Source organism: Phragmites australis, chromosome 22 (genome assembly GCF_958298935.1).
Source record: "Phragmites australis chromosome 22, lpPhrAust1.1, whole genome shotgun sequence".
Classification (NCBI taxonomy): Eukaryota; Viridiplantae; Streptophyta; class Magnoliopsida; order Poales; family Poaceae; genus Phragmites; species Phragmites australis.
Window position 1 is genome coordinate 10,179,909 of NC_084942.1, and position 66,980 is coordinate 10,246,888.

Genomic DNA, 66,980 nt, shown 5'->3' on the forward strand with positions numbered 1-66,980 from the left:
TTACACTTGTATTTTGGATATTAATTTTGGACTCATGCTTGACTTGCCTTCATTTGAATTTGTTTCAATTGGCATCTCTTTCATTTGGCATGCCTTGCATTTTCAATTGGCATCTCTTTCATTTGGTATGCCTTTGATTTTCAATTGATATCTCTTGTAGGTATCTAATTGAAATCTTTTGGAATTTTACTTAGTATCTCTTGCAAAACCATTTGATATTTTTTTGTATCTTTTGAAATCTCATTCGTCATCTCTTTAAACCCTTTTGATCCATTGTATAGCATGATCTCCTCACATAGTTCATAATTGGATAAGTGCATTTGGTTTCACTCAAATTATGTGAAATACACGTATCATGGGGAGCTCATACTATATATAGTCATCCATTAGCTTTCAATGATTCCTTTTGTGGGATATGACTAATGTGCTTCGGGGAGAATTTCTTTTTTACAAATCCTCTCTATTTGGCAAGTCCTCTAAAATTCTTCTATTTTGGCATTGATGCCAATTGAGGGAGAATTTGTATTTAGATGTTATATTTTAAGAGGGCTTTGCTTGGGGAGTTTTAAAGGCTATGCCTTTGATAAATGAGGTGAAGGTTTTGCATGCATAAGTTGCATGGTTTTGTTTTGCATTGCATATTCATTTTGACATATGCATTGTCATGCTTACTTCATATGTATAAAGGAAACTCCATCTAAAATTTGAGATAAAGAATATATGCAATGATATTCAAAATCCATTCACATATGTATAGATTGTGGGGAGGCTATGTACATATGTTTAGTTCTACTAACATCAAAACCTTAGTGGTGTTTGATACTAGTAAAGCTAGTTTTGGTGACCTCAAATGTTTTTGTGATGTTTGATGTTTTCAAAACTTGTTCTTAATATACATTTAATTTTCGGATTAGATGTATAGTGAGAACTTAAAATTTTCAAATCTAGCCATCTAGTGAGATTGTTATCAATTAGCAAAATGGGGAGATTGAAGGTTTATCTAGCCTCTAAGTGTGGTTTTGGTAATTAATACCAATACCTATGGACTAACAATTATGTTGAGAATTGTTAATAGGTTGTTCCATAGGTGATGTATGGAGGATTGAGCATGGATCCATTGAGGAATGCCATGTGACCAAGATAGATGCATCAAGATGAATAAGTGATGCTCATGAGATGAAGGAGAAGATCAAGAAGATCGACGATAAGCGTGAAGGCTAAATCACTTGTGGAGATTAAGTGACTAAAGGTATGAGATTATCAATTGAGTTTTATGGACTAACCCATGTGCTATGTGCTTAAGAGTGAGTGGGGTTAGGTTCCATATGAAGATTGACAATAAAGAATGAAGGCCAAGTCACTTGTGCATATTAAGTGACTTAAGGAATAAAGTTGTCAATTTGGTTTTATGGGCAAACCCATATGATTTGTGTTTAAGAGTGAGTTGGGATTAGGTTCCATAAGAAGGCATGAGTTGACTTGAGATATTCAATATGGAAAGTTGGAAGAGCAAAATCAAGACAAGCTTGGTGCATAACTTTTGGCTAGCTTTGTGGTGCTGAGAAATGGTGTTAGAACTTGGTATTCCACCTTTGAGAGCTCACCTCCCCTCTCTATCAAGATTTTGTGAGAATCAAGTCTTTGTGGCTTAGTGAGGATAGAGTAAAGTGTGTAAGGTGTGTAGAGCTTGGGTTGCTCGCACGTGTCGCATTAGTTGCATGTGTTTGAGCACTTGGCGTTGATTGTGCGCAAATTCGGGAGTTTGTTACTCTTGGAGACCACCGTCTCCTAGACGGCTCGGTGGTGGATTGCTGGTGATCTCCTCAAGTGAAGATTGTGAGAAGGTCCGGAAGTGGTTGCGGAACTCACCATCTCCAGAGTGGAGGAAGAGTTGACCATAGTGGAGGTGAGAAGTGCATGTATGCAACCTTATGAGGAAAAGGGTTAAAAAAGACCTGGCTCAAGTGTGACCGAGCTTACTCAACAGAGACGTAGGATATCGTTGGATATCCGAACTTCGGTAAAAAATCATTTGTCTCAATATTTCCTTACTCTTGTGCATTATCTTGATATCCATACTTGTATGTTTATTTGTATGTACATTGAGTTAATTTTTTGATATTCAAATCTACTATTTTGCACTGATCAGAAGTTCTGATGAATAGTATTGGAACATCCGATAAACAATACAACCAGAACATCCAATGAACAGTGTTGGAACATCCGATGAACAGTAATTTCCGAATTTCCAATTAGAGTTTTGTTGCATATCTTGCTAGATTTGAATAATCTTTGTCACACCCTAGGATTGTAACATTCACATTTGTTTAGGATGGTTGTGTACTAGTTAAGCCTATCATATTTAGGATTTTCACTTGTGAAAAATCTGTTAGTTTATTTTCGCTACAAGTTTAGGACAAATTTTAAAAGGGGACGAACTTTTGCAAAATGCCTATTCACCCTCCTATATGCAACATCACTGTCCTTTCAAATTGCAATGATAAGTAAATATGTGTCATAATCTTATAGAAGCAATATTTCCTTGGATTGTGGATTGTGGCACAATCTGGTCCCAGATTGTGGATTCTGGTATGTAGAATTGCCCAATATTATTTTAGATTATGATTTTAGAAGCTAGAATGTACAATCAGAATAAAAAACAAACAGACCCTAACCTAAGAGATATATAGTTGAGGCGTGGGATGGTAAAATTTAGCACTTTATGTTTGGATGCTCCAAACCACACTAGAATCCCAATCCACAACGGTGTAAGGGTCTATTTGTTTTAGCTGGAGATTGTGAAAAATATTTTGTAGATTATGGATCGTAAAAAGCTATATTATAAGAACCTGTATTGTAAGGGCTTGTTTGTTTGAGCTTCTGCTTCTGGCTTTTCTGCTGTCAGAAGTTAGAAACCCAAACAAACGGGATTACTGAAAAGTGGTTTCTGGAAAAGCCAAAAGCCTGCTTTTAAGGAAATAAACTAGAAGCTAAGAAGCTATCTGAGAGTAGCTTATCTGAGAAGTGCTGTGCTGAGAAGTTAAAATTTATTATTGTAAAAGCCAACAGCTAAAATCTAAAAGCAACTTTTCAGAAAAGCCAAAAGCAGAAGCCCAAACAAACAGACTCTAAAAACTGGATTGTACAATCTGCAAAAGCTGGTGGAACCCAAATTGTTGGATTGTTACAATCTAGAGGCTGTATTGTTACAAGCTAGATTGTGATGAGATCCACAACCTACAAACTGAAACAAATATAGCCTAACTCTAGACAATTTTTTTATAACAAGCTACTCCCTTTGGTCATAAATATATATCATTTTGAAAAAAGTTCGGTCAAACTTTTAAAACTTTAATTAATAATAGCTTTCAAAATATTTAGTTTGGAAGCCTTAAATCATATGTGTACATTTGTCTTGAAAACTATTTTCATAATATCACAAATTCAAAGAATTTTATAAATATATTATAATATAAAATAGCAGTCAAAACTATATATTGAAGATCATGTCTTATTCAAAACGACATGTATTTATGATCTGAGTACTATTTTACCAATTATATACAACATTTCACCGTCACCATTTAACGGACAAATCAACCATCTTTGTAATACCAGAACATGAAATTTTGAACACAAGGACTTCAATCACCTGAAATTTCAAAAACCGGCAATAAAGTAAAATAAAATCACCGCATACATCGTGTCACACCCAATTTTAACGGACAAGTTTAACACACATAAGGACATCATAGGTGAAGTAACAAAAGTAATACTTTAACTTACAACCATTTACTTCTTACAATAAAAACTTCACATAAACAACTTTAATAACTAAACGACATCATCTAGGTTCCAAAGGATGATAAGGGAAAATCTAGGAAAAATCCTAACATAGGTGACTACCCATCATATTGACAGACACTCAATGATATTTTTTAAAACAAAACATTTTAAATCATAGGTTCAAGATGATCAAGGACACTTACCTTCTCCTTGTTGCTGCTCAGTGTACTCTTGCTCCTGGTCTTGACGTTCCTCAAATTGATCCAGGACGTTGTCGACTAATCGCACAATTATCGGCAAAGCACAAAAATAAAATATTACTAAGAATAGAGTACAAAACAACAAGACAAAACCTATCTAAAAAGATCTAGCTCAGAGAAATGAATCTAACGGTGCAAGACTCGCTTAAAACGGAGCTACGATGAAAAAGATACACTAAAAACAAGATTATGATTTATTTTATAAAAGAAAATTAATAATTTGTTATTAACAGAAAGTTTTAGGGACCTTTTTGTAAAAATAGAGGGACCTAAGTGTAAAAAGATAGGGCTCTTTTTGTAATTACAGAAAAGTTCAATGGCTAAACTGCAAAATTACCTATTCCCAGGAATATTTGGAATTATTTTTTTATTGAAAAACACTATTTATTGCATGGCTGCTTACCGGGTACGACTAGGCTGACACATCAGTGAGATCTGCTGGGGTGGCGCACACGTGGCGATGACATGGCTAGCTGACAGGGCATGGAGGCTGACTGGGATTAAAAGTGTACACGTGGTGCTCTGGTTGGCTGCCAAACTGGTACATTTTAGATTTAATTTGGAACACTCAACATAGATCATATGACTGGGCTAAAGGGGATGGCCGGAGGGAACGAACACAGCGGAGCCGAGGGGAAACGTGGTGGCGCACTCGCTGGAGAACACGCCTGATGGCACTCCACTGCCAGCGGCGACGGTGAGCGGCGGAACAGAAGTAGGAGGGCACGGGGAGTCCGTTTTGGGGCTTACCGAGGGCAGTGAAGCACTGGAAGAAGGTCGGCGACGATTGGGGCGGTGGTGAAGCTCGATGGGAGGATGGTTCCGGTGGCCAGGAAGCCAAATTGACGGATGCAGGAAAGGTTGGTGGATCGGTTGGGTGGCTCAGACAGCACAAAACGGCACTAGGGCAGCTTCGCTGCGAGATCCTCCAAGGCGGCTGCTATGGCGACAGCGGCCTCGAGATCTCGACGGATTGGGCTTGGGATTCGGCGGGTTTGGCTTGGGAAAAACTAAGGGGATGGTGGTGATTTATATAGGTGGGCGGAGAAGCTCTCGGGGAGGGTCTGGACTCCATACGGTGGCAGACTCCTCCTCGGATACGGCGGTGTGGCTCGAGTTCGATTCGGAGGCAGAGACGACGACAAAGGCGGATACCGGAGGCTGGCCGGGAGAGAGAAGGAAGCCCAGAAGGTTTTATGCTTTTCTTTTTTTTCTATTTGATTTCAATTCTAGAAGCTTTTGAATTTAAACTAAGCACTCAAATTCAAACCCAAAGCCACCAAATAAAAACCAATAAAACAGAGGAGAATCTGTATGCCTAAAAACAGCATGAATGCAAAATATACAATATTTCCTATGTCAAATTAGATCCCTTTTTATAAAATAGCATTTAACATTTTGAAATTATTCAAGCTCAAAATAAATTCTAGCAAATTTTATAAATTTGCAAAAAATGAAAATTAGGGTGTTACAAACCTACCCCTTGGAATGGGGAAATTTGAGATTTTGCCACTCTCATCGTTGGTGCTCGCTAAAATGCCACCGGTGAACATGACTTTGTTAAAATGCCATTCTCGTTGAGGATCACCTCACTATAATGCCACTATCTCTTTCCTCCCTCAATTTCTTTTCTTTTTCAGCTAAAATTAGATCTGGATTGACGAATTTGCCCCTGGCCGAACAGGCCCTTTTATGTGGATCAGCTTGAGATCGTTCTTTTTTAGCTAAATCACATCTTTTTAATCTAAATCTCGTGCCCAGCTCAAGATTGATTTGCTCTTGTCTACTGTAGCCTCTTATGCTTGAGTTCTTTTAATTCCTAAATGGTTGTTGGGAGCATACAGGAACACAAAAACATAGTGACTGAAACAAGGTGACTATGTATTTCAGCCAGGGCAAATTCGTCAATCCAGGTTTGATTTCAGCCGGAAAAGAAAAGAAATTGAGGGAAAAAAATGGATAGTGGCATTATAAAGAGGTGGGCATCGGCGAGAATGGCATTTTAACAAAGTCATGTTCACCAGTGTCATTTTAGCGAGCGCCAACGATGAGAGTGGCAAAATCCCAAATTTCCCCCTTGGAATGAATCTCTCCCTCGAGATTCAGATAGATCGTAGAAAAGATGAGGAAACTCTGTTTTCAGGTCTTCTTCTCTTTCCCAAGTTGCTTCATCTTCTGAGTGGTGACTCCATTGCACTTTGCACATTGGTATTACTTTTTTTTCTGGTCACTCTTTCTAATCTCTCAAGAATCTAGACGGGATATTCTGTATAGAAGAGATCTTCCTGAACATCTACTTCTTCCATTGGCAACTTTTCTTCGGGCACTTGAAGACACTTCTTCAACTAAGACACATGAAAGACATCATGCACATCTACCATCTGAGGCAGTGACTCCAACTGATAAGCAACTTCTCCTCTTTTATCTAGTATTTTGAAAGGTCCAATGAATCTTGGTGATAACTTCCCTTTGACCTTAAATCTACGAAGATCTCTTATGGGCGAAACCTTGAGATAGACAAAATCTCAAATTTCAAACTTTATGTAGTCTTAACCGGAATGAAGTGAGCAACTTTAGTTAGGCGATCAACTATAACCCATATTGAATCATATCCTCCTTGCGTACGGGGTAAACCGATAATGAAACCCGTGCCAATTTCCTCCCATTTCCATTCAGGTACCTTCAAGGGTTGTAGTAATCCTACTGGTCTCTGATGTTCTACTTTGACCTTCTGGCAAGTATCACACATGGCTACGTATTCTACAACATCTCTTTTCATTTCATACCACTAGTAGCAATCCTTGACATCTTGATACATCTTTGTACTTCTGGGGTAAATAGAATATGCCGAATCATGAGCTTCTCTCAGAATTAACCCTTTAATATCCTTCTGGTTAGGCACACAAATTCTCTTTTTGAACTACATAGTACCTTGACTATCCTCTATAAAGTCTGGAGCTTTATCATCCTTGATAAGCTGCCTAATTTCCTTGAGCTTCTCGTCCTCCAGTTGACCCTTACGAATATCTTGTTCAAGAGTGCAATCTACTTCCATGGTGGTTGTTTCCATATCCGCCACAAATCCAAGGTTGAGCTTCTCAAACTCTTTCCATAACCCAGATTGACAATCTTAAACCATCACCGAGTTACAGTAACTCTTCCGGCTCAAAGCATTGGCTACTACATTAGCCCTTCCTGGATGGTAGTGAATTCCCACATTGTAGTCCTTGATTAACTCTAGCCATCTGCACTGACAAAGGTTTAAATCTAGTTGGGTGAAGATATATTTTTAACTCTTGTGATCCGTATATATCTCACACCATTTTCCAATGAGATAGTGTCTTCAAATCTTCAATGCATGAACCACAACTGCTAACTCCAGGTCATGCGTAGGATAGTGGTCCTCATGCTTCCTTAACTGCCTTGACGCATAGGCTACGACTTGACAAGCTGGGCTCCACTTAAAAACCACGTTTTTCTGAAGCAAAGAGGTAAGAGGCTGAGCTATCTTAGAGAACCCTTCTATAAAGCAGTGATAATATTCTGCTAATCCAAGGAAACTCCTGATCTCTGACACATTGGTAGGTGGTAACCAATTCAACACATCTTTCACTTTACTTGAATTTACTGCTACACCTCCAGCTGTTATGATATGCCCGAGGAAAGCAACTTGATCTAACCAAAAAATCACATTTGCTAAGCTTGGCATACAACTGATGCTCTCAGAGTGTCTATAACACTATTCTCAAATGCTCTTCATGTTCTTCCTCACTCTTAGAGAAAATCAGAATGTCATCAATGAATACTACCACAAATTTATTCAAGTAGTCCATAAATTGTTCATAAGGTTCATGAAATAGGCTGTTGCATTGGTCATGACGGTATACTCATATAATCCATATTGAGTACTAAAGGCAGTCTTGGGCACATCTGACGATCGAATCTTTAATTGATAGTATCCAGACCTTAGATCAATCTTGGAGAATACTCGGGCTCCTCTCATCTGATCAAACAAATCCTCAATCTGGGGTAATGGATACTTTTCTTAATGGTCACATCATTGAGTGCTCTGTAATCTACACACATTCATAGGGTACCATCTTTCTTATCTACGAAAAGAACTGGGGCTCCCCAAGGTGACGCACCTGGTCTGGTAAAACCTTTATCTAACTGCTCCTGAATTTGTTTCTTTAACTCAGCTAGGTCATTAGCGGGCATTCCATATGGCTTTTTGGCTATGGGGGTCGTACCAGGTACCAATTCAATAACAAACTCAATATCTCGATCTGGTGGCATACTTGGAAATTCATCAGGGAAGATATTGGGAAACTCGCAAACCACTCTGGTCTAATCAATGGGTGAATCTTCCAGTAGGTTGAGAGAACAATTCTCTTCTGCTGGTATGGTAGCTACGAACTCGACTTTGGTTCCATCTCCATTTGTTAGGTGAATTGCCCTTCTGGCACACTCTATTACTCCATCATACTTGGCTAACCAATCAATTCTAAGAATAACATCTATGCCTTTAGATTCCAAGACTATAAGATTTGCTGGAAAGTCTACCCCCCTTATTTTAAGTTTCATCCTAGGACGCATATACTTTGCCCTCAGTCCTCCTCCAAGAGAGCTAATAAGCATACTACTCTTCATCATAACCATAGGCAAACTATGCTTTGCAACATACTGAGTAGTTATGAAACAATGCGAAGCTCCAGAATCAAACAAAACAGATGCAGGTCAAGAATTGACGAGGAACATATCGTACACCAAATACTGAGCATCACGACCTACTTTTGTTGTGACATAGTTGACCTTACCATGAACGTAATTATGTTGTCCATGATTGTTCTAACCAGGGTTCTGACTTCCACTATATGGCTGAGTTGGGGCTGGTGTTGACCTTGGTGTGTTACTGGTTTGACCTGATCCTACATCTTCTTAAGGAATTTACTCACATAGTGCCCTTCCTCTCCATAATAGAAGCATCCTTTGTTTGGGCCAGGAGTAGCTGGGCTATTCTTGACTTGAGGAGTAGTTGATGGAGTTGAACGGGGTGTCTGATAGTTGGAGCGCAAAACAAGAACTTGTGACTGAGTCTTGTACTGATTGTTGGAACGGAACATAGGGCCTTGCGGAGATGTTTGAGTTGCCACACGGGAATGTGTGTTGTTTCCTTGTCCTTGGAAAGACATCTTCCTTTCTTCTCATCTAGTTGACGGCGCTTGTGTTCAACCACTAAAGTTTTGTTCACCATTGCTTGGAAATTGGGGAACTTTTGAGGAAGTAGGGCATACTCTATGACATCATTCAGACCTTCCAAAAAAGCATTCCTACTTATTCTCATCTGTATCCGCTTCATTTAGAACATACCCTAGACAACTGAGTAAACTTGGTCATATACTCCCTTACAGTCATTGGTCCTTGCTTCAGGCTCATGAATTCCTTCTTTATCAGACGGACATCTCCTGATGACATATGATGAGGCGGAAATTGGATTTGAACTCCATCCAAGTAATAGCTATTGAATTCTGATGTGCGGTGCAATATGCTTCCCACCAGTCCAAGGCTTGACTGGTGAGTTGGTGCGAAGCATAGAGAACCATCTCTCTGTCATTGCACTGTGCAACTTGTAGTTTCCTCTCTATGTCCTTCAACCAATCATATGCATCCATAGGTTCTTTTGCATGACTGAAGACTGGGGGTTGAGTTCTCTTGAATTCTCCAAGTCTTGATGGTTGATGTGGTTGAGGACCATGATTTGGTTGTTGCTGCTGCATCTGCACCATGGTTTGGGCTAAAGTTTGCAAGATCTGAGTCTGCATAACCATCTGTTGTTCCAGGATCATTGGAGGGGGCGAGGGTGGATTCTGGTTGCTGCTGTCCTCCTTGTGGGTATTGGTGCTCCTCCTTGTGTTAACCATCTGATTAGGGTTGGAAAGAGGGACAGGAGTAGATAAGCCAGACTGGAAAGGATTTAACTAAAGAAACCCGACTATATTATATATATAGATATTAAAAATGCGTCTATGGATAAGGTGCCAAAGCATTCCACAGCTCACATCGACACTCAAACAAAAGATCCAAATCACACACTTAACACCATAACAATTCTCATACTAGCATTATTATCCTTAACGATTACATCGACACTCGACTCTAACGATGCTAAGACGATCCACTAAAAGACTATACTATTGTGACTCCTCTCTAGTGCGGGATCCTGAGGGGGAGGAATTGACTGATCCATCTTCATCTATGGCAAAGGCGTTGTGACAGATCCTCTTGCACGAGGGTGAGTGGATAGACATGTTTTCTTCTTCATCTTCAGATTCTTTTTGGTTGGCATCATGTTCATCCTCGAGAAGTGTAGTGACGAAAGCAAGGCATTGGCGAACATCTCCTAACTCTCAGAAGGCGCAGTCCAGTTCATCTTCCAAGGCCATAATGAGTGCATCTTATTCATATAGCTTGGGGCTTTCTCCAAAGGGACGCTTCACGAACAGTTCATCACTTCCACGAGTTCTCCGGGGACAATATGCATAAGGTTGCTCTTAGGGCCATTACTGAGTGAATGCCCACAACTCGACGAGCATCCAGACCTTCATCTTGCTTCTCTCGTAGTCATAGATAGTGACTTCGACCTTCCATTCTACATATCCAGAGTGTTGCTTCTTAACTCCCCTATAGACTGGCTTCTGTGTATGTCCAAGTCCAGAAATTATTCCCCATAGTAAGAGAGGAAGGTGTCCAGCGTAAAGACTATCACTCTCACAAACATCGGGAATGGGGTCCATATTACAGAAAGTGGGATCATCAATCTCCTCTTTAGTTGGAACACGTTGAAGAATGGGTGGACGTCCTCCGGTTGACTTGAGAGCGGTGAGCAGCTAGCGAACCATCTATAAAGGAGGAGATGGGATATAAGAACTAACCTTATAGATATCAAGAGACAAGTATAAGAACTAAGAAAAAGCTACAATGGATTTAGACGAATTAGGAAAAACCTTAGAACGACCATTCTAACTAGGCTTGCGGTCCTACAGTCAGTATAGCTCTGATACCACTTCTGTCACCCCCAGTTTTAACGGACAAAACAGAATACGGCTTATGTGTGCCCAGGAAGTTTAACATATATAAAGACATCATAGGTGAAGTAACAAAAGCAATACTTTAACTTACAATAATTTACTTCTTACAATAAAGACTTCACCTAAACAACTTTAATAACTAAACGACATCATCTAAGCAGTGGAACGGAAGCATCGGCGACCAAACACTTCACATGCACCGACCGGAAGACACGCTCCTAGAACACTAGGTCGTCATCTTGGAAATCTTTAGTCTTCCACTGAGAAGCATAGGTATTGTGAAAGATACCAACGGTGAGCACATGAAGTACTCAGCAAGTGTGGGAAAGTAATGACATGTAGGCCTTCAACAAAAATAGGCTAGCACATGGTATACTTGCGTAAATGCGAGTAATGAAAAGATATTTAGACTAAAAAAGCATTAAACAATTATTAAGTGAATGTAACCCATATAGTTTAACACTCAGCATACAAGGCTACCCACCTTGCATATCATAAGCTTCTAGTACTCCCTGTACTATAACTAAAACCACAACCAAACCCATGACTACAATCCACTAATCAAGTGAGGATCCAAGTCTCTCATGATCATGAGCACGACTGTTATAACAGTTTTTACACTCTACAGAGTTTATCCAGCTTTCCCCACGAGTCAATGAATTCCATGTTGTCGTGTTTCCAAGACACTTAACACACACCAGTGATGTGCCGCCAAGAAATCTCTAAATCCAGTATGAATTTGCACACTAAGTTTCATCGCCAGGGTTTACATGAGTCTAACTCATACCAGAAGCCCTCTTTTGTGCTGGCACAACACACACTGGATAGACTCTAACTAGTATGTCATGCCCTACCCATATCATCCTCGTGATTGGTACATTACTTCTTAGGTTGTCACTCCATGAACCGGTCTTTACTTAGGTTACTTGAGCAACTACTAAACCAACAACATAACCATGACAACCACCAAAACCACTTTGCTCAAGGTCTAAGGTTCCATGCTGCTAGACCATTAACATATTAACGATCATTGTTGCATAAGTTCATTAATCAAGTATATGACACTTCCCAACATCTCGAAAGCATGGCTAAACACTCTACCCATAAAAGACACCTAACCATAACCCACCTAGGTTCCAAAGGGTGATAAGGGAAAATCTAGGAAAAACCCTAACATAGGTGACTACCTATCATATTGATAGACACTGCATGCAAGTTTGTAAAATAAAATAGTTTAAATCATAGGTTCAAGATGATCAAGGACACTTACCTTCTCCTTACTGCTCATTGTACTCTTACTCCTGGTCTTGACGTTTCTCAAATTAATCCAAGATGTTGTCGACTAATCACACAATTACCGCCAAAGCGCACAAACAAAATATACTAAGAACAGAGTATAAAACAAAAGAACAATAAGACAAAGTCTATCTAAAAGGATAGAGCTCAGAGAAATAAATCTAATGGTGAAAGAATCGCTTAAAACGGAGCTACGACGAAAAAGATACACTAAAAACAAGATTAGGGTTTATTTTATAAAAGAAAAGGACTAATTTGTTATTAATAGAAAGTTTAGGGACCTTTTTGTAAAAATAGAGGGATCTATATGTAATTTTGGATAAGTTTAGGGACCTAAGTGTAAAAAGATACGGCTCTTTTTGTAATTACAGAAAAGTTCAGTGGCTAAACTGCAAAATTACCAATTCCTAGGGATATTTGGAATTATTATTTATTGAAAAACCCTATTTATTGCGTGGCTGCTGACTGGGTACGACTGGGCTGACACATCAGCGAGATTTGCTGTGGTGGCGCACACGTGGCGATGACATGGCTAGCTGACAGGGCATGGAGGCTGACTGAGATTAAAGTGGACACATGGCATCCTCTGGTTGGCTACTGAACTGATACGTTTTAAATCTAATCTGGAACGCTCAACACAGATCATACAGTTGGGCTAAAGGGGACGGCCAGAGGGAACAAACATGGTGGAGCCGAGGGGAAACGCGGTGGCGCACTCACCGAAGAACACATTGGACGGCACTCTGACTTCCAGCGGCGGAATAGAAGCATGAGGGCACGGGGAGTCCGTTTTGGGGCTTACCGAGGGCAATGAAGCACTGGAAGGTGGTCTACGACGATTGGGGTGGCGGTGAAGCTCGAGAGCTAAATGGAGGATGGTTCCGGTGGGCAAGAAGCCAAATTGATGGCGCCAGAAGCTTTGGGGAAGGTTGGCAGATCGATTGGGTGGCTCAGACGACGCGAAACGGAACTAGGGCAGCTTGGCTGCGAGATCCTCCGAGGCGGCTGCTATGGCAACGACGGGCTCGAGATCTTGATGGATTGGGCTGGGGATTCGACGGATTTGGCTTCAAAAAAACTGAGGGGACGACAGTGATTTATATAGGTGGGCAGAGAAGCTCTCGGGGAGGGTCTAGACTCTAGGCGGTGGCAAACTCCTCCTCGAATACAGCGGCGTGGCTCGAGTTCGATTCGGAGGCAGAGACGACGGCAAAGGAGGATCGGTGCAGGGTGTCTCCAGCGCGGGCTGGCGGAAGACGAGAGCGACACGTCTGCTGCGCGGGCTGGCTAGCAAGCGCGGCGCGCTGGCTGCTTGCTGGGCCTAGTCCGCGGGTTGTGGCCCAGGCAGGAGGCGGGAGTGGGGCTACATGCTGGCACAGGATGGGCCAGAGGCAGGCCGAGAGAGAGAAGGAAGCCCACAAGGTTTTAAGCTTTTCTTTTTTTCTATTTGATTTCAATTCCAAAAACATTTGAATTTAATCTAAGCACTCAAATTCAAACCCAGAGCCACCAAATAAAAACCAATAAAAGAGAGGAGAACCTATATTCTAAAAACAGCATGAATGCAAAATATACCAATATTTCCTATGTCAAATTAGATTCTTTTTAGAAAATAGCATTTAACCTTTTGAAATTGTTTAAGCTCAAAATAAATTCCAGCAAATTTTATAAATATTCAAAAATTGAAAATTATGCTGTGACACATCGCTTCATTCTGGATCTAAATCCTCTGACTTCATATAGGTAAAATCAGAGGGAAGCACTGTTCAGTAAAGAGATGAAAAATGAATAATGTAGTAACATAGATGTAGTAATCTTATTGTTTATAAAGTTACCGTAGCATCTAATCCGTTACATTATCGAATACAATGACTCATGGTGAAGTTACCATAACTTCACTCCATGGGGAAGGTCAGGCGATCCCAGTGGGTCCATTGCCCGTTCCCAATGCACGACCAGAGGCATGAGTCCACAGCCCACCCAACCAACCAATACGAGGAGGGGGAGAAGACGAAACCGAGAAAAGTTTTCACGCACGCCGCGCCTCGCCGCTTCAAAATCCCGCCCTGACGGCTCCCCTCCCTTTCCCCTCGGAGAGAGATCTGCCCACTGCTCCGCCACCTCCTCTCCTGCCCCCTCCGCGTCTCGCACGATGGCGAGGAGACGGCGCCGGGGCTCGCGTGGCCGCGCTCCCCTGGAGCTCCGCATGGCCTACGGCCCCCGCGCGCGCCCGCTCGGCCGCACCGTCCTCTCGTTCCTCCCGCCGCCGGGCACGCCCTGCCCCGCCTGCCGCGGCGGCGCGGGGTGCCTCGCGTGTTGCCGCTGGGCGCACCTCCTCCGTGACGACGACCCGGCCGCGTACCGCAGCCTCATCACCCGCGCCGTCTGCGCCGTCGCGCCCGCCTGTGCCGCGCCCCCGCCGCCGCAGTACACGCCGGGGAGCGCCGGGCACTCGCAGGCCAAGGTTCTGTCCGACTGCTCTCCTCGTCGTCGCGTCTTTCTCTTGCTTTGTGCTTGAGGTACGTAGATTTCTCGTTTTTCGTTGTTTATCTGATTGCCGTTTGTCTGCCTGCACGTTGCTCGGCGCTCAGCTCGTTCGGGAGACGATCAAGTTGATCATGGTGGATCGTTCGTGCACAACCAAGAACGTTATCTGCAGCGGTTACCGTGAGGTACAGCGGTGAATAACTTCTAAATGTACAGAAGGAATATTGCAGTTCGATTAAATTTTATGGCATTTCGTCTTCCATCCCTTTCTCCATATGTTTTATGCATACAGTCCTATTTGAGTAGCACTAATACGTAACTGTTCCTTTTTATTTTGTGATTTTCCTAGAAATAAATGTGAGCTGTACAACAAAACCTCTCACATTGAACAATCTTAACTAGTGATACCTCATGTTTATCTCGGCATCACGCAGGTGCTTGGCCTACTGCATTAACAAGGCCTGACAAAAATATGAGATGCACTGCGGAATCCAGTTGAGAATTTTTACCAACATAGTAAAACCATTATAGTTATGTCTCTAAAAAAGAGGTTATCTATTAGTTAATATATCCATCTATAGCAAAATAAAACAGCATCTAGGAGCCACCATAATACCAAATGTGGCCCAAGTCATGAAAAGAGCATGCTACAGACAGCCTTTAAATTCTGACAAACCACTAAATCACATAAGCCACTCACTGTTTGTAGCTTTGCAGTAGATTTGGAACTCAATATTTTTAGATCAGAACAAGATTCAAGTTGGTTACCAGGCCTTTATTTAAGCTTGTCCAAATGGGTCGTGAAAATATGAGGCAGGGCATGATTTAGCTATCTTTCGTTAGGCCTGGCTGTGTGCATCCCATGATCAGAGGCCAGGACATTCTTTTGTGTGCTCGTGGTAATGTTTCAGACAAACATAAATCTTTTTTCCTACTTCAAGTGACTATTATCTCTTGACCTATTCTGATTTGTTGAATGCCATGTTTGATACCTTGATATGCCTATTTTTTTCTCCTTCCATTTACAATTTGAAATCCTTATTCGTGTCAGGGTGGCCAGACTAGATGCATCAGTGAGCTTATTTCTTCTTCATCTTGGGATATTCTCTTACATAGGGTAAGTCTAAAGGACGTTCTTTCTGATAAATAATTTTTGTAATGTTCTTTGCTTGACGATAGTTGTTGTTTTCAGATTGGGGATCTACTCATGTGCTATATTCTGAGGTATTCGTCAATATTTTTGCCTGTTAAGAAGAATGATTTTTTTCAAGTCACTGGACCCCCACTCAATGTGGTTCTGCAAAAGCCTATATTTTCGAGTACCATGGCAAAAAGTCAACAACCCCAATCCACGAAAGAAAAATGCCTCACGGTAAGGTATTATGCCAATATATTATACCTTGATGATCGTTCAATTCATAGCTGTGCCATCTGGAGCCCATTTAAATCTTTGGTTCTGAAAGCTCTTAAGGTGGAAATTACTTTCATTTGGCTACCAAGCACACAAATCTTGAAATTCAGTTTTCAGCATGTACGGCTGAAAAGGATCTCAAATACAGAAGGTGAATTGTTTATAACCAATGTTCATTTAAACGCTAGACGTAGACAGACGGTCACCTCGTGACTAGCGTCTAGGCATTGTCTAGACGTGTTTAGACTGGACGCCATGCCCTAGACCAAATTGGACGCCATGACCTAGACTAAACTGGAAGTCAAGCTCTCGAATAGCGTCTAGTCTTCGTCTCGACGACTGTATGCCAATGCCAATGTTGCATGATTTTAATCCTGAGCAATTAGTATTCTTTTAGTTTCTGTTTGCATGCAAATTAGTGGTCATGCATTTCAGTTTTTCAGTTTCTATGCAGTTAGTATTTCCATTATTGCATGTAGGTCTTTACTTAGCAGTTTCTGCATGTAGGTCTTTAGTGCTCAGACATATGCTAAAGAGCTGGTTGTGAGACTTTGTTTGGCTTATAAATAAAGAAGAAAACAGAAGCTCCAAGCAGTGCAGAGCAGCACAAAAGAAATTCCTGCGTGTTCTCATGTGTGTTTTACTTGTGTTTGTGTGTGTTTGGCTCGGGATTTCCAACACTTGGTACCAGAGCCTGAGTTGTCGATCCAAGTGCAGCTATGTCGTCGTGCGCTTCCTAGGGGCGCGCAGTCGAGCACTCCTTCGCACTGAGGCCGACGTAGCTCATCGACACCTCCTCCGCGCTGGCCATGACACCTTGACGACGGTGGCAACGAGATGGTTGTGCAGCGCGTTGTCAAGGAGGCATCGTCCTCGGTGGTCTACCTCACGCTCACACGGATGAACTACACCGAGTGGGTGCTCGTGATGCGGGTGAACCTGCAGGTGTAAGGCCTTTGGGAGGCAATCGGACCTGGCGGCAATGTTCTACCGTGACGATAGGTTGGCGCTATTCGCCATTCTCCGCACCGTGCCATCGGACATGTTGTCCACTCTCGCCGTCAAGGACACCACCAAGGACACCTGCCAAGGACGCCTGTGACGTGATCAAGACGATGCGCGTCGGCGTCGAGTGTGTTAGAGAGGCGAACAAACAGAAGCTACGACGCTAGCTCGGCGAAATCGAGTTAAAAGATGGTGAGTCTGTCGATGACTTCGCCATGAGGATGACGAGCCTTGCCAACAACCTCCAAGTACTGGGTGATGAAGTCACTGATGTTGAGGTGGTGCGAAAATTTCTGCAGGTCGTTCCAGAACGTCTCCAGCAGGTCGCCATCTCCATTGATACCCTCCTTGATCTGAGCATGATCTCGATCGAGGAGGTGATCGGTTGCTTGCATGCTGTGGAGCAGAGGTACAAGCTAGGCTCTTCTGGCGGCAATGGCGGGCAAAAGCTACTCACTGAGGAGGAGTGGCTAGTTTGCATGAAGAAGCGTGATGGCGAGGGAGGATCCCGTAGCGGCGGTGATGGCTGCTCCCATTGTCGTCATGGCAAGAACCGTGCGTGCGGCCGCGGCAACGGGCCGCGTGACGGCAACATCATCACGTCTGGCTTAGGAGGTGGTCAGGATAAATGTCGGAACTGTGGAAAATTTGGTCATTGGGCCAAGGATTGCCGCAACAAGCCGAAGTGGGCTGCGGCCCACCTACACAGGGCAACGACGACAAGCTCACGCTTTTGATGGCCAAGGCTTGTGTCGCATCCCCCGCCACGTCCACTTTGCAGCTCGTCGAGGCGAAGGTATTCACATAGCTGGATCGAGAGGAGGACCGTGACGATCGGATGTGGTACCTCAACACCGATGCCACGAACAACATGACTGGGTCGCGTGCTGCCTTCTCGGAGATCGACTCTGGAATCCGAGGCACCATAAGTTTGGCAATGGCTCCATCGTCGACATCGAGGGGCGCGACACGTTCTTGTTAGACTGCAAGTCCGGCGAGCACCGCGCGTTCACGAGGGTGTAATTCATTCCCCGGTTCACCACCAACATCATTAGCATCGACCAGCTTGATGAGAACGGATGCCAGGTGCTGGTCGACGATGGCGTCCTGTAGATCTGAGACTCCGATCGACAGTCGCTGGTGAGGGTGAGACGCTCTCCCAGCCGGCTGTACATGCTCAGCCTTGACATCGCACGACCGGTGTGTCTGTCGGCAAGAGGCTCAGAGGAGGCATGGCGTTGGCACGCTAGGTGCGGGCACCTTAGCTTCCAATCCCTGCGCAAGCTCTCTAAGCAGGCCATGGTGCGAGGGTTACCGTGGATTGATCACATTGATCAAGTCTGTGACGGATGCCTTGCTGGGAAGCAAAGGCGAGCATCATTCCTCAAGTTGGCTAAGTATCGCGCGGAGCATGTCCTCGACCTTATGCACAGTGATCTCTGCGGGCTGATCAGAGCGTCGATGGCAAGACTCTGTACGAGGCCTGGCATGGTGTGCGGCCAGCATTGCACTTCCTCCGCACCATCCGTTGCGTTGCGCATGTCAAGAATGTGAAGCCTCATCTGAAGAAGCTCGATGACCGTAGCGCCTCGATGATCTCCGTCAGCTATGAGAGCAGGTCCAAGGCATATCGGGTGTATGACCCCATTAGCAAGCGCGTGCATGTGACGCGTGACGTCGTGTTCGATGAATTGGCGCAGTGGAAATGGAGCACAGAGGAGGAACACGAGGTGAACGTTGACGATCCCTTTACCGTGGAGTACGTGGTCATTAGGGAGCCAGTGTGCGACACGCGTATGAGCTCTCTAGACCATGGCCGAACATCTTCTCCAGCAACACATGCAACTGTAGAGGATCAAACTTCGGTGGCGATCGAGCACGTCACGCCACCCACGCACGACTCCAGGCTTGATGCAGAAGTTGATGATGATGCTCCTTAGCGTTACCGCACCGTCGACAACATCCTCGGTCCGACAACACCACGAGGGTATGCACTTCACCAACTCGACCTTGACGAGCTTCACATGGTGAGCGCTGAGGAACCAAGCAGCTTTGCTGAAGCAGAGCAAAGCGACAACTGGTGGAAGGCAATGCGGAGATGGACTTCATTACTGACAACAAGACCGGGAGTCTTGTTGATCTCCCTGCAGGTCACCGTGCAATCGGCCTAAAGTGGGTGTACAAAGTAAAGTGCGACGAGCATGGAGACATCGTGAAGCACAAGGCATGTCTCGTCGCCAAGGGCTATGTCCAGCGATAGGAGGTGGACTTTGATGAGGTCTTTGCTCCTGTTACCCATCTGGAGACGGTGCGGCTACTCGTCATCGCCGCGCATCAATCCTGGGAGGTTGACCATATGGATGCCAAGTCGGCATTCTTGAATGGTGATATATGGGAGGAGGCGTACGTTGCGCAACCGCTCGGCTTCATCGACAACAAGCACAAGAACAAGGTGCTATGTCTCCACAAGGCGCTTTATGGTCTCCGCCATGCACCGCGCGCTTGGAACGAGAAGCTGGATGCCACTCTACTCACACTCGGGTTTCATCGTAGCAGCTCTGAACATGGAGTGTACACGCAAGGTGAAAGTGGGAGTCGATTGATTGTGGGTGTCTACGTCGACAACTTAATCATCACCAGCGACATCCACGAGTTCAAGGGTGAGATGAAGAATTTATTCCGGATGAGCGATTTGGGAGCACTCAAGTACTATCTCGGCATCGAGGTGCAACAAAGCCCGGACGACATCAAGCTTGGGTAATCCACCTACACGCTGAAGATTCTGGAGAAGGCTGGGCTGGTGGACTGCAACCCCTATCAGACTCCAATGGAGGTCGCTTCAAGCTCAGCAAGTCGAGCTCATCCCCGCCGGTCGATGCTACTCTCTACTGGAGTCTAGTCGGGAGCCTCTGGTACCTCGTCCACACCCGGCCGGACCTGGCCTACTCAGTAGGCTATGTCAGCTACTTCATGGAGCCACCATGTGAAGAGCACCTCATTGCAGTCAAGCGCATACTGCGCTATGTTGCAGGGACAAAAACATTGGGTGTTCTCTACATGACCGGGAAGAAGAAGAGCATTTAGCCATGTTTGTTGGGCTACAGCGACAGTGACGTAGCTGGCGACATCAATGATAGGAAGAGCACCTCCGGGATGATCTTCTTCCTTGATGGCAACCCCATCACCTGGCAGTCATCCAAGCAGAAGGTGGTGGTATTATCGTCCTCTGAGGTAGAATATATCGCCACGGCCTTCGCGGCGTGCCAGGGCATTTGGCTGGCACGACTTTTGAGTGACATGCTCAGCTCAGAGCCCAATGTGCCGGTCCTGAAGGTGGACAACAAGTCCACAATCTCGTTAATCAAGAACCCAGTGCATCACGACCGGAGCAAGCACATCGACACAAAGTTTCATTTCATCCAGGAGTGTGCTGAAAAAGGCCAGATCGACGTTGAGTTCGTCGGAACAGCTGAGCAGCTTGGTGACATTATCACAAAACCTCTTAGGCGTGTCAAGTTCATGGAGCTCCGTATGAAGATTGGCATCGTCAACACCCAAAAACTGCATCAGGATTAGGGAGAGTTTGTTGCATGATTTTAATCCTAAACAATTAGTATTCTATCAGTTTCTGTTTGCATGCAAATTAGTGGTCATGCATTTCAGTTTGTCAGTTTCTATGCAGTTAGTATTTCCATTACTGCATGTAGATCTTTAATTTGCAGTTTCTGCATGTAGGTCTTTAGTGCTCAGACATATGCCAAAGAGCTGGTTGTGAGACTTTGTTTGGCTTATAAATAAAGAAGAAAATAGAAGCTGCAAGCAGTGCAGAGCAGCACAAAAGAAATTCCTGTGTGCTCTCGTGTGTGTTTTACTCGTGTTTGTGTGTTCGGCTCGGGATTTCCAACAGCCAACACTGTTTATAACATTTAGCAACTTGATATCCAGCTTCAGTCACCTTGGGCTTTGCTCGATGTCCTTCACTTTTGCACTCTGCAGTTGGGAGTATTAGGTAGGGATTTACCCAATTAGTTGACATTGTAAATGGAGTTGAGATTTCTAGCATTGTTAATGGAGTTAATTGTATAGAATCTTTATCCTTTACGTATTTATTAGTAGAATCCTTTACATATTAGTTATTAAAGTTCTTTTCGCGTACTATCTCATGTACTCTATATATTGCCCTATTGGGGTTATTATTGAATAAAAGTGTTATTCATAACATGGTATCATATCCTGGTTAGGGTTAGGGTTTTTCCTTTCTTTGGCGTTGCACTTGCCTACCCACCCCCACCATCCTGCCAGTGTGTTCTTCATCTTGAGCACGTCGCTAGTCTATGTTCCACACCGCCATCATGATTTGATCATTCTGGACGTCTCCATCACAATCATCTTCTTTGTCGGTTTTCTCTTTCGGCTTGTTGAAGAGATTGGTTTTCCAATGGATCTTTGTTGCTGATCTGCACGAGCCGCTGCTCGTCGGTTCTCCCTTCGCTAGGCCGCTGGCGTCCTCTATCGCCGTTTGCTAGGCATGTTGTGGATCCTCCACTGCGCACACCCGTTGCGCACCGTCGGCTTGTCGCGTGCTGCTGGCTCGTTGTTGTCGCTCGCACTTGTTTGTCATGTGGTCGCCCGATGGGAATCGTCACTTGTCTATCGGGATTTGCTTAGAGGGGTCAGGATCTGCTCGAATTCGACCAGGATCCGGTCGCTGGGATTCTATCTTCAAGTTGTTGACACTGCCGTTGGGAGCTTCTCACGCCGCTGGTTGTTGCCGTGATAAGCTGGCTCCAAGATCTTGTCACGATTGTCGAGGATTGGCTCTTCCTCGATTGGCTGCTGGTGTTCCTTTGTTGTTTCGCGTCGGGGGCCACCGCCGTATCAGCCGTTGCCCGTGTCAGGGGTTACCGCCTGCATCGGTCTCATCGCGCGCTTGCTCGCTCATGCCAGCCCATCACATATCACGGTGGTTGTGGACTCATCATAGATCCGCCTGCTTCTTTGTCAGCACCGCTTGTTGCTGTTGTGACTTGGTCACCGTCTGACCCTTGCTTTGCTCTACCTTGGCTTCGAGTTGCCGGTTTGGTTCTGTTTTGGGACATCGTCAATTTGGACCGATCTGTGCTTATTCATCAATAGTTGCTGCAACTCAACTCTCTCCTGGGCGATGGCTTTGCTTTGGGCTTCATTTCGGTGCTATTTGGGTTGCCTCGCATGTGCCATTGATTTTGGGATGGAGCCTATGCCTGCTGGTTCAGTTTTGCTGTTGTGCAACTTTGGTACTCCTCCTGCTTCTGTTGGGCCTCTCCTTGATTTCTTTGTTAGCTAAAATTAGCTTTCGTGCTGCGTGCTGCTACTCGCTTCTTTTGAGTCTAATTCCTTTGCTTCTGCTGCGTATGTCAAATCCATAATTACTCTCTGAGTTCGTCCATGCTGTGCGAGTCCACATATTCCTTCATTAGCCAGCTGATTTCTTTTGTCGTTATTGATGCAACCATGCCATATAGGTTTTTTCATATTTTAGTGACAACTTCTATTTTGTCGTCTTGCTACTCGTTATCGCTTTGTTTGCAATTATTGATCTAGAGCATTCTTTTGTTGTTATTATCATGACTCTACTCCTGTACTTTGTTTTGCACTTCTTCTGCTTGATTTGACAGGTTACCAAAGCTCCACTTTACAACGATTTTGGAGAGACATATTTTGGATGTACCCGTTTTATATTGTCTAAGTTTAGTTTAGTACTTAGTGTCCACTTTTTCAAATATAACTTTATTGTATACGCCTTGCATTTGGGGGGGAGAGGGGTGAGAACCGTCCAAATCGCACTTGGCTTAATCGATAATACCGGCTGTCAATAAAGATGAGAACTAGCACATATCTGTCATATGACGTGTCACGTGCCAACCCATACTAAAGATATCCATCACAACCATCATTTGATTAAAATGAGAGCAATTCCGGTAGTCTCGATATATGCTCATAAAAGCCTAAGATCACAGTATGTATCGTTTACAACATAGTTTTATCACAACATATGAACATAGTACAAAGATTTAATTTATATTACAAACCTTGTTTATAGTACCAATTTTTACTTATTATTAGAGTTTTCATACGCAGTGAAAAATATTAACAACAAAAGATCAGTGGTGCCATTACCCAAAAGACACCATCGAGATTAGCTCGATTAGACATCCTTTACTCTCGCCCATCGTCGGCATCGTCAGGATAGAAATATCCATACACTAGTTCGTTGTTTCCTACAACAACTTAAGGGCATCATCTTGAGTACAAAGGTACTCGTAAGACTTACACAATATAGGTATATACTAGTTTCGACTCCAAGGATAATACATTTGGTGAATAACAAGGAAAATACCACAAGTTAAATTGATTCAGTGAAAAGGCACTTTAATCAACATGATGACCTCAACAACTAACATTAATCGACAATAATCATAATCTCTAAGTATACAAGTTAAATTGATTCAGCGAAAAAACATTTTAATTAACATAATGACCTGAACAACTAACATTAATCGACAATAATCATAATCTCTAATTATGTAAACATACTTGTCTCAACCTAAGCATTCTCAAATGCTCCTTATACCAACCTCGTATTATCCAGCCAACGAAACTGAATGAACTCTACGATGATGCCCAATGGACATTAAGCGTGCTCAGGACCGAAGGCACCAACAGAGACAACGTGACGTGGGGAACATGTTTGGGTGGTGTTTGGCAAGCGGGCTCGGTCGGAAGGCGGCTGGCGGCGATCACAGAGGCGGCGGCGGTGCTCGACCGTGTGGACGGGTGCGCTGGTGAGAGGCCAAGACGAAAAACGCGCGCGCAAAAGCAAGGGGAGGGCGTGGGGAAGCTCCTCGCGGTTTGGATTGGAAAACGGAGCAGTGACGCGGTGGTTCGACAATGAGCGGCGGAAACCCGGTCGGAGTTGGGTAAAGAGCTCGGTCTGGTGAGGGAGAGGGCGGAATTGGCCATTGAAGACGGTGGAGAGCGTTGGGTGAATCTCCCTGAGGCTTCACAGGGCCGGGTTAGGGGGTTCGACAATGAGCGGCGGAAACCCGGTCGGAGTTGGCGAAAGAGCTCGGTTTGGTGGGGGAGAGGGCTGAATTGGCCGTTGAAGACGACGTAGAGCGTTGGGTGAATCTGCCCGAGGCTTCACAGGGCTGGGTTAGGGCCGAACGGGGCTCAGGCTCGAACTGCTCTGTTCGGTGGGAGAAAGAGAGAGCTACAGAGGGGAGGGAGGAGATAAAGGCGGTGGCTGACTTTGTTTAAAGTCCAAGATGGTGGTGCTGACCCGCCTCGAAGCAGCTCGGTGGCAGTGGATGAATAGTAGCCACCATTAACAGTGATCGACATACTAAAAAAAATATCACTTTCCATTCTCTGATCCAATGGAAGACCTTCCTAAGCTCCAAAATTTTCAAGAGGATTTTTTTGGGATACTATAATTCATATGCAACCCAATTTGATTGGTTTGACTTAAAAATCCTGAGCCAAAATCAAATTAAAATTCCCCAAAGTTGCTAACTTTTCTAACTTGCTCTAATTTTTAAGGCTTCAAAATAATTCCCTAAAATTTGGAAAAATTCACTAATATTCTTCATATGTCATGGACTAATTTCTAAAATTATTTAAGCCCTAGGTTGTGTAGAAAATTTGTGAGTTCTTTCACAATGCATCGCTTCTTATTAAACTTAACAATTCGTGATTAAATTTAATTGCATTAGTTACTGGCCTGAAACTCCAATTATGATGCTAATGATGCTTATAAATGCTTAATGCCATGCTTATGAAATTTGGGATGTTACAGGGGGTGTTAGGAGTGTATAATACTTACCCTTTATGTATTCATTAGTAGAGTCCTTTACGTATTCATTATTAAAGTCCTTTTCGTGTACTCACTCATGTACTCTATATATTGCCCCATTGGGGCTATTATTGAATACAAGTGCTGTTCATAACTGGAATATATGAGCCCTTTGTAGGTGTTTTATTTCCTATCATGGAATAGTGCTTCTGCCATGAGTTCATGATTTTTATGAGCTCATAAAATCACTCTATTTTTTTTTTCAGCTATGGCTTTGGGAACAAATTACCTTGTTCACAAGGTGCAGACTTTTGGAGACCAGCAATTTACGTCTTAATACTGTTGTAACAACACTTCCAAAATAAAATAATCAATTAAGCATTTGTAGAAAAAAAATCAAGAGATAGGCTTGTACAATATCTATGTTTTCTTGTCTATTGCTTGGAATGTTATTATTATTCTTTGCTGATTTCATGTCTTTGTTACCTCAGTGCCACGTGCGGTGTAACGCAGAGATAGCGCAAAACATATCTGGAGACACCTGTGTCAACAATTCAAATTTTGGGTTCTACTCTCTAGATACCACTACTTGGAAATTTGATGCTCTACAAAGCTCTGGAAGTTATGGCGCTGCAAGAATTACAGAGCCCAATTGTTCAAGTGAAGAATGTACTTGTTCCAAATTTCCTTCTATTAATCGATCAACAAAGTGTTCCAGTTTAAATACTCAGAATCATAGGAAAAGAAAAAGGCTATACAGTTGGCAACGCCGCAACAAACAGAAGCAGATTTGTTCTGAGGATAGGTCGTCAACAGGCTGGAGTAAAATAAACAACAGTAATTTCATTGTCCGTGATATTTTATTGGAGGACTCAGGTGCTGACGTGAATGATGAAGTACACTATTTGGATCCTACAGTAGCTAACAATTCTTTAGCAATGGGCAGTGATGTGAATAATTCACAGACTAAAGAGCCAGCCGGTGTATCTGTATTGTCCTCTGAAAAGTCACCTAGTTTTGTGTTTGATATTAGGCCTTCCCAAGGTCTATCGTGTGGTTACAATACATCAAGAATACAATCTACATGTCCCCAAATTGGACTTTCCAATTTCTTGCATCTGAATGTCAGTTCATTCTCAATCTCCTCATCTCTCTTTTACCATTTCCTTTTGTGCTGACACTTCTGTCAATTTGCACTAATTATTATTTCGTTCAATCATTTGATCTTTGAGTATTATTTCTACAACATTATGGTTTCTATTTAGACAAATGACTATGGTGTTCAAAAGAATTGGAAGTAATAATTTGATGCATATTTGACCACCATGTGGGAGTGTTGTATGCAAGAAACTGGTAGTCTTGTGACTAGCATGTTTAAAAATGGGTCTCAAAACATGTTTTGATTGAATATTTTTCAGTTTTAGTCATCCTGAAACCATAAAACTGTGAATTACTAAAGTTAATTTTTCCTTGTTGGGTCTATTCATTTCTACCTTATACTATTACCTGAGGCTTATCACAACGTTTTCTAGTAATCAATACCTATATGTTTCATGTTTTTCTGGAGAAACTTTCCCCAGCGTTGGGTGATAACTATCCTTTCTTAGGATACCACAGATAAATTTATTGTTCAAGTTCATACAGATTTTCGTTCTTCAGTGGGCCCTGGCATCCAGGGGACAATTCGCCATTCCATCTTTAAGTGAATGTTGACAGTACTTCTGTAAAAGATTTTTTTACATAGCTACTGCTTTTCCGTATCAAGTTTTTCAATGTATAATCTTTGCTTTGAGTATTGTAAAAAATCAGAGCACTGAACAATTGAATATCTTAGTCACAGTATCATGAATTAATAAAACAAATTTATGTTTGTAGTATATTTTTTTACTTGCAGAGTGGTCCCATCTGCTTCAATTGCTTAATGTTGTATACTTCCAAATGTGTATCAGTAGATTCATTGATACCAAGACATGCTATCTTCTATAACAGTAGGACTTCCTACAATGTCTTCCATGGCAACCGTATCCTTTTGCTGCTTTCTGTAATAGCTTTGCAAATGCAACCAGCAAAGTTACTTTTACAATATAAGCTGGGATGCTGGAGTACGAGGGAAGGAGATTTGTTGAAACTAGCTGCAAGTCTTTTTCGTCTTTCTTATAGGGTTCTAAGGGGAGGACTGTAAGTGAAGGCGTGCAAGGAGATGTGATGTTTGTGTAGGGAGGAATATTGCACCGTGCTATGGTTTCACTGCTTTCTAGGTAACATTGATCAGAGCATCTGTTTCGCACAAAGTTAAGCCATTCCTAAAATATTTTTTTACCTTTTCTAAGTAATGCCTAGAATAGTTTTCCCTTGTCACAAAATAACTACACATATCTAGTCAAAATTTTATGGATACTTTTGCTAATGTATAAAAAAGTGACCACATAATGATAATTTTGACCACTTGTAGTTTCGCGACCTTCACAGTGAAAGATAGCTATATAAAATGTGTAGTATAGAATTTCTTTCTCTTTTAATTTTTAAAATGGCTTTCCTATGTTAAAACAGTTTCATCCAACTAATGGTTTGAAAGAATAAATTTCATATAATAACACTTAGGTGGCCAAAATTATCCTAAAACTACACCTTTTGGAACCTATATCACAAAACCACAAAAACTCTGCATGTGCTATCACAAATCTACAATTTTCAATGTTAGTTTGAATGCTAGCTGATAACCCAAACCCACATTTTTATTTTGACCCAGTGTAAAGCACCCTTTTGTCCCCTTCAACTTCTAAGGAGACACAGTAGTGCTGGATTAAAAATAAAACAAGAAAACAGAGTGACATTGTAAAGCATGCAACTGGTCTTGCCACAAAACGAATTTGGTCCAGATCATGTCTGGTATTTCATCAAGGAGGACATGCCTTATAAGTATGCTGTGTCTTACATGTGGGCCCGAGTTGTCACTAACTGTGATTCCTAAAAAAGTGTATTTTTGTGATAACTATGACCACATAAGTGTATTGTTCTTAAATTTACTTAATCTTAAAGCACGTAAAGGACATGGTTTGCGACAATTCAATGCACCGCTACTATGATTTGCGCAGTAATTTTAGGAGGATAGAAGCACTACTCATGTGTTACTAACCTTGGGATTGTGAGAAGATGATAAGTCCATATTAGCCTTGATGGCAATATATAGATTCCTCATAGGCCATATGGGCCTAGATATATACTTAACACCATGTTGATTCCAGAATCATTTTTTCTTATCGAACCCATTAACTTTGTTTGGCAATCTAGCATTGCGTATTTGATTTTCCATACAGTATGGTATCTGAGTTTTCCTTAGTGCTGTTAGACATATTAAGTAAAAGGAAAAGATCAGATGTGCTATCTCTTATAAAGCATATATTTGGAATCAAGGGATGCTGCTCAAAGTTCTTGAAATTCGACTGCCATGAGTCTACTACAACAAATTCTAATTTCTCGTGAGTCAAATATCTAATTATATTTAGTCAAATATCTAATTATATTTATATTACTAGTAAGGTTCACTAAGTAAAGCGGCTTTTCAAAATTTTACATAACTCTGTTCACAAGCTTTAGACTTTGTGAAGAGCTTGATTTCATCATTAAGAAAAATTCCATCCATAAATACGATGCATGTGATTGGCAAAGGTGAGTAATGGTACGTAGGTCCATAATGAATTACATTCATTACCGTATGCAACTCTATGGAGATATAATGTAGTTGAGTACTGATCCAGATCATGGAGACAGATTATAGTTAACAGCTGATGCATATTTGATCATTTTGTTCGCTATTTCCCCCTTTCTGTCTACAACTCAGTATGTTACTTCAAATATTTTTTCAAGGTAGTACATGTTTTCTCGAACTTATCCAAATCTAGTGGCATTATGAGTGACTTACTGTTAGGTGAATTAAAACATGACATTCTAGAAGTTGACTAGAACCATGGGTTGGGAAGGTGCATCATTGCACAGTTTTCCCCATTTATATTTTTTCACTTTCAAGATTTTCTAATCATCTATTTACATAATCTACTAGAAACTGTTCTTGTTTACATGCTAGATGTCCATAGTTACTCATCTCTCTTTTTTTGCACTTATTCAGGATCATATGTTTCTTGCACCTAGTAATTTAGCTTATTGACTTTGTTATTGTAAATGGCTAATGGTTTCTGTTACCAGGTGTCTTTCGCTGCTTAAAATGATGAAGAATCTAATAAGGAATTCTAAACGCTGCCAGTATAAAAAACTATTTCTAAAGCATTCTTCTGTCAAGTCTAAGGTACATATGAACAGATGAACCTATTTTTACTGTTTTCAATAATGTAAGAAGCACCCAACTGAGCAATTCATTGCTGTTTTGTATTTGTTTTCAACGGAGCTATTACTATCCTGAAGTTCTTTGCCTTGTCAAAAATTTGTTTTGTTATCTGAAATTTATATGATACAGTCGTACTGGTAGAACCTTGGAGGCGTAGGTTATATGGATGATCAACGGGCGGCCAGTGCTTGTAACCCTAATGTCCAGGTGCTGTGGCGGCGGCCTGGCTGTAGTTGCATAAGAGAGAGAGAGAGACTTCTTATTGTTTTGCTTAAAGGGAAGTGCTACCAATGCCGTGCTATTTATAGCCGGCCAATCCTAATCGAAACCAACTAACAAACTAACAAACTTGATTACGATCCTAACTATGATCTTACCTATTCAAGCCTCTCTGATCTTATCTCTGTCGACCATAACATCACTCCATCCCTCGGCAAACAACTCGTCCTCGAGCTTAAACACATGGTAGACAAGTTAGAATTCCTCCGTCAGCCAATGTCATTTGGCCTGGTGTCGTTGTAGTCGGTCACCTCAATGTAAAAGAGGCATTGACAATGGTGGCCGCGCACATACTGCTCATTATAGTTGTAACAAAACCATTGCTTCCTCTGTTAAGCCAATTTGGCCCGGGACATGCGACAGAAGAGTCGTGGCGATGAAGGTGTAATGGATGTGCAGGTGCTTGGTGCCTGAGCTCCAGATGGTTTGGGCACCACTGGAATCAGCATCGATGGGCGGCCTACTGTTTGTGCTGGTGAATGCCCTGCCGTAGCTAGGCCACCTATAGCCTAGGTGCGACGTTCATTGCCATCTGGATATCCTTCGGGTCCTGGAGCTCGACGTTGATGCGAATGTGATCTGGCAAACCTACAATGAACTGTTGTGCTGTAGAGAGAGGATCCGCGTGACAAATAAGCGCCAAGAATTTCTCTTGGTAATCCTCGACGGTTGCTGGAAAGGGAAGGCGTGCCAGTTTGCCTAGTAGGTTGCTTCGCAGCAGTGGTCCAAAGCGAAGGTGGCACAATTCCTTTAAACGTTCCTAGGATGGCGTGCTGATGTCGCGTTCCATCATGTAATACCAATGTTGGGTGATGCTAGTGAGGCGGTGGGACGCCAAGCACACTTTGTCACCCTCCGTCATTCACTGGTCACAGAAGAAATGCTCGCAACAATTGAGCCAATGAGTGGATCCTCCTTGTCATGAAAGGTTGGGAACTCAAGTTTGTGAAATCGTGGCACACCGGTGTTGCCACCCACGGGTTCGATTGGTAGGGTAATTGTGCCATGGCGCTATTGAGCTATGGCACAGATGGGAATTGCATATACGGAAAGGTGGTGGGGATGGTGGATGGTGAATGCGGAAATTGGATGTGGTCGATGTTGGTGTTTTGTGGGAGTTATGGTTGAAATCGGGGTGGAAGGGGTGGCGGTGCAGTGCCTGCTAGGAACACTAGGATGGTCGCCGCCAGCAAGGAACCAGCCGCACTGGATGATGTGCCGCTGTGCAACGTGGGCACCTGGTTTGCAGATTCCATTGAGCGCTTTTCCACCGCCGTGATGCGCGAGGACATGGCGGCCATCTATTGTGCCACGATGCAGGCCATGGAGGCTTTGACCAAGAAGATTACCGACATGCAGAAATAGATTGGGGATATAACACAATAGATGGCCAATGTATCTTTTTGCCTCTCGGTGGTGAAGGTTGTCCAGTCGCTGCCGCCACTGCTTGCTGGCCTTCTCGAGCCCATTGGTTCGTTGAGGCTCTCAACACCGTTCGGTAGTCGAAGCAGGAGATGGTGTTCGTGCAACAGTCGTCGCCGCCGTAGGCGAAGCAAGAGACGGTTTTCGTGCACCAGTCACCACCGTTGGCGATGATGCATGTGATGACGTCGAAGCCTCCCATGGTGCTATCGCCGATGGGCCTTGACTACATGTTGGCCTCGACAACGGCTTTGTGCCTTCCTCGGTAGTGAAGGTTAAGGACCCGGTGGGCGATCCTCCAACGGTGAGGGAGAGCGTCCTCATCGAGATACTAGCCACAAACAATGACTGCCCATGTCGCTATTTCCCCTGTCGTCTCACCCGCCGAGTTCTAGCGTCAGATCTAGGAGCTTGAGAAGCAGTAGGTTGCCGACAATGCCACATGCAGTTGTCAACGCCTCTTCTACATTGAGGTGGCTGACTACGACGACGATGGCGGGCTAGAAGCTGTTGGCTGGCGGCGGAATTCAAGCTTGCATACCTTGCGTTTTGGCTCAAGGACAAGTTGTTTGCCGCGGGAAGGAGTGATGTTATGATCGGCTTGAAGAGTCTGTTTAGATTCGGTTTAGATAAGTTTGGTAAGCAATAATTCAGTTTAGATAGATTGGGTAAAAGATAATTCGGTTTAGAGATAGAATCATCTAGGAAATAGAGTTGGATTCGGATTGGGAGTCCTATTTATAGAGATCATGTAATCGGATCAATCAATTAGAGAATTACCAAGCTATTCCTCTCTCTCTCTCTCTCTCGTGCGCGCGCGCGCGCAACCTACATATCATCAAGCATGATAAATAATTCATACAACTGTAGGTTTTCTTATATTTTTGGTGAAATGTGACTCATTTCATTGAACTTCATAAAATATGAACCGCTTAGGTTTTTATTGATTTAGCTTCTTTCAGGACTGTGTATAATTGAATAAAACCATCTGCGTACCAAAAAGCAAAAGATGACCAAGTCCTTGCATGGTAAATAGCCTCTCCTATCCACGGGAGCATGAAATTTTCATTTATTTATACTAGGAATTCTTTTGTTTACGCTTTTTCATGATGAAGTTTCAAGGTACCGAGGTTAAAGTCTGATAATATGGTCTTTTTTCCATATTTATTCTCAGGCGGGGATCTAATTTTGTAATAGCATTTGTCGTTGCTAATGCATCCTTTTGTGATATAAGTCTGGAACAGATTTATTTTCTCCCAAAACTCAAGTCAAATGTTGCATCATGATAATATACTTCTAGTTACATTTTACTAAAATTAATCACCTCTGAGGATAAGCTTTTCCTTGCTGCTATATGCAGAAAACAGCCAAGCATTTGTCTCTAGATTGGATATCCGGCAATGTATCAATACAATGTTCCCATTGCATGTCTTCAAGTTTCGTTCGATTTGATGTTTAAGGTTCTTTTCTCTATCCTAGTATAAGAATGACCATCATATGGAAATCATTGCTATGGAAACTCTAATGTTGCCTGTCCAAGCAACGGCATAGACCCTAGGTTTAATGTTATAACTTAGCTGTATCACATTATCTAACCAAGTAACGTGAATGAGACCCCCTTTTCAATTGATAAATAATGAACGGTCTTCTGAGGTTTTAAACCAATGCAAGCTATTCCGATTTAAAATAGATTACCACCACTGCTGACTTTTTTAAAGTAGCAAATTACATGATGATATATTGCTTAATGTTGAGAAAATGCAGTACTATAATCATACATTAACTTTTTGTAAACTTCGATTCCTAGAGAAACGTATGGCTATCCAATGCAAATATGGAAGAATGGATTTGTTGTTCTAGCATCAGCCATTAGTCTCTCAACTGTTATGAAGGCCCAACAAACCAAAGCAAATTGTTGAACCCAGTGTGCACAGTGTTCTACCTTGTGTGGGTATAGTGTTTGACTTATCCATATGCATTGGTCAAAATGGCAAAAATGTATAAACGAAAACTAAATCATAGAAATTATATTCTTTTTCCTATCTAAAGCAGGTTGCAACTAGTGTGGCCAAGAATGATAGCAAGGCACGATATTCAACCGGAGGAAAATCAGCATATTATGATGAATCTTTTGTTCAATTGGAGGCTTACAGTACATATCAGCAAGTGGTTTCCTTTGTCTGGGCAGTGTTGACATGTATTGTACCGGAGCCATTGCTTGGAAACTCTTACAGCAAGAGATCTTTAAGGACAAACATTTGGAAGTTTATAAAGTTGCGTCGGTTTGAAACATTTCACTTAAGTGATTGTATTGGTGAGCTGAAAGTATCACATTATTCTTGGATATCAAATATTGGATTATCCGATTGCAATTGTTTTGCTCTAATGGCGAATGAAATTGGGTTATCAAATGGTTCAGAGGAGAAACATAAGAATGTTCTGCATTGTTGGATTAAATGGTTGTTTTCTGATATTGTGATACCATTAGTCGAGGCATACTTTTATGTTACAGAAAGGGAATCAAGGCGATACGATGTTTTCTATTATCCAAAGACAATTTGGAGAGACTTAACTAGCAATGCTATTGCTTCCCTAAACAGGCAAAGCTTCAAAATTTTGCGTGGCACTTCCAGGAAAGCAATAAAACATTCATGCTGTTCTTCAAGAGTGAGGTTTGTTCCGAAAGCAAAAGATATGAGACCATTAGTAAATCTCAAAGCTCAATCAAAGGATGGACTTCTTAATAAGTGTCACTTGATTATAAAAAAAGTGAGAGATGAGAATCCTGAGATGTTTGGTTCTTCTGTTTTTGACTACAACAATGTACATCAAAATCTTTCGCATTTTATATCTTCAGTAAGAAGTCACTTGAAGGAGAAATTCAAGATATATATTGTTGTTGCTGATGTATTGAAGGCATTCGATTATATTAGTCATGATATGGTACTGAAAATTGTGGATGATGTTCTGAAATGTGATGACTATGTTCTGAGGAAATGTACCAAAGTAGTTTGCAATGGTTCTAAGAATGCCATCTACCGTTTTGATTCAAATGTCTCTATCAGCAAGGGTAACAATATCTGTGATTTCTCGATTCAGTTATCATCAAGCGGTGGTATTTTAGTTGACCAGGTACTATGTCATAACTTATTTCATTTCTCCTTCGGGGGTTGACTATCTTTGGAACTTGATTGTTGTTGAGATACATGTAGCTATCAGTAAAGCATATTCAAATGTTTGTCATAGAAAGCTACTGAAATCATAATATTTTTGTCCTTATTTTTTTTTCTTATCCGTGAAGAATGCCAGAAATAATGGAGGTTGAACACCATCACCTAAAATCACAGAGTATTAGAAGTCAAAAGAAAAACATGATATTTGGGACCTAGGATAACTTAGTGATTGCAACATAGTGTCTATTTGATTGTCAAGGGTGTACGATTTTACTGTTTGAGCATAGTTGTTAAGGTGTCGGTGCAGCGACACTATAGCGGCGTGGCGGAAATTCCACCGTCGCCATGGCTCCAGAGAGTATGTCCGCCATATCGTAGTGGAGCGGATTTGGTGTCCTGTGGCGACATCTCACACCGTGGATGTCGCAATAGTCGGCGGCGATTGGCGAGGAAAGGGCGACGACTTTAGAATAGATAGACATACACATACCAGTCAACCCGAGCCATGGCCTCTTGACTCTCAATCGCCTCACCCAAGCCCTAGCCTGAGCCACCTCAACCACCGCCATTGCCGGGACGATCGCCCTCAGCCCGCCCTACCAGGCCCTTGGCTTGCCTCCTCCCATCCGGATCTCCTCTGCCTCGCTGTCTACCGACCGCCTCCGTTGCTGCCCCGCCGCTCTGCTCGTTGCCTCTGCCATCTCTTGGTCTCCCCCGCCGCTCCGCCTGTCGCCTTTGCGCTTTGCTCAATTCGTCTGTCGAGTACTTGAGTAAGTGCCGAACTCCTCTGTGCGAATACTAGCAGCAGCACACCAGCACAGTAAGTATATACTATAGGCTATAGCACTACTGCTGAAGTGCTGTAGCATAAGCACTAGTACTCCTCTGTGCTGCTATAGGCAATTGGATTGGGAAACAGATGCTATAGAGCTCATGGTAGGTAACAGTACCATGTTTCAATTGGATTGATAATGGAGCAATTGGATATTTGGATTACTTCACTAGCTCATGGTAGGTGTAGGTAACAGTACCATGTTTGATGTTTCACTAGCACAGTAGTCAGTAGCTATAGGCAATTGTATTGGTAATGAGTCAATTAGTAAGCAAAGTAGCTATAGCATATTAGCAGCTAATTAGCAAGCACAGTAGGCACTTTTGATTTCGTAAAATTCTAGACTATCACTTTTGAGCTATATTTACATTGTCATTTACCAATATAATTTCCTACTATCCTATCTTTGATGTATGTATTCGCCATGCCAATGTGTGTATGGTGCCGCTACGCCGCGCGCTATAAGAGCTGTAAAAGTGTGAAGGTAGTGGGTCGCCGTGCCTCGCCACATTGTCGTAACATCCATTGTTTTGAGTTTGTTGAGTTTTCTAGGACCGAACCACTCTCAGCTATATGAGTGAACAATATGAAGCAATATTTCCTACAAATTACAGAAGGAAAGTGTTCATAAAAAAATTTATTTATTTCCATTAATTGTGTATGTTCGCATTGTTATATTGATCTGTGTCCAATTTTTTTTTTTTTGCCGAATTGGACACCCTGAATCCAAGTCAGATTCCAACACCCGTGTTGGATTCCAAGTTGTATTTCGCATGTCCAAAGATTCTTTGCCGAATCGGACACCTGAATCCAAGTCGGATTCTGACACCCGTGTCCATGTCCAGGTAGCACTGGTTTCCATACGCCGAACTTCTACCCTGCTAGACAACAACAACAACAACAAAGCCTTTCAGTCCCAAACAAGTTGGGGTAGGCTAGAGATGAAACCCATAAGATCTTGCAAGTCTAGTCATGGCTCTGGCACTTGGATAGCTAACTTCCACGCACCCCTATCCATGGCTAGTTCTTTGGTGATATTTCAGTCTTTCAGATCCCTTTTTACAGACTCCTCCGAACTTCTACCCTGCTAGATGCTGAAGAATTATATTACAAAGATTCAGTAAGTCGATACATGGCCCCAGATATAGTTTGTAAACCGTAGATTCTTAATTTGGATAAGTCAACATGTAACCTATCTGATGAGTGAAATTATTATCATAGAAATTTATAGACTACTTGGTTGCTAAAATGGGTTTCACATTGCTAAGCTTGGAAAGTAACTCTAGAACCATTGGGGACAATTAGGATTCTAGTATATATTCTTCATACATCACTTGTTTTCTGGTCTCTTAAATTGTTATCACATTTTGTTATGGGTCAAATTGAGGGATAATGAATGTGGATTTTGGTGGTGGTACTGTTCTGTGCACCATTTGAGGCTCTTGCTGTGGCATGCAGCCAGTTGTGACAAGAAAGAATGAGAAAAGGATTTTGCAAATTTACTTCATTTTCTGCTTGCCTCCAATAATCCTAATAAAACCAGTTACAATAAACAAACCTCCTGATGTGGGAAGTGCTTAGGGAAACTTTTCCTATGCCTCTCGGTCAGGTGCTAGGACGGCTCTCTCTCTAAGTTGACCACAAAACGAGTCTGTAACACCTTTCATGCTGTAGCGGTATCTTTCCTTGGCAATTTGTTCACTGCCTATTGTTAGTGTGCTACAATCAAATTATCAATCAGCATAATGTCAAAGAACTTCCTTTCTGGAAAATCAGGGAAAAACTAGCATCATACGGAAGAAAGAGCTTCAGTGTCTCCTTTCTGAGCAAGTCAAGCACAGTATTTTGAAGATTGGGCATAACTTTTACTTACAGCAAGTAGGGATTGCTCAAGGAAGCAAGTTATCTCCCAACCTTTGTTCCCTGTACTACGGTCACCTTGAAAATTCTGTGCTATCGAAATTTCTTCATGACGGCAAGATTATTTCAGAAGAGGATGTTTCAACACCTAAGAGTTTATTGATGAGGTTCATTGATGACTTTATATTCATATCTTTCTCAAAGAAGCGTGCTCTAAATTTTTTCAATAGGATGAGAAGAGGCTTTGTCTACTACAATTGCTACATGAACGACAGCAAATATGGTTTCAACTTTGAGGTTGCAAACAGCGAGCATTGCCGTAATAGGCTTTACAGGGGTGATGATGGATTCTCTTTCATACCATGGAGTGGTTTGCTTATAAATTGTGAATCTTTGGAGATTCAAGCTGATTATACAAGGTATGCCTGGCAATATCTAATTTTTGGTTGGCAAATTCAGTTGATTAATAACTCAATATGGAGATGAACCTCATTGGTCCTTCCATTTTCTGTTAATATACATCATGAATTGAGTAGGACAACTGGCTATTTTTCTAATCCTGAGGTGTAAATCAATCTCAGCTAAAACAGACCTGTTTTTGCCATCTTATCTGTTGACATTCCCCTATTTGTGAATTTTGTTTACTAGCTTGTGAATGAAAACCTGAACATGTTATATAGGTTAAAATATGATTCAAATTGTCCTGGCCTCTATCCAAATATATGATACACAGTCTCTAATACGTGTCTTTGACCATTACTTTTCATAATATTGTGTTAGTAAAAAAATAAAAGGTACAAAAATGTTATATTTTGAAACTTTTGCATAAGAAATCTGATGGTACTATTTTCAAATGATAAAGTTTAGGACGTTTGGCCGCTCAAATTCTAAACATCATATAATTCTATTAACATTAGATCTGGAGTGTGTATTTCATAAACTCAATCATGTTAAAGAAGTAATGGAGTGCATATATCATAAACAGGTATGTAGACATCAATATTTCCTCCACCATCACTGTCAAGATGCATTCTTCAACAAAGTACCTTCAAAGCAAGCTATGTCACTATATGCGTCCAAAGTGTCATCCCATTTTCTATGACTCCACGATCAACTCACCGTGCACTGTAAAACTGAATATATATCAAGCCTTCCTGTTATGTGCAATGAAGTTTCATTGTTATGTTCGGAGCATGCCTGATGTCAACATGAGCAAACCGGAGCTGCTGCATATAATTAAGAGAACTTTCAGGTACCATAATTATTTTGACATTTTCTACTGTACAGAGAACTATGCACGTAGTAATCTAGAAACATATTGGTTTTTACTATTTATTGACTGTATGACGTTAACAAAGTTTTACAGTATCCAATATATTGGAAATCGTTAGCGGCTTTCCTTGTGACTTCATTTTTCGCTTAAGCAGATACATGCATAGCCTCATCGTCAGGCGGACCCAAGATGTTGAGCTGCAATACAATGTGCGTCCAGTTCTGAAGCTTAGGCGAAAAGAAACCATGTGGCTTGGCCTATCTGCATACCTTCGGGTGCTTCAGAAAAAGCAATCACGTTACAAGGATTTATTGGCGTTGTTGACAGAAGAAATTGGGAGATATGGCCATCTGGACCATAATATCGATAGTTTGCGCTATGCTGTGGATGACTCTCACTCGTCGATGTTCTGGAAGTTTAAATTTTAGAAGGAAGATGGATGCTAGAAGATTGCAGAAACCATTGTTTTTGTGGATACCTTTTCGGTGCGATGAGGCTTTGTAAGCAGCTGTACCTGCCATATCAGGTACAAAGGCAGTCGACAGATGAGTGGCACCAATCATGACTGCCCCATGCTTTCATTTATATCTGTAATTTCGTCCTATTTGGGTTGCATGTTTCTAATTGGCTACTGAATATGGGAACAGCCAGCTTTTGGGGTTCAATACCTTAAGACTGGTTATTTTTAACCCTTTAGGGTGTGTTTGGTTGAAAGGTGTATTTCTGAATGGTTTTTGAGGTATTTGGTTAAAGGGCAAGGTAGATGGGATGGTCATCTAGAGAAAATATTCTTCTTAGATGCTGGATTAGATTGTCTGTTTAAAACTGTTGGATAGAGTTATTAATATTTTAGATGAGTTTTATCCATGCTGATGTGGTATATTTTGGTTGGTTAAAGTAAATATACTTTTTTTTATAGCACGCTCGATATGATATTATCTCCTATATCGTTTATCTGATTTGCAATCTGATTGTATTATTGTATTTATTGCAATTAAATCAACAAAATGAGGTCTTGCATGATAATAAAACTAAATATACCAATATGTGATAACCTGGTTACATTATACTAATATTAACACTTACATCAATATGCCATCATAGAAAATTAAGGTTCTATATGAGGTATATTTTTCATCAATCATAAATACTTTGAGCCCTTAACAAGGACTTATTCACAGCATGGTATACTAATGAGGACAATTTTCAAGCATTAGGGGGAGATTAAAAGTACCTCAAAGAATACTAGAAAATAAATTAGAATGTCACATGCATTTAGTCTTTAAATATGGACATTCAGTCCATAGATCCATGTACTAAATAATCAAAACATGAAGTTTGAAGATTCATAAATTCGCAACACATTGGAAATGATCTACCATATGCATTTATTGACAAACAATGTGCCACTAAATCATATTCCCATACTCAATGTGCTAGAAAGAATAGAGATACCTAATAAAACAACTTTCCAAATATAAAAAAGAGGGGAGATTGGGAGACCCTCGGGACAAATTAGCAATTAAGAGGGGAGATTGGGAGATAGCTAGCAATTAGCAAGGGACAAATTAAACGTACCAACTTATGGTTAATCAAAGACTAGTTAGGTCTTGAAGCAAATATATTTTCTGCTAATCATTTAGATCTGCCTATTGCCACAATCTAGCTTGAACTTGCCACTCATTCAGATGAGAAGACGGGGAGGTGGGGAGATTGGGAGACGCTCGAAGATGGGGAGACAAGGCTACGGGTACAGGAGATGGGTCTCAACTCCCAAATGCAAATGATTTGTCATATGTATTTATTGAATTCAAATATGTCACTAAATTATATTCTCGCACTCAATACACTAGAAAGAATAGAGGTACATAATAAAACAACTCAACTCTCAAATGCAAATAAATATGGTCACAAGGGATAATGCTTTTTTATAAGCATCCGCGAAAACAAAACAGGAAATGCTAATCAACTTGAAGTTTACTGACACCTTATAGATACTATATACAAGGTCTATGGATGCTCAACATTCATGATCCAGCACAAATGTGTGTACTATTTTAATGTGCTGGGACATCGAAACACCCTAACTCTATTGTTGTCGGAAATCACAATGAGTTATAAGGGTTAAATGGTATAACCACAAAAACTATATCGATTCTAGAGAATCATACAAACACTACAATTGTTGACAAATATTTCTCCTCAACTGGATCTAGGCCAAAGTCCATAGCTATAGCAGAGTGCCTCAAGCACCAGGACGGGACTAGATAGAAGGAAACAATTGAGATAGAATAGTACTCGCTCAATAAAAGAAATGTATTTACCACAATAATGCCTACTCAAAATGTACTCCCTGTGGGATCAAATGTTTTCGTCTGCAAACGGAATAAAACTAATGAGGTGGTGAGATACAAAGCGAGGCTTGTAGAACAAGAGTTCACGTAGAGACCCGACATCGATTTTCAATGTACTCTCCAGTTATAAGTGGAATAATGTTCTGATATTTAATATTATTGGCAAAATCTGGTCACTAAATTTGGATATCTATGTGAAAGTCCCTGAAGGGCTTACAATTCCGAATTCCAAAGTAAATCGCAACATGTATTGTGTAAAATCACTCCATAGCTTAATATAGTCGGATAAATATGGTACAACCAACTGAATGAGTTCTTTCTGTAGAAGGATTATTCAAATAATGAGGATTGCTAATATGTGTTTATAAAGAAATTCTAAAAAGGATTTTGTATCACCTTAGTGTATATAGATGATCTGATATCATTGGAAATACACAAGAAGCATACAATCATCTTAAGACGGAATTGAGATGAAACATATGGGTAAAACCAAATTTTGCTTAAGTCGACAACTTAAGTATATTCCCCCAGGAATATTTGCATACTAGTCTGCATATATCCAAAAGATATTGAAAAAAATTCAATATAGATATATCATATCCATCAAAATACTTAGAGTCATCCAATCCCTTAATATGGATAAAGATCCATCTAAATCTCAGGATAATGATGAAGAGATATTAGGACCTAAAGTTCCATATCTCAATACCTTTAGAGCGCTAATGTATCTTGCAAATTGCAACATGCCTAATATTGTATTTGCAGATAACTTGCTATCTAAACATAGCGCAACTCCAACAAAATGCTATTGAGCAGGAGTAAAACATATCCACAGATATCTCTAATGTACAAAATAATTTTTGTTTTGTTCTATCAGAAAAACCAAAACATGACTATGGTTGGATATAGAGATATTGGTTATTTATATGATCCCCATAATATTAGATCATAGACATACCTTGCATTCTTATATGATGAAAAAGCCTTCTAATAGAAGTCATCAAAATCAGACTCTCATGGCTACTTCCACTAATCATTCTGAAATAATTATATGAAGCATTACATGAATATGTATAGCTTCACAGAATGATTAACAACACATAATAATCGTGTGGTATTGGTTCATCAGAATGATTAACCACACATAATAATGTGTATGGCTTGTACGGCTGAAATACGTACATGTTATATAAAGAGTAATATCACAAAACCCCAAGAGTTACAAAAAATGGGGAGATAGATACTTTGCAAATAATATCATGTGATAAATCTTACAGATTTATTCATAAAGTCTTTACCCATATATTTATTCCATTCATGGAATTGGTAAGAGACGACTTCAAGAGTTGCAAAGTTCATGGGAGTAAACTCTTAAAATATAACATGTCAAATGATCCCTAGATCATAAATATTACACTCTTTTCTTTTATAAGTTTTTCCTATCAAAGTTTCTCATATAAGATTTTTAATGAGGCAATATTAATACAAGCATTCATATATGTCACATCATTTTTTCCCAATTTTTCCACTGGGTTTTTAAAGAGTTTTCAATGGCATATTACGATTATTTCTCTTCATATTTTTCCCATATGGTTTTGGGAGGAGGTTTCATTGCGTTATATACAGATGACCAAATTGATACAAATCTTAATGATCAATTAGACACCCATTGGGCAGGGATGTCTCCTAAAAGGATATGAACTTGTCCTTTCATTATGTATAAATCAACATGACTGCAATAAAAGAAAGAACAAGAATTCATTCTATCTACTGTTCTATCGTCTCTATTATAATCGGTCTCTCAATAGGGATAAAGAGAGGGGTCAATGGAGAACTACCAAATCTAACGACTTTGATTTGTTCATACCATTCTGTTATTGGTCAATACGGGATCGGTTGGTGAGTCACCCAAAAAAAGCATCGAAAAAGGTCAACAAAAATGATCAACGGTCTCATTTAGAGACCGACCGTTGTCTTGAGAGTAAAAAGCAAGCGATAGAAAAGAGAGTCTCTGGTGCGAACTACTCTGGTGAGATCATTAGTTAAAAAAGGACCAACAACAATCAAATTCTAAAAGAGAATGAGGAGTAAGTTTTCTTCACGCGGATACACGCGCTATAAGTTGCAAGGTCCTATGACATGAGCTCGTACACGTTTATTAAGCCATGAGGTTAGCTGGTTTCTCACTGTTCGTATTCATATTTATGAGGATTAGATGCTACTTTCATAAAAAATAACACTGGAGCGAAATCAACTCGAACAAGCTTCAACATGATCTATGACATCTTGGAGGACCATCTAGTGTTTTCTAGACACGTTTCACTTCGGTCATAACTTTTATAAAATTCACCTATTATGGACCCATTTTCAGGTCCATTTCCCATGAAAATTAGAACCAAAGTGAAATCAACTGAAACAAACTCTAATATGACCTACAACACCTGGGAGGACTATAAGGTATGTTCTGGACATATTTCGCCTAGTCATAACTTTCATGAAATTAACATATTCTTGACCCATTTTTGGCCCTGTTTCAGACCAAGTTAAACCGGAGCGAAATCAATAAAAAAATGTTGTAACATGACCTACGACACTTGGCAGGACCATTCGGTACATTCTTGACACATTTTGCTCTAATCATAACTAGGGATGAAAGCAATATGAGAATATCCCGTCCTGTCCCAAGACTGTTTCCTGTCACTACTGCAAAAGCTATTTTTAGAGACGAGTCATAACCCATTTGCACAGGCGTTTAGCCAACCCGTCTGCGATCGAAGGTCTGTGGAAATGGACGATTTCCACAGATGCAAAAGAGACCGCATGTGGAAACCTATTATCACAGGCGGTTCACTTAAGAAACCGCCTGTGATGATCGATTTACACAGGTGGTTCTCTTAAGTAACCACCTGTGTAAATTGATCATCACAGACAGTTTCTTAAGTGAACCTCCTGTGGAAATAGCTTTTCACAGGCGGTTCTATTAAGTAACCACCTGTAGATAGGTAGATTTTCACAGACGGGTGACATAAAGACCCACATGTGGTATGTATTTTATTCAAAAAATAATAAAGAGTATATATATATTATTCTCTCCAGATTTCAACACATTTTCAAGAAAGATTCCAAATCACAGATTTCAACAGCATTTGAATCAACACAAGTCTAATATTTAACACAAATACAAAATTATTCACAAGTACAATATTTTTACATCACAAGCCAAATATTCAACACAAGTATTCTTTCATCTCCCACTCACAAAGCCTCGGATGGCTAGCTAATTCGCCTCCGAGATTGAAGAATCTACCACTCTTGTGGATGACTTCGTGCATGATGAACCGGCATATGTCACGTTGGACGTTTTGGATATCTTCGTCTTTGAGAGAGGTGTGGGTAGGTTCGATCATCCGAGCCTTAATGAAAACACAACTTAAAGAGATACAACACTATTGACAACGAAAACAAAACCAAATAAGTATGTGCAAGCGCAATGATGACTTACGTCCTCAGGGTTCGTTGTGTACCTCCCGTTTACCCTTGTGTCGAAACCTTGCTTGTGGCACTTCAAATAAAAATGCAACGTATTCTTTAGTTCAACAAAACTCTTCGTCATAAATAGTGAGATACAAGCATTAGAGGTGTGTAATTACTGAAAAATATGTACGAACCGCCATCGCATCCCACTTGGTCGCATTGTGTATCCCACCTTTTGTTACATACCACCTGTACACCCTATTCGATTGCCAATAACTAATTATCAATTCATAAATGATTTATAAGAATTTTATATATGGGGATTTTCTTTACCTCTGTATAACGTCGATGAGATCTTGGTACAATTTTGAGGGAGATCGGCTGAGTCAAGGATCTGCTCGACTTTGGCATCAGCATTATACAAATAAAGTGACCGCTACTTGAATCTTTATGTTAGGTTCTTGATCGACCAATTAAATTGAATACTTATGTTAGGTTCTGGACGTATCACACTTACTTAAAGTTGTAGGGAGCCATGATGTAGTCCTTATCTTGCATTTCTAGCATAGCCCTTCCTACGTAGGTTGACATGTCAAGCCTGCGTAATTTGGTCATTTCTCTTATGACCCTTGCTTTGTCCTTGGTACTCTTCCCCTTAATCCGGGGGTCATCTATCCTCAACTTCACGATCAGGTTGGGCTGGGAAATTCGTTGCGGATTAATGAATCCAACTGGTACATTCAACTTTTCCACAGTGTTAAATTGCATTCTACTGAACAAGTCACTAGTCATTAGCTGCCATAGCATATATTGGTACATATATGAACATAGGGATAGATTGTATACACTTACATGCACCACATGCTTATGAGATTGATGTCTAGTTTTTCACGACGGAACAAATCGGTCATGTCCTTAAAATCCACCATGAGATAGGAGTCTCTGCTTAGAAAAACGTTAGCGGGGACATAAGCAGTGATTATGGAGAACCCCGTGCGACATGCCCTCATGTACCATTTGTGGAATCTCCTCATCTCCCATGGACCTTCTTGGAGTTGAAACAATGGCATAAATGGCTTGCCATTCTCATATTTCTTAGGAACATCCAGTGTAGGCAAGAAATCCAACTGACGGGTACCTAATGTTTTGCTAGTCTCTTTCACGAGATTGCCCTTCGATGGAGATTCCGGAGCGGATGATACTTTTGCTTTAGAGGACAGAAGCCACCTCTCTACCGGAGATGTTAGAGTCTTTTCATATGGGACTCTCCGATGCTTAGGTGAAGGATCTGGAGGCACAGATGCTGGAGGCGGTGATACTGGAGTCACAGACGCTGGAGGCGGAGGTGCCAAAGTCACAGACGCTGGAAGCGGAGGTGCCAAAGTCACAGACGCTGGAAGCGGAGGTGCCGAAGTCACAGACGTTGGAGGCAGAGGTGTCGGAGTCACAGACAGTGAAGCACGATGCGAAGATGCCTGAGGCAGAGATAATGGGCACGGGGGAGAAGGTGCCTGAGGCGGAGATAATGGGCGCAGGGGTGAAGGTGCCTGAGGCGGAGAGGCTTGGCTCTGGGGTGGAGGTACCTGAGGTGGAGAGGCTTGGCTCTAGGGTGGAGGTTCCTAAGGTGGAGAGGCTTGGCTCTGGGGTGGAGGCGCCTGAGGCGGAGATAATGGGCATGGGGACGAAGGTGCCTGAGGCGGAGATAATGGGTGTAGGGGCAAAGGTGCCTGAGATGGAGAGGCTTGGCTCTGGGGTGGAGGTGCCTGAGGTGGAGATGCTTGGCTTTGGGGCGGAGGTGCCTAAGGTAGAGATGCTGGGCACGGGGGTGGCCGTGACGCTGACGATTGTAACTTATGACGGTTGAAGATAATATCCCGCCTGGGCCACAGAATGAAGTTGCCAACAGCCTCATTGAGAATCTCGATACCCTCATGTGTGCTGATGTCTACCTTGTACTTCATGAAAAGTGGTTGTACTGAGTCCACTTGTACCCTGGTGTAACCGGCCGGAATATCTTGAGTGTGAAACACACGGTCTGGAATGGCCTGGCCCGTGGTAGACTCAACTGTGAAGTCTCCCTTGCCGATCAGAACATGTAGCATACAAGGGGTAGCCACTGTGATATCATCCATAGGATATCTCTGGTTATCGACCTGCATGGATCCGACGCTGCTCTGCAAGCCTGGGCTGGTTGGTTGCTCTATCATCACTAATGCCGCCCTTTCCTTCTCCTTTTCATTCGACATTTTCATGAACTGGACCTTAACATGTTCTTGTATCTCTTCTACTAGGGTTTTCTTATATCTATGACAGGTCTTATACTGGCCCGCGGCATCTAGGAACCCATGCTTCCAGCCCACTTTTGATCCAATGTCTCGAGTACGACTCGGGTGTTCCTTGTTCCTCAGGGCCTTGGTAAGCAGATCAATCTCCCTGTCGGGCTCTAGAGACCCTTCGTTAGCAATCCCTTGAATGGTCTGGGTCACTTCCATGGTCTCAGGGCTTTTGAAGGCTAAGTCCCCAGACTCGGTACATTTTGACTGAGCGTTGACCCAATTCCTGCTTCGCTCGTCACAATTTCCCAAAGGGTTGGGTTTCCCAGCCTGAGCAGCCTCTTTTCTTGTCTCCTCCATTCAGGAATTTTGGGAGCATACCCAGACGAGCTCAGGTGATAGTGGTACTTGTTCTTCTTCGCAAGGTGCTGGAACGATTCACCCAGTTTGATGGCCTCAGGCGTGGTATTTTGTCTAACAAACTCTGCCCATTGGTCTGGCGTAATCTTTCCGTATTTATTAAAGGGTACCAAGTTCTTCTTCACAGAGTCCTTATTCAGCTCACTCTTCCAGCCCCGGAAGCTCTTTCCCATAATTTTCAATGCATTATGTTTGGCGGCTTCCTCTGTTCCCGAGGGGAATCGGATGGTTCTCTACAATGTTGCCCACAGGAACTCCTTCATCTCATTCGGCAACAACCGCCAATCAATTATTGTGATTCGAACGTACTCCTTCACAAGAAATCCGTAACTGTTGCGGAATTTGGCGCATGCCTCACGAGGTGCAATAGGCTCCCCTTCAATACCAACTTGCGTTATTATATAAGTGTCGAATGGCAACTTGTTTTTGCTTCACTTGCCCCGTCTTTGTTTCAGCGTACCCCTAGAGGGACTCGAAGTTTCGAGCACAGAGGGAGCAGAAGGTTGTGGTGCAGATGATCGATGTGAAGATCTTTGTACCCTTACCATCTAGAGAGAAAAAAAGAGAGTTGACATAAACAAAAAATATTCATCCATTTAATTAAGAAGTATAAAATGCATTGACTCAGCTAAATACCTCTTCGACGGGATTGTAGTCGTTGTCACTTTCCCGACGTTGGCTCTCCCGCTCGCATGGAACAGGGCTCGGGCTGTGATATGAGCTCGAGCTTTCGCTGATATCAGAGGAGGACGACTGGTGCGGGCTTGGGCTCCTATCTGACCTCCTGCTTGTATCCGCCCCATCTTGTGCCAGGGCGCTCTCTATTGGGAGCAGCCTCTGTGCTGGGGAGTCCTCTATTGCGAGCGTCCTCTGAACCGGGGCGCCCTCTATTGTGAGCGTCCTCTGTGCTAGGGAGGCCTTTATTGCGAGCGTCCTCTCTACTGGGGCACCCTCTATTGCAAGTGGGCTTGGGTTCCTATCCGACCTCCTGTTTCCTTCTAGTTTTTTAGGGGTAATTGTTCTCTCTGCCCTATGGTACTTACTCGACCATTGGATTATTGTTACATGAAAAAAACTGACACGTATCCAATGGTTCATCAATGAAATTTCTGGTTCCAATATGCCATTGTGAAGCAAGATGTAATAAAGATCAAATTGCAATGAGTAATATTATTTTAGAGGAAAGAAAAGGAATCAAGGTATGTGTTTTAAGCTTTTCATATGGTATATTATTTTAGAGGAAAGAAAAGGAATCAAGATGCAATAATCACTGCTTATTTTGATGTGGCAATGTTGGAGTGGCAGTGCTTATTGAAGAGGTTATAACTCATTAATACTAGCTTATTCAAACTGTTATCAGTGTCAACTTGTCTGAACTCAGCATATTATAATTTTTCATGTAACTGGTTATTAAACCTCCTCAGCACAAGTAGCTACAGACAGTTGCAACAAGACAATTTTACACCTTTTTCAGGTAACTGCTAAGAGTTCCAACATGACATGCAAATATTCTGTAGGCAACATGGATAACTCAAATCAAATTACATATCTTAATCCCTCTTTGCTAGGCTGGTAATCACAGAATGGCTGTTTAAGATCTGTCACTGCCCGTAAGTTATGTTGACCAGGATCTTCCTGTAATCTTTTATAATCACATGGCAAAAACTTTTGTTGGATGTGCCATAGGTATTGAGAAGCGAAAATACTACTTTCTGATCACTTTGTTAATATCTTACCAGAGCCGCGTACCTTCAATAGGTAGTTCATTCATGGCAAACGTTGGTGTGTCTTTTGTCTGACAAATCCTATTCAAGGTCACATTTTCAGAACAGCAATAGTTCTCACTACTGGGCCAGTTTTGCTTTCTGATCGGAACTGCTAAACAACTAGCTTAGTCAAAATATGGCCAATAATGTCTAGAGGGGGGGGGGGGGGAGGCTTGTCACGCCCGAAATCCATAATTGTATGTTTAGTATTAAACATGCATCATTTGAATCTGGATCACTTTCGCTTGCCAGATTGAAATTTGCATTGCGAATTCGCGATTAGGATCTCCTAAGGATTTAAATCACGACATAAAATTTTTGGAGTTTTTGGAGCTCTACCGCACCTCGATTTGGATTAATGAGGTGGGAGAAAAGAAAATTGGAGAGAGAATTGAATTAGAAGCAAAATCGGACTTTTTCTGTAACTTGTGGGGCACACATGAGGGAAATATCCCTCACTCTCTCTCTCTTAAGTGAGCAGCAACCCACCCTCTCTCTCTCCTCCCTCACTCCCCCATGTGCTCCTCTCTCCTCTCCCAATCGGCCACACCTCAGGGAGCCCCCACTCTCTTCCTCTCACTCTCTCTCTCTCAAGCTCTCCCTTTCCCCCTTGGTTCCCGCCACTACAAGCGAAGCTGAGGTACATGTGTGGTACCCATGCAACCACACGCTCAAGAGCTACTCATCCATCCATTTGGTTTTCACTGTTTTGAAAGATTCGAGCCGGTATTCACCGTTTTCTTCCCCCTAGGCACGCCCACCTTCCGGAAGCCGGATTCGGAGTTTGGAGCTTTCCGGCGGAGAAGTGATCTGCTAGAAAGTTCGCCAATGACAAGGTGAACATCCAGATACCCTCTTTCCATATTTTCGTCGGTCGAATCGATCGGCATCTAGTTTTTCGCCGTGGAACCCCACTTTTCCAATTATAGATCTACTTTATGGGTTCTACACGTTTGGGCCATAGATGTCGTCCAAACGTCCACGTCAAACGTTCACATACATCCTAGAGTTATTTTAGTCCAAACCGTTTTTGAAGTTTTCGCTGGATTCATCGCCGGCAAGCTCGCAAAGTTTCCCCAGCTGTAGACAGCGGTCTGATCGCCAGCTCAGGCCGGTCAGACCGTCAGGGCCAAAACTCTCTATACGCGGGCGATCTGACCGCTGTCAGCTGTTTCAGCATAGTTTTCTGTTGGCTGAAACTTGTAAAATTCATAATAAACTACTCTATCTATTAAAAATATCCCTAGCCATTAAATGTTGAATTAAATTTCTGAGATTAATTAATTAGGTTAAAGCTTCATTAATTCACCGATAATTCTTCACAAATCCAAAGTTGGTGAATCCAATTTTGCTAGTTTTCTTATGACTTGCTCTAGCTAGGAAAAATGTTTTCATGCATTGTAAAGCATATTTTTTTTATGGCATTTCATCTTGTGCATATTGAGGCATGGATTGTTGCACTTTATTCATACTCATGGCATTGCACGCGTGTATGTCTTATAGTGACTGCCGATCAGTTGATTCCAGAGGCCGAAGGCTATCCCGTCGCGCCGTATCTTTCTGATCCAGGGTAGCAAGGCAAGCATCTATCATATTGCACCGTGTTAACTTGAAAGTCTAAAGTGTTATCTATGCTTATGTATGTATGCATGTGTCGGGTACCTTTGGGTAGAACCTATGCCGCTGTATTCTTCTGCCTTGGTCACGAGTTCATGTATGTTCCTTGAAGCCTAGAGGTGATGTCGATGTCTAAAGGTTTTCGCTATGCTTAGTAATGCTTAGGTATTTCGGTAGAAGTCCAACGACGGCATTCTCTGTTGTTCGCGAGGATAGGATCTACTACTGTTTACAATTACATGTTGTTGGTGATGGTATGGTTGGTGAGTGGTGAGTATGAGACGAGATGTGGGCGGTGTTAGGGGTGTCGTCCGCCTCGGTGGAAAGTCCAGGGGGCAGGTCGGGAGAGGAAACCCGAGCACCATAGACCGCTTGCATCGTTTAAGGCCGATCGTCATGGTAGTTGGCCTTAGCACTTACCTTACTCACCACATGCCGATCTAATAGTAACGCGAGCCGAATACCTTCGCAGCTGTGGCTTTGTGGATGTGAACATCGACGGTGTGAGCGGGCAGACTTGTAAGCGGTACCAGTTTGCTCTAGGAGTAGTTCTAGTATTGTCGCGCCGAGCGATGAATGCCCCACACGGTTGGGGCTGGTTGGAAAAGGTTATCACGGGTACCCCTTGTGTGCACTTTAGCGGATGGCACAAGCCGTATGGTCCTCGTGTCGTTTGGGTCCAGGAGTATCCCCCTGCAAGGTGTATAAATAGTTTGAACTGTCGCGCTCTCGATTATGAGCATATCTATCGCTTATCTGCACCCGGTTGTAGTGTTCTCGTTGTGGTTTGTGGATGATGGCATGAGATGGTTTGACATGTGATTATGGTCTGGGTATGGTGGTTAGTGGTTGGTGGTTCGAGTTGGCACTTGTTCACATTGATATACTTGTTGTTACTTTTACATATGCTCAGTTGTTGGTTATGGCAGGGTAGTTTCATATAAGTTGGTTAAATTAGTTGCTCACACCTATGTCTAGGATGCTTACCGCTTAATTAACTTAACCATGTTTAATTCTTGCTACCAGCTTAATGCATGATCCTTAGAGTCGGGAATATATATACCCATACTATGTAAGACTTGCGAGTACCTTCGTACTCAAGGTGTTGCCCTTAAGTTGTTGCAGGTTCACAGGTTGGTGAGGAAGAGACGGTGTTCGACTACTTTGTGCCTGTCGATCAGGGTGGCGAGCAGGAGTAGAACACTCTACTCCAAACTCGGTACTTTTGGGATGGTGCCTAAGGGCATATGGCGCCGTCGGTTTTTGTTGTATAGGTTTATCTTCTGCTGCGTAGTTGTTGTTTCCTTTTGATGTAAATTATGGAAAGAACTGCATGTTTAAAGACTTGTAGTATAAGTGTTTAATTACCTGCTCTTTATTAAACTGTGTTGTGAAGAATATGTTGGAAGGCATGTGTTCCGATCCTTGGGCACAAAACACGTGCCGGGACTGCCGGAGTGGTATTTTGATTAATCATCAATGTTGTGATTATGTTAATAATCTGCCTGATGATTAGTTCGAATACTGTTTGGTCGGGTCCTCACATGGGATTACCTATGTATCTGGGAAAGTCGAAGAGTATGCCATTCAGGATATGTCAGAGCTTACTAATCTATTGGTGTGACGGGGATGGTGGCGCGGGCGGCTCCTCCTCGGGGGTGGAGGTGTCGCGGGTCGGCTCCTCCTTCATGGGGGTGGTGGCAGCGTGGGGTGACCCCTCCTCGTTGAGGGCCGTGGCGATGGTGACGCAGGGTGGCACCACTCCTCGTCGGCCATCGGTGTCAGATGGGACGACGTCGGCATCGATCGGAGGCCAGAGGGAGAGGGCACGCCGCTCGAAGGAGGACTAGGGTTCGGTGTCGGAAGGGGCGCGACGCACTCCGGGACAATGTCAGTGGTGGCTAACGGCGATGGAACAATGGCCAGAGGGAGAGGGCTCGGCAGTGAAACGGAGAACGAAGGGGCACGACGGCGGAACGAGGCAGCCTGACGGTGTGGGCGCGTGGTGATGTGTGAGTCAATGGGAATAGGGTTTCGGGGGAATGCCCTGCTATATATATAATGCGTTTTCACAGGCAGTTGGCATAAGAAACCGCATGTGGAAATACATTTTCACATGCGGTTCATTGAGTCAACCGCCTGTGGAAATTATTTCTACAGGCGGTTGGATTAAGAACCCGCCAGTGGAAATAGGTTGACTCAATGAACCGCCTGTGAAAATCGTTTTAAATATATTTTTTAATTTTTTGCTGGTAAAATTATTCTAGATATATATATTTAATACATATCCTTAATACAATCCCGTATATTAATTAAAGCATTTTAGTACTCCATACATGCCCTCGGTATGAAGTTACATAACATGTATGTCACATTGGAAAAGAAATTGCATGACATGAAAATCACACTAGAAAATAATTTTGCTTAACATAGCACTATTTGCCTTGAACTATTTTTCCTACACCATCAAGGCGCATGTAGGGCATCACAGATCTATCGAGGGTTGCTTCTACAAGTTTGATCTTTTCTGGATCTCCGAAAGACGACATGTCGTCGAACTGATTGTATTCTTCCTCATCCTCCACATTCTTAGCTCCGACAATTCTTTGTTTTCTGGCAACAACTACGTGTTTCTTTTCATTTGCGGGGTCAATTATATAGAAAACCTGTGCGACGTGATCAGCTAGTACCCACGGGTCATTTTTGTGGCCTACAATGCTGAGGTCGACAGTTGTGAACCCGTAGTTGTCCACCACCACGCCATTTGGGTGTTTGACCCATTTGCACCGAAAGATAGGGATCTGTAGATTCATTCCATAGTCGAGTTCCCAGATTTCATCTATTAACACTTAGTAGGTGATCTTTTCCTCCCCTGCTGTGTGATAGGCTTCTATCCGAACCCCGCTGTTTTGGGCCGTGCTCTTCTTTTCCTTTGCTTTGGTATAAAACGTGTACCCATTAATGTCATACGCTTGCCATGACGTAACTTAACTTGATGGGAGTTTTTTTTATCTAGGGATTCGCCATCTGGAAGGTTTTGGTTCTTGAACCAAGTGACCAGCCTTGATTTTATGTGTGAAGCTCATTCAGGTGTTGCTCGATGTACGACCCCACTATCTGGAGTTGCTGCAAGATGGTGAAATGTGCTTCTTCCACTGCTTTGTAATCATGATCGATGAATCTTTTCTTTCCTTTGGTCCCTCTCCCAGACAACCTCCCCTCATGTGGAGATACAGGTACACCAATCGGTTTAGCATCTTTTATGTAATCGATTGAACACTCAACGACTTCCTCAGTACTATAGCCCTCGATCATGGAACTCTCTGGGTGAGCACGATTCCGTACAGAGTCCTTGAGAATGCCCATGTACCGCTCAAACACATACACCTGATGCAAGAATACAGGGCCGAGCGCAATTATCTCATTCACGATGTGAACCAAGAGGAGTACCATGACATCGAAAAAGGATGGAGGGAAGCACATCTCAAGTTGGCAAGAGTCTCTACCAAGTAACTATGTAAAGCACCCAGTTTTTCTGCATCAATCACCTTCTAAGCAATTGTGTTAAAGAAGTAACACAACTGTGTGATGACCACCTTTTTGTATCATAGCTTGATACCCCTGATTGCAATAGGGAGCATTTGCATCATCATCACATGACAATTGTGAGACTTCATACCGATTAGCTTCAAACCTTTCATCAAGACTAGTTTCTTAATGTTGGATGAATAACTAGTCGGGACTCTCACCCCATGTAAGCACTTGCACAGTCCCTTTTTCTCCTCAGGTGTCAGAGAGTAGCTAGGCGGGGGCAGATAATGTTTCCCATTTGGTCTATCTTCAGGGTGTAGCTCCGGCCGGATTCCAAAATGCACCACCAACGCTAATCTGGCCAACATCATGACACGCCTTCAGGACCTGTCACAACAGCTTGCTAATGTTGTATAGGGCCAAGCTGCCCATAATGAGATTGACGAACAGGGCGATGCTGATTACGCTGGTGACACCGAGCATGAAGAGCTTCCCAATAACCACAATGCTCGGGATCATCGTCGGCGGCGTGCAAATCAGCAAGGTATGCGTCAAAACCAGCACCGACGTGAGGTACGTAATCAGGATGATTCTTTTGCTAAAGTTAAATTCACTATACCTGCGTTCAATGGCAAATATGATCCTGATGCTTATCTTAACTGGGAGCTCGCTGTTGATCAAAAGTTTGCATGCCATGCTTTTCCTGCAAATAACCAAGTTAGGGCTGCTACTAGTGAGTTTACAGATTTTGCATCTATTTGGTGGAGAGAACATTGTGGTAAGCATTTCAATAACATCCCCACAACTTGGGAAGCTTTAAAGTTGCTTATGCGACATAGATTTGTTCCCTCGTACTATGCTCGTGACATACTTAATAAACTGCAACGCTTACGTCAAGGTACCAATTCTGTTGAAGAGTACTATCAGGAGCTGCAAATCGGTATCTTGCGTTGTGGCTTAGTTGAGAATGACGATGCAGCTATGGCGCGGTTTTTGGGTGGGGGGCTGAATCGTGAAATTCAGGATGTTCTTGATTACAAGGAGTACAATAATATTACTCGTTTGTTCCATCTTGCTTGCAAAGCTGAACGTGAAGTGCAGGGACATCAAATGAGGACACGAGCTAACTATTCTGCAGGTCGCACCAACTCTTGGAAACCAGCCACTACGGCTGCGTTGTCCTCCCCTTCGGCTGCACCATCTCCATCCAGCAGCAAACAGCAAACCGTGGCTTTAGCACCTATTGTACAAACCAAAGCTGCACACAACAGTTCAACACCAAGTGCTTCGGTTGCTTCTACCGGACGCACTAAGGAGATACAGTGCCACCGCTGCAAGGGCTATGGCCACGTCATCCGTGACTGTCCAAACAAGCGTGTGCTGGTCATACGTGAGGATGGTGAGTATTCTTCAGCTAGTGATTTGGATGATGCCACATATGCCATGCTTGCCACTGACGTTGCAGGACACGAAGATACATTTGCTCATGAAGAACATGTTGCTGCTGATGATGCCGACAAGTATTTGAGCCTGGTAGCGCAGCGTGTACTTAGTACTCAGCTTGCACCACAAGAACAAAACCAGCGCCATACTTTGTTTCACACCAAAGGCGTTGTTCAAGAGCGATCAGTTCGAATCATCATCGATGGCGGAAGCTGCAACAACTTGGCAAGCACAGATCTGGTGGAAAAGCTTGCTCTCTCAACTCGACCACATCCCCACCCCTACCACATCCAATGGCTCAACCAAGGTGGTAAGATGAAGGTAACATGTTCAATAAGGATCCACTTTGCTATGGGTTCGTATCATGATTATGTTGATTGTGATGTTGTTCCTATGCAAGCATGCTCCTTGTTGCTAGGTAGACCTTGGCAATATGATACAGATTGTGTGCATAATGGTCGCACTAACCAGCACTCACTCCTCTTTAAGGGAAAGAAAATTGTTTTGCATCCAATGACCCCTGGACAAATTGTGCGAGATGAACTTGCTAGGGCGAGTAGAGAGCGTAAACAAAGTGAGAATCAGATTGTAGCACAAGAAATAAAACTGAATGGTCCTGTTTTGCTTGCTACTCAAGCTGATTTTGATGAGTGGGACGCTAGTGCCTCTACTTGCTATGCTCTCATATGCACACAGGTGCTGTTTTCGATTGACGAGGCACCATCTTTTGTGCCTCCTGCTATCACTAATCTTTTGCAGGAATACTCCGACGTTTTTCCGAAGGATTTACCTGCAGGTCTCCCACCTCTCTGTGGCATTGAACATCAGATTGACCTTATTCCGGGAGCTTCATTGCCCAACCGTGCGCCATATCGCACCAATCCCGACGAGACGAAAGAAATTCAGCGCCAGGTACAAGAATTACTTGATAAGGGGTACATCCATGAATCTCTTAGCCCATGTGCTGTTACTGTCCTGTTAGTGCCCAAGAAAGATGGCTCCTGGCGTATGTGTGTTGATTGTCGCGCCATTAACAATATCACAATACGATATCGTCACCCTATCCCTAGGTTAGATGATATGCTTGATGAACTAAGTGGTGCTATTGTGTTCTCTAAGGTTGATTTGCGTTGTGGGTACCATCAGATTGGCATGAAATTGGGGGATGAATGGAAAACAGCTTTCAAAACTAAGTTCAGTTTATATGAGTGGTTACTCATGCCTTTTGGATTAACTAACGCACCCAGCACTTTCATGAGACTAATGAACGAAGTTTTGCGTGCTTTCATAGGCATATTTGTGGTTGTCTATTTTGATGATATACTGATTTACAGCAACTCTTTGGAGGAACATATTGATCATTTACGTACTGTTTTCGATGCTTTACGAAGTGCATGTCTTTTTGGGAACTTGGATAAGTGCAGCTTTTGCACAGCCCTTGTATCTTTTCTTGGCTATGTTGTTACAGCACAGGGTATCGAAGTGGACAGCGCTAAGATCGAAGCTATCCAGAGCTGGCCAACTCCTTCCACGGTGACGCAGATTCGGAGTTTCCTCGGGCTTGCTGGATTCTATCGCAGATTCGTTTGTGATTTCAGCACCATCGCCGCCCCGCTGAACGAACTCACGAAGAAAGGTGTTCCATTCTCTTGGGGTCCAGCACAAGATGAGGCCTTCCTGACTTTGAAAGATAAGTTAACCCATGCACCTTTGCTTCAGCTTCCTGATTTCACTAAGATGTTTGAGCTAGAATGTGATGCTAGTGGAATTGGGCTAGGAGGTGTGTTGTTGCAAGAGGGCAAACCAGTTGCTTATTTCAGTGAGAAATTAAGTGGCCCTAGTTTGAACTATTCCACTTATGATAAAGGGCTACTTGCGTTAGTTCGAACGCTTGCGACTTGGCAGCATTATTTGTGGCCTAGAGAATTCATTATTCATTCTGATCATGAATCTTTGAAGCATATTCGAAACCAATCAAATCTGAATCATCGGCATGCTAAATGGGTAGAATTTATTGAGTCTTTTCCCTATGTCATCAAACACAAGAAAGGGAAAAAAATGTGATTGCTGATGCGCTGTCTCGCCGATACACCATGCTCTCTCAGCTTGATTTTAAGATTTTTGGGCTAGAAACTCTGAAGGAGCAGTATGCACTCAATCCTGATTTCAATGACGTGTTACTGAATTGCAAGAATGGGAGACCGTGTGGCAAGTTCTTCATGGACGATGGATTTTTGTTTCGTGCTAACAAGCTGTGCATTCCAGCAAGTTCTGTTCGTCTTTTGTTGTTACAGGAAGCGCATGGAGGTGGACTCATGGGACATTTCGGCGTCAAGAAGACCGAGGACATTCTTGCTGATCATTTCTTTTGGCCAAAGATGCGACGGGATGTGGAGAGGTTTGTTGCTCGCTACTCGACATGTCAACGAGCTAAGTCACGACTCAATCCCCATGGTTTGTACATGCCTCTCCCTGTTCCTTCTATTCCTTGGAAGGATATTTCGATGGACTTTGTCTTAGGATTACCTCGAACCAAGAAGGGAAGGGACAACATCTTTGTCGTTGTTGACAGATTTTCTAAAATGGCTCACTTCATACCATGTCACAAGAGCGATGATGCTACTCACATTGCTGATTTATTCTTCCGTGAAATTGTTCGCTTGCATGGTATGCCCAATACAATAGTTTCAGATCGTGATACAAAATTTCTTAGTCATTTTTGGAGAACTTTGTGGAACAAATTGGGGACTAAATTGCTGTTCAGCACTACATATTATCCCCAAACCGATGGTCAAACTAAGGTTGTTAATCGAACTTTGTCTACCATGCTTAGGGATACTCTAAAGAAGAATCTAAAAATGTGGGAGGAATGTTTGCCTCATATTGAGTTTGCTTACAATCGTTCTGTCCATTCCTCCACAAAGATGTGCCCTTTCCAAATTGTCTATGGTTTTATTCCTCATTCACCAATTGATTTGATCTCTGTTTCGTCCTCCGAGGACATGAATTTTAATGCTAACCAACGTGCAGATCTGATATTGAAAATACATGAGCAAACCAAGGAGAATATTGAGTGTATGAATGCAAAGAACAAAATTGCAGGTAGTAAAGGACGACAACATGTTACCTTTCAACCTGGTGACTTGGTTTGGTTACACTTGAGGAAGGATCATTTCCCTGCTTTGCGCAAGTCCAAATTGATGCCGCGTGCTGATGGGCCATTCAAGATACTTGAAAAAATAAATGACAATGCATATAAACTTGACCTTCCTGTAGACTATGGTGTTTCTTCTAGTTTCAATGTTGCAGATTTGAAGCCATATGAAGGTGAGGAAGAGCAGCTTCCGTCGAGGACGACTTCGATTCAAGAAGGGGAGGATGATGATGACATCACCTCTTTAGTTTAGCCACATCACCTGTTGTTTCCACAACTCCAGAAATGATACAAGGACCGATGACTCGAGCTCGTGCACGTGAACTGAACTACGTGATTCTCCTAAGGAATGAAGGTCCGGAACATGGCAACAAATAAAGCGGTGCTGCGCCACCAATCCTTTGGGCTGGGCCCATGTAATAAAGTCATGTTTTAGGCAATTTAGGAAATGTTAGAAGGAGATTTCTCCCAGCCTTTGCTGCTGGCCGAAATCTCCTCCCCCTCCTCCTATTTAGTCCAGGTCAAGCCTCCCTTATGAGGTGGGTTTTCTTTTGTTTAAGTTTAGCCATTGTGCAAACATTTATCTTCAGTTGTGTCCAGCAACCACCTGTAAGACAGCAATTGAGAACCCCATATTCGAGTGATTTCAGTTTGCCTATATCTTGTTCTTGCTTGTTCTTCGATTGCTTGCAGGAATTGAACCTCGTGTTCAGGTTGATCTCGCTATTCCAGCAAGGTCAATAACCATTTGGAGTTGGTTCTGCGATTGCTAAGGCGCCCACGACCTGTTCGTTCGTAGTCGGATCGCGAGAGTCACCACCACTCAATCGATATTTATCCTCTCACCGAAAGATCGGGCACTCCAGGCATATCATATGGATTCCAGAGAGAAAACTCGAAATAAGAGTGTATATTGACAATTTGTACAGAAGTGGTAACTTACATGGTTGGTGGCAGCCCCCGGCCAACTTGGGCAAGGGGGACCCCTGGCCTGGTTGGCCCGAGCACGAACATGTCCACCTAGGGATAAAATTTGCACAGATGCTCGATGTTCCACGCGTTTGGGAGCGGCTGCCCGTCTTCTGTGGCCAGGCGAAATGAGCCTTGTCACGGGGCACCGATCACAATGAAGGGGTCTTCCCACATAGGGGATAGTTTATTCTTTCCTTGGTGCATTTGAGTGCATCGGAGAACTAGATCCCCAACCTCGAGTGACCGGGCCTGGATGTGACGCTGATGAAAATGCTGTAGGCTCTGCTGGTATCTGGCTGCCCGGACAGCGGCTCGTCGCCGGCGCTCCTCCAAGTACTAGACGTTGTCGCGTCTTCGCTGTTTCTGTTCGCCTTCTGAATAGGCATTCACCCGAGGGGAGCCGAAAGTGAGCTCGGAGGGGAGGACCGCCTCAGCGCCGACCGCTGCTGCTGCTGAGGAACAGAAGAAACTGGGGCCTCCTGAGCAAAGGGCTCCACTTCTTCACTGGAGTTGGAGCCGGTGCGTTGGAGACGATGTCCTCCTGCCATATTTTCTGCAGAAAACAAAGCAGATTCAGGGATGCAACCCCCCTACCTGGCGCGCCAGCTGTCGGAGGATGAACTCTACAAGCGGGGATCCAGAGGGACCCCCTTTGAGATTCGACTGGGGGGGCTGATTCTGAATCTACCTCGTACGTGAAATAAATGGGAGTAAATAAGATGCATGTGGGATTGATGATCGGATGCTAGAGGAAATAAATGCTCTAGGGGTTTTAGACAGGTTCGGGCCGCACGGAGCGTAATACCCTACTCCTGTGTGTATGCTATAAATGCTCTGGAAATACCTGTCTGAGGATCTCTTGTGTTACGAGGGATTTTGTCTAAGTCTAGAGCTTCATGCGTCTTGTTCTCCGTCTGCTGAGCTTCTTGAACTTCTGTCTTCCAGAGCCTTTTTTACCTCTGTCGACCTCTTGTTCCTTTTTATACCCCGTCGGGGTGGCCTAGCGTGCCCAGAAAGGAGAGCGTGAGTTCCAAGGCGCCATAAATGGAAAGCAACCATCATGGGCTGCAGCTTGACGTTACGGGAGGGGTTGAAAATGCGCCCCCATCCGGTCCTGTCGTCATAATCCCGCTTTTCGATGGGTGTTGCGCGGAGGGCCCATCGGGTAGTCACCGAGCAACCCCGCGTGCCCGCTCGGTCAGAGCGAGCCTGACACAGCAGAGCGGTAGGCGATATGCCTCGAGCCCTGTGTCGATATCCCAAGGCGCGCCGGATGACACGCGATGGGACCCGCCGCATTAAATGTCCCCACGCCTCCCTTCCAGGCAGTGGCAGGGACTGACAGCAGGCGTGAGGGGGAGTGGTTGGAAGTGACAGGCCATGCTCCCTCTTAAATGCAGCATCGTGCCTCTCACCAATTGACATCTCACCGCTGAGCCCTTGTGGGGACCACCGGCGAAGGACTTCTCAGGTCCTCGGGGAACTATGAGTGCTCGGGGACTACTGTTCATAGCCCCGAGCACTCTCTCCCGGATATGTGTTTTTGGGTCCTCAGGGAACTCGGGTACTCGGGGACTACTGTTCATTGCCCCAAGCGTCCTCTCCCAGAACTTGGCTTCTCGGGTCCTCGGGGAACTCGGGTACTCGGGGACCACTGTTCATGGTCCCGAGCACCCTCTCCCGGAACTTGGTCTTCTCGGACCTCGGGGAGAAGTCCCCGAGGGAAGGCACCACGTGGCACTCTGCTGTCCTGGTCTCGGGACTCGAGGACCCCCGGTTCCCATGTCACCGACAGTATTGATTTCTTGTTCCACATTCCTTTTTGTTGATCATCCTTGGAGGATCGTTTTTGCTTGCCAAGGACAATATTGATATTCTTAACCTGATTGTGGACATCTTCCCCGCTAAAATGCCATGGAGGTAACGCTTTCTTGCTTGTGAAATTGAACTGCTTGTCCATGTTTCGGTACGGGTGCCTCTTGGGAAGGAAACATCGATGTCGCATGTACACTATTTTCATTGAGTTGTTCAACCTCAAACTGCTTTTGTCATCTAAGTAATGGGGCAAAGCTTCACCTTTTCTTTTGCTCTAATGTGACAAGTTACAAAGTACTGGTAGATCATTGATGGCGATGAACAACATGGCGTGCAAGGTAAAGTACTCTTGGTAGATCATTGATGGTGATGAACAACATGGCGTGCAAGGTAAAGTACTCTTGCTTGTATTGATCCCAAACCTCGACGCCTTCTGACAAGAGTTTCTTAAGATCATCGACTAAAGCCCTGAGGTACACATCGATATCTTTGATAGGTTGTTTCGGTCCTGATATCAAGATTGACAACATAATGTATTTCCGCTTGTTACAGAACTACGGTAGAAGGTTGTCGATCGATAATACAACAGGCCAGGTGCTATGTGAGGTACTCATGTTACCGAATGCATTCATGCCATCTGTGCTCATAGAAAACCCAATTGTTGGAGCAAGAGTTCGACTTGCTTCAGCAAATACGGCGAGAATTTCTTCTAAGGAGGAGACTCAAGCTTGGAGACAAAGTTTGAGAGGAAGGAACACCATGAGTATATTCATGGTAGGAAAATGGATCGATCTGGGGGGAGAATCACAGGTTTGCTGTGATTCGTGCTCTGTGTCCGTCCCCTTGCCCAGAGGACCATGGCCTCCAATTTATAGGGCCATGCGTAGCTTGGCATACAAGTTATCATAATGTACAATATCCGGGATCCGGCCAAATTACTGAGCCTTATCCCGGAAGACTACCTTCTATCCATTCGGGAGATAAATATCCACCGCGGTAATTATCGTGGTGCCTGCCCCTTGAAGGGGGTGAGCCGATCGCCAATTGCGGCCCGGTGCTGCACCGCTAGGAGTGTCAGGATAGGTTCCATCATTATGGGGTGTCAGAGCGACGTCCATTGGTGGTCACTTCCTCGCAAGCAAAGTACGACTGGTTCTTGCTTTTTGGCAGATCTTTCCTGAGGACTGATGCGTCACCCAGTAACCTCCGGGAAGCCAACCCGGGCAGAGGGAGGCCGAAGCCTTGGGGACCGGGCCTTTGGAAGGCCGAGCTCCGTAAGGCTGGGGCTCTGGAAGGTGGAGGCTTTGGGAGGCCGAAGCCTTGGAGACTGAACCTTCAAGAGGTTGAGCTCTGGAAGGCCAGGGCTTCAGAAGGAGGGAACAGGCTTAGCCTTTCGGAGGCTGAGCTAATTAAGCCAAGGGGCCGTCGGCGGTCCCGAAGCCTCTGACCCATGAGGTCGTGGTGTTTGAGGCCTTCTTCGAGGCAGGCCTGGGTTTTCCATCAGTGTTGTTGCTTGAAGAGGTGCTTTGCCACTTCTACGTGGAGCTCCTGCAGCTCTACGCCAACGCCATTGCCCGCCTGACCACCTTTGAGTTGGCCATGCGGGAGGAGGGGTGTGAAGGGAGGGCGGATTCCTTCGTGGCCCTCCACTTTGCCAGCTGCCAGCCGAAGTTGATCAAGGTCGAGGGAACGAAGAGGCCCCTCAGTTTTGGGAGTATCAACTTCCAGATACGGCCGCAGTATCGTGATGCCTTCCCGGCGAAGGCCATCAATGGCTGGTGGTATACCGGCTGGTTGCAGCAGTGGTTTTACTACAGCGTCGGCCCTGCATCGCCCCTTCGCTCCACGAATCAGGATATCGCGTATGTTCCAGAGCCGGAGACGGGGATTACGGATGACCAGTTCGCCTCAGGGCTGGCCCTTCTTCGGAGGGTGGTCGAGAAGATGAGCATGCGTGAACTCGTGGAGGAGTTCACCATGTTGCGTGTCCGGCCCCTCCAAACGGGCTGGAACTGTGTTTTTGAGCAAGGTGCAGAAGAGTGGCCGAAGGTATATTCTTGTCCGCCCGTTAGCGCTGGTGAGTTCCCTTTGTAGTTGGGTTCTTGATCTGCCGATGTGAGCCATCTTTTTTTTCAGAGAGCTGCCACCCGCTGGAGCGCGTGACGGAGATCGTGGAGGTGATCCTGGCCCCCCATACTATCGCAGAGCGGGAGCGGCAGGTGGCCTTGGCACGGAGTTGGGAGCGGTACAATCGTGTCTATTTTTACCTTGGCGTGGGGGCTCCAGCATGGTAGGATCCTCCAGAGCCTAGGGCTGCTGGAAAATGAGCGTGTGCAGGCCCCCCATTATTACAAGGGCGCTCCAGGCCCAGCGGCCTTTAGCATCCAGAGGCTCGCATACTGGTTTGATGTCCGAGTCATCGGAGGCACCCCTAGTTCGCAAGAAGCGCCTAAGGCGGGTTGGGAGTGTGAGCGATCAGTCCGAAGGCGAGGGCCAGGGTGGCGGCGATGGCCAGGGGAAGGAGCGGGCCTTCCCAGATATTGCGGCTCACGACCAGAGCCAACGGCGAGGCATGGCCTCTGTGGACTTTGACTTCGGTCGTGCGCTAGGATCTTAATTCGTATTTCTTTTTTGTTGTAGCGACCTTAGAGGTGGATGCGACCTTAACTTCACCCCTTGGGGCCTCGGAGGCCTAGCGGAGATCACGGACTCCTCCGGAAGGATCTCTGAGGGACGTGGCTTCATTCCCGCTGGGCCCGGAGTCAGCTGGTGACCCGCCAGTGGTGGATGGTGCCCGGGGCATCATGCCCTCTGCTGAGAGTCCCTTCAGAGCGGTTGAGTGGGGCCCTGGCCTCAGGATCATAACCCTGGACGACTTCGCGCTACGCCCGAAGGTGTCAAGGGCTTTCGCTGCAGCCTCCTCTCTGCTTCGGAGTGGGGAGGTCGAGAGAGCATTGGCCCAGCATCCCCTGGAGGAGTTGGAGCGAGATTGGCGACAGTGGCCCTTTAGGTCGGTTGTGTTAGTTATGATCGCCGGGTCCGGTGTTGGGTCCTGGGTATCTTATCTTGTCTTTTTCCATCTTTTTGTGGTGCCTTGCAGCAAGTAATTTTGGCGAGGGCACTGGGAGGTGGCGGACGCCAGGCTTTGGAAGAGGCCCGAAGAAGGGCGGTGTCCGCGGAGGGACGTCATCATGAGGAGATGGTGCTTCGTGAGCGTGCGGAGGCTGAGGCTCAGAAGGCTGCTGAAGACCTCCGAGAGGCGAAGGAGGTTGCCGATGCGGCCAACGCGGCCCGTGTGTCCACCGAGAGTGATGCTGACACCCTACCCTTCGGGCGGCAATGGTAAATATGCGGCGAGAGCTGGAGGAGGATCGGGCATCGGAAGGGGCACTGCGTTCGGAGTGCCAGCAGTTAATGGCGCTAGCGTCAGAGGTGGCCCGGATTACCTCTGATGCCTTGAGCAGCCTAGGGGCCCGATGTCCGCCACTGCCCTCTGACTCGGAGGCATCAGTCATGCCGCTCTTCTGGCTTCAGTCTGCCACGAAGGTTATGGTTAGGGCCATGGAGGCCTATGCGAGATCCAGCGCTCGTGTGGCTGCTGCACTTCAGCTGACCCTGCTGCACCAGGTGGGGGTTGGTCCCTTCAAAGCACTAGAGCGGCAAGTGCCAGACTCTGTGGTCGAGGCCTTGCAGCCGGAGGCACCTCCAGTGGAGATTGGCGCAGCCTTGGAGAGCTTCCGTCATGGTGTATGGGCAAAACATGGCCGGAATGTGACGTTGCGCTTCATGTCCGGTCAGGGTGCTCCAGGTGCCTCGGGGGGCCTTCACCTGAGTTCTTCGTTGGGAGGTTTGGTGCTTCACTCGGAGTCTATGGGTGCTTCGCGGCCCTTTAGGGGAGCTTTGTCTGGCGTTGTTGCCCCTCGGGAGCCAAGCGTGGATGCCCCAGAGGTGTAGCTCTATTGCGGCTGTCTTTGTTTTCTTTTCTTTCCCGGGGAGGGGGCTGAGTTCTGGTATGTTGACCGCCTCCTTCTGCTTTATGTATATAATCTTTCCAATATTTGATGGAAACCACGCTTGTCTTCCTGTGTTTTACCTGTGTTGTTTCTAGGACGTTTGAGCCTGAGTTTTAACCAAAGTCTGCTCCGTGTGTATAGGTACGGCGGCCCAAGGCCGGAGGAGGCCTCGTCCGTACCTTGGATAGTGCCTCCAGGGAGGCATCGAGTGCGTCTGGTGCGTCGGGGGCTACTCTGTTCGTTCGTCGGCTGAGTCGCTTTGTTATGCCCCGCGATTCCGATGGGCATGTTGACCCGCAGGTGGCTGCCGATGTTTTGGTTAAGGTCAAGCCAAAGAGATGGCTGGTGTGCGGCCCAAACAGCCAGGGAGGTTGCCGGCTCACGCTTCTTACGGCACTTCGTCCTTCCCCAGGGTTCTTACGGAAGGGTGCCTTCGGAAATTCTTGAGTCTACCTTGGGTGAGGTGAAGGCCGCAGAGGCCTCGTCAGCGGGGCAGGGGAAGGAGCTGGACTTCTCGGTCTTTGACTCGTATTCCTTCTCGGCGGATTTTTCATCTTCCTGGGGTCGAGTTTCTGTTTCAGGCAGCAGCCCCTTTGGTGGAGGGGGCTCGCATCGGCCTCCCATGCGCAGTTATCGTGGCGACTCTCCAGGTCCCGTGGTTTGAACGGGAGGTGTGGCGGTTGGGCACCCTCGTCTTCTCGTAGTGGTACATGGGGGCCCAGTAGGCTAGCTAGTTTGCTGGGCTTAGATTCGATGTACAATGATTAACTGTATAAAAGGACTTTTGTATGTTCTTTTTCCTCTCACTTTTTGATGATTGATTGCGCCGATGTTTTGCCTGTACTCTTGTCCCAGCCCCTTCGCATCCGGTGGTTGTCTGGCGGCCACAAGGTGCAAGACTTCGAGGGGCATCGGAAGGGTCAGGTGATAGACTCCGTTTTGTTGGGGTTTTTATCCCCTCGTCATGCCTAGGGTGACCTGGCCTTAGAAATGACGGGGGGTGTTATGCTTGTCCGGTATGAAGGCACTACTTTCAAGATGCCGGGGCGGTCTTTGCCTATCCGATATTTTAGGTTTGCTAGGCCGAAATGACGGACGGACTGCCTATCCAGCACGAAGGCTTATGCCTTCAAGATGCTGGAGTGGACTTCTCCTATCCACTACGTAGGTTAGCTTGACCTTAAAGATGGCGGACGGAGTGCCTGTCCAGCACAGAGGCTTATGCCTTCAAGATGCTGGAGCGAACTTTCCCTATTCTCCACGTAGGTTAGCGAGACCTTAAAGATGGCGGACGAAATGCCTGTCCAGCATAGAACCTTATGCATTCAAGATGCTGGAGCGGTCTTTGCCTATCTGCCACGTAAGTTGGCGAGACCTTAAAGATGGCGGATGAAATGTCTGTCCAACACGGAGGCTTATGCCTCCAAGATGCTGGTTTTTTTCATTTTTTTGGGAGGGTTGGGGTTCTTTATACATAATACTTGCGGAGGGTCTCTGCGTTCCAACAGTGTTCGAGGGGGTGCCCTCTGCATTGGCCAATCGGTAGGAGCTGGGTCTGTTAGACTCGAGGACCAGGTACGGGCCTTCCCATTTGTTGCGTAGCTTTCCCAGGGCTAGGGCGCGTCGAAGCATGAGTTCGCCGGGTTTGAAGTTTCGCTGCGCAACCCTTGGATCGTACCAAACCTTAGTTTTCTGAATGTAGTGATTTAGGTTCTGAATAGCATGGAGCCGCATGCCCTCGATAAGGTCGAAGGAGAGCTCCCTTTCTCCATCAGTTTGTGGGAGTTGTACCCTGAGTGC

The 66,980-nt window shown here is 43.9% G+C and overlaps 2 protein-coding genes across 5 annotated transcripts; both read left to right on the forward strand.

Moving 5' to 3' along the window:
• The first annotated feature begins 14,437 nt into the window (after positions 1-14,437).
• On the forward strand, positions 14,438-39,200 carry LOC133905060 (telomerase reverse transcriptase). 4 transcript variants are annotated; one of them, XM_062346758.1, is made up of 12 exons: positions 14,438-14,894; positions 15,022-15,102; positions 15,969-16,034; positions 16,110-16,289; positions 25,659-26,291; positions 27,062-27,188; positions 28,517-28,646; positions 29,371-29,470; positions 33,260-34,342; positions 36,992-37,494; positions 38,061-38,327; positions 38,503-39,200. In XM_062346758.1, the coding sequence occupies exons 1-12, from the start codon at positions 14,583-14,585 to the stop codon at positions 38,774-38,776; spliced, it is 3,756 nt and encodes a 1,251-aa protein (XP_062202742.1). In that variant the 5' UTR covers positions 14,438-14,582; the 3' UTR covers positions 38,777-39,200. The 4 variants fall into 4 exon arrangements, with proteins under 4 accessions (XP_062202742.1, XP_062202743.1, XP_062202744.1 ...); XM_062346759.1 differs by having other exon boundaries at positions 33,263-34,342; XM_062346760.1 differs by lacking the exon at positions 38,061-38,327.
• Positions 39,201-45,476: 6,276 nt separating this feature from the next.
• LOC133904513 (uncharacterized) lies at positions 45,477-46,040 on the forward strand. The gene is made up of 2 exons (XM_062346010.1): positions 45,477-45,719; positions 45,801-46,040. Exons 1-2 carry the CDS (start codon positions 45,477-45,479, stop codon positions 46,038-46,040), a joined length of 483 nt encoding a protein of 160 aa, XP_062201994.1.
• Positions 46,041-66,980: the final 20,940 nt, after the last annotated feature.

What these genes read in the sequence shown, in the direction of transcription:
- LOC133905060 (XM_062346758.1), top strand. Translation starts at nt 14,583, where the DNA reads ATGGCGAGGAGACGGCGCCGGGGCTCGCGTGGCCGCGCTCCCCTGGAG. An exon ending in CCGGGCACTCGCAGGCCAAG is followed by an intron (nt 14,895 to 15,021) that starts GTTCTGTCCGAC and finishes CTCGGCGCTCAG; the next exon opens with CTCGTTCGGGAGACGATCAA. An exon ending in CAATGTCTTCCATGGCAACC is followed by an intron (nt 27,189 to 28,516) that starts GTATCCTTTTGC and finishes TAGTGCTGTTAG; the next exon opens with ACATATTAAGTAAAAGGAAA.
- LOC133904513 (XM_062346010.1), top strand. Translation starts at nt 45,477, where the DNA reads ATGCTGGAGGCGGTGATACTGGAGTCACAGACGCTGGAGGCGGAGGTG. An exon ending in TAATGGGCGCAGGGGTGAAG is followed by an intron (nt 45,720 to 45,800) that starts GTGCCTGAGGCG and finishes GAGGTTCCTAAG; the next exon opens with GTGGAGAGGCTTGGCTCTGG.